Here is a 66,267-nt window from a genome sequence, read left to right on the forward strand (position 1 = left end):
ACCTGTCATCTGGCCTTTGTCTTCATTGACACTAACATTCAGTAAGGTGCCATTCAAGAAACACGGTTTTGGTCATATTCTTGTAACCGCCACTAAGACATGATGTAATGTAGAATCTCCAAGTGACTTTATGACGGAATTGTGAATCTATATGCATAACCTAGGGTTGGAAAGAACAGGTCACACTTATCTACTAAATGGAGAGGAGACCCTGCTGATCCCTCTGCCAACCCTGCAATCCAGTTGTATTGACCTGATGGGAGACCACGGTGGGGGTGGGGAGGGAGGGAGGCTTGTTCTCTGTGTTGGGCATGGGGATGTAGGGATGGTTGGAGGGGGCAGTGAACGGTGTGTGGCAGTGAATCTGGATAATGACTTTAAGCCCTCCCTTCCACGCATCCTGCTCTTCATTATTTTGAGTTCAGACAGATTAAGAAAACTGCTCACAACTCCTGTAGCAAAAGTAAATTCTGAGCCATAGCAGGCTTTTTGATGACATTGACCATTGCACATGCTTCCATTTTTCACGTCAGTTTTCACCCCATAGCTTGGCATACAGTTACAGAATTATAGTAGCCTCCCTGGATTCATAAACCCTCTTTCTTAATAGATCCAAGCATTAATAAATGTTGCCCGTTACTTAATTGTATCTAAATTTCAGATTCTATCCCACTCTTTACAGGTAAATAGACAGACACAAAGACAAAGAGAAATGATTTGCCCATGGTCAGTCAGGAGTAAAACCTAAGTCTCTTAGCTTCTAATTTAATGGTATATATGCTAAATTACACTGCTTCTCCAGCCCTCTGGGAATATAATCCTGGAACCCTGTGTAAGCAAAATGGGCCAAAAATTACATTCTCACCAGAGAAATTAATTGGATAATTTATCAAGTGTGAAAATAACATTAGAATATTCTGCACAACTGATCAAGAACTTTCAAATAAATCCATTATGAAAAGCATCCCTTCAGGCAAAATAAATAAGATTAAAATTCAGCATAACAGATTTACAAGCTGAAAACTAGCTGAAAGTGAAGACCACAATTCTAGCTACAACTCAAATACCACAAGTTTCCCCAAAGAGTTTAAGACGACTTGACTGAAGCTAATTATCTTAGCAAAGTTTTTAAAGAGAAACCAAACTTGAAGAAGTGTCATTAAAATTAACATGTATGAAGCAATAAAGCTAATGTTACAAAATGTTACTTGTAGGTTCTAGGTGGTGGCTGTTCTCTACAAAATTCATCCAACCTCTTTGCATGTTTGAAAAATTTCATAAAGAAAGCGCTGGGGAGAAAAGCAACAAAACAGAACAAAACAACCAAACCCATCTACACCGAGCCATCCGAAACTTACATGACAAATAAACTACCAATTAAATTAAAACCAATTTAAATTCAATTAAAACCAATTTAACCAGTTTTTTCATTAACAGTTCATTACTAAACATGTGAATGTGTGTCTTGGACCCGGCACCGTGTTGAAACCATGAACAGAACACTGGCCCTGCCCCCCAATTTTCATTCTCCTTCGGACGGGAGTGAAACTGTCATTCTGTGCCTCTAAGACTGGCAGCAAGCACTTCTTTCTCGAAATACCGGAATCCGTGTGCTCTTCTTCCCATTGGCCCTTAGCTCTTACCCTGAAATCTACCTGCAAGGACGCGGATAAAGGCCATCAGCTGGCAGAGGCAAGGCAGCTCTAACAGGAGAAGGCTCTTCCTTTCAGAAACCAAAGCTGGGAAGGGGGAATTGCCACAGTTCTCCCGTGCCTTTCCAGCGGGGGCATTCAGAGCTGCAAGTCTTGAGGGAGCAGAAGAGTCAGCCTCTCCTTCCCTCTTGTCCTAACACGGGGCTAGCGTCCAGCCGAGAGCACTTTGAGGAGGAAAGAAAAGAGCACATCTCCTCGCTCTACAACATGCCTGCCCCATCTAGAATGATTTTTCAGTATTTCATAACTTTATAACAACAATTTTGGGGGAGGAAAAAGCTTTAAAACATTAAAGGTTTAGGTGACATTTAGAGAATCAAATAGGCCTCTCTTTGCCAAGCGTGTGACTGAAAGTGAAGGCTGTAATTGAACATCACAATCTGTAGAGAGCTATCTAATTAATGATTTCATCAAATCAACTTCTGGAGACTGGGAATTTGGAAGTGTCAACTCCGTTCTATAGAACGCAATGGCAGCAACTGTGAAACTTACTGTAGCTTATCATGTGAATCTGGAAAATTTAGGGAAAAAATCTATTTCAAAAGAAAAGTACAAGTGACTATTGCCTATTTTTCATTTCTTTAAGGCATTGCAGTCCTTAGGTTCTGTTGGAACTAGGCACCACAAAAGACACCTAATGGTATTTTATATAAATGATGAGCGAAATTCATAATTAAATTGAGGCAAGCCAAGAAGAGAGCTGGAGTAACTGAAGTACAGTGCTTTCAAGGCTTAAGTTAGAAAAACCTCTCTCCTAATTGAAAATGTTTTCCGGTCACCAGAGATCAGAGGGTTCCCTGGATAAAGGAATGACAAGTAACTGCTCCTCTTACAGGAGAATATATTCTAATTTCATGCATAATTCCTAATTCTTAATTCCTGCTTAGTTTATCTAAGACTTTACAGTTTATCTTAGTTTATCTAAGACTTCTGTACATTTCCGTACAGAAACAGTAATAGAGACCTTAATTTTACACCTGTCACAAAACTGTCAGATATCATCCAACATCTCTGTATTAGCCCATCATTAGAGGTAAAAACTCGTCTTTTATTCCATTTCCCTTGACTGGCCCCCACAGTAAAAGCTGATTCATCCTGTATGATAGCTGGAAGCTTCACCGCTGTCCCGGCCAAAGGACAGTAAAAACTCCCGAACTACTAATCAACATCCTGACTTGTTTTCCCACAGCCAAATACATGACTTGCGGCCAGTTCCCTCCAACACTGGGTTAGACCTCTCTGGGAAAAAAGGAAACGATTTCGCTGTGTTTGGGAATGATGTCAGAAGATCAACACGTTCAAAGGTTAATAAAATAAAAACACATGGTGCAAACACTTGAAAGCTGGCTGAGGGAAGCCGGCATGTTTGAGGTGGGCAGACTGGAAAAATCTAAGAGACCGGCTTTTCCGTCTCAGGCTTGATTCTGAGGTGGTCTTAACAAAAATTTCTATTTGGAATGACAGTTTGAACATTACTTTCATTTTCTATTCCCAGTGAATGACCAGTATATAAAGTGCCTGGTTTCTTACAAAATGCCACATGTTGAAAAAAACCTGCTGATGTGAATTGAGACCCAGCTGACGGGATACTACGTTTGAAGTAAAGTATTAGGTCAGCAAAAAATGAGGTAGAGCAATTTCCTACTGGCAAAATCCTTTAATAAGTATTGCCAACGCTCTGCTGGTTAGGACTTAATTTCTTAAAACAGAATTTTATGGCTGGAGCGGACCTTAGAAACACATCTACAGCAACTCATTCTACAAGATGAGAAACTTGAAGCTAGAAGTTGAAATTAGGCAAAAAACGGTTTTTGTTTGGATTAAAGAGAGTAGGAGGAAAAAAAAAAAAAAAAAAACTGACCAAAGCAGGAAATGACTGGCTTCAGTACCTAATGCACAGCCCTGCTTTTAATAGAAATTTGACCAGGAAGTTTTTAAAGAGTATTTCCTTTTTTGGTGGGGTTGAATGATTTGTGGCAACATTTTTTTTTCCCTCTTATAAAAATATAGGTTTATTGTAGAAAATATAAAACATACTAAGAAACCACAAAGACTATAAGTTATCAAAAATAGTTCAGCGTATCTCCTTCAGACTTCTTCTATGCAACAAAAAAAGCTTATCGTTTACTTCTTAAATGGAACTCAACAATTATTCACTGACAAACAAGCTCAAGAACAGTAGCAGTGCAGGACTCCCAACCCAGAGGGGAGCGCTGCAAGTTCTCAGGAGCTAGTTGCAAGGCACAACGGCTAAGGGACACCAGCTGCCAGCAAGTAAACTGGGAACCAGTGATGAACAGGTGGTAAGGTTGGTAACTCTGGGGAACAGGATTTCTGCATGACCTTTATTTTTACTGTGTAACCTGAACGCATCAGAGCAGAAGCCTAAATGTGGGATAGAGAGGAAGGGCAGAAACACAAGTACAAGGAAAGGTCAAAGTGACACTTGCTCGGTTTACCTGGAACTGAAACCATTCTTCTCCACAGACAAGGTCCCGTTGGCTTCCTCTTGAAATTAAGGCGCATCTTCAATGCTGGTCAGGGAGCTCTGATGTGGCCCCTTGAAAGATATAATTCCATCTCTCATGACCAGACAGCATTAAACAATCTTGTGTAAACAGCATAGAGTATGGGTCCTCTCAGATTCTTCTAAGAGCCTATACTAGCTGTGGGACTCCCTGAGAACAAAATTTCACCGTAATATTTAGCATCTATAGGCCTTAACAAATCAACGGCACAAAAAATCATCTCTCCCTATTAGAAACTTTCAGCCACTTCAATACATTCCACACAACCCTCCTCAACTAAGTATTGTTGGACCAAAGCAACCTACTCAGGCTAAGTCCTGAAAGAACCACTGTGACTTTACACCTTGATCTGATGACCTCTCAGGTTATCTCCAGTGATCTTCCAAGTATTAAGAAATTCTGTGTTTAGGAAATCAGTTTCATTCCATTTAACAACTACCAAAAGGTGTTCAGTACCTTCTGTGGAATTCACTCTGCACTGAACAGACAGAGAGGGATTTACAGCATAACACTGGGCAGTCAGTACCCACATGGTTGTCAGTATTCTGAACTCTGGAGAAGATGCTACCTGTAGCCCTAAGGAAATATGTAAGCCAGACAGAATGGAATATTTAAACAAGAAGACAAGGTGTTTACACCAAATAAGTAAAGTTATATTTAGGGTTTAAACTAGTTTCTGTATACCCTTAGTAACACCCAAGGAGTAGGGGGGCTAGAGTGAATGAGAATTTGAGCTTTCCAAGATTAAGGTTCAAATCCTCTGAAATCCGTACAAGGTCAAATAAAATGAGAACTCAGCTCCAGAGTAATAATTCTCGCTGGCACCAGCACGAGGCAGTAGTGATTCTCAAGTTTAATATATTACATATAATATAAAAATAAGCTGAAGTTTTAAGGAATGTCCATTATTATTAAAAGGTCTGAGCTTTTCTAGTCCAACCCTGGGCTTTCTGACAATCAAACACACTGAGCAAAAGCCCACGGAGGCACAACAGAGAGGTATACTAAATGGCAAAAGAGCTGCTGCCGTGTGCCACAGGCACTTCAGTTTTTGAGAAAGCGCAGAACGTGTAGATTCCCAAGGGGGGGGAAACTGTTTCAGAGATTTGTAACAGGAAGAAGTGGTAAGTGACCCGTCGAACAACATTCCCTGGTGAGCATCACATCCCTCCCACTACTTTTTCGGTTTGCGTCTTACTGAGAACCAGGCAAGGAAAGACACTGCTTTCTCCAGATGGCTTTTGGTTTTGGAACAAATGCAGGGAAGCTATGTCCCTGAATCAGTACTTCGTGGCTGAAAACCCTCCCTCCGGAGACTGCCCATGTCGAAGCGGGTGGAGACCTCACAGCGTACTAATAAAGTATCATCCTTGATGAAGGTTCTCTGTCTTAGGGCTTCCAGATGCATAAAAGTCACGTAGCCAAAGCCTTTTGGGTTCCGTGGGATCGTGGGTCTCTGGAAGGCGAGAAGCTCGGGTTTGGCATCCATGATCTCTTCATGGTTTTGCCTTACCGGCGCTTCAGACTGATCAAGGATCGCAAGGCGTATTGTACCCTGGAAGGGCCAAGGGAGGTGGCTGTCATACTCCCCTTGCATTGTGTGCACGAAGAGGGATATGTAGTTAGCGCAGCGCTGAGCAGTGGGTAGCTGGAGGTGCAGGCGCATGCACAGTTTGTACCCGGGTTTGCCCGTGTAGAAGCCAGGGCTGTGAATGACAACGGGTTTCTCCTCTTCCTGAGACTTCAGGTGCATCCCGAAGTTGCCGATCTTCCAGATGTAGATCCCGTTGCACTGCTGCGCTTCTATCTCAGCAACTTTGTCTTCGAGCGTTCGAATCGTTCGTTTGAGCTCACTTACGTGCATGCTCTGAGTTTCCATCTTAGCAGTTAGCTCTCGGATTTGATGGTCTTGTCTTACGAGGCGACCCTCTAACTGCTGAATGGTTTCTTGGAAATTATGGACCTCTGGGTGGCACGATGCGGAGACCCGGGACACGGAGGAGGAATCGTACGGCGGCATATCGCACGGAGGTACAGGAGCTAGAGCAAGGCTCAAACTCTGGACAGCCTGAGCCAGCATTCTCATGTGCGACTGCGTGTTCTCTTGCAGGTGGCGAGCCAAGTGATTCCTCTGCATCTAAAAACCAAGCACAAGCCTTAGGCTGGGACTAGATACTGTGAGGACTAGGAAAGGGACCTAGCCAAGCCACATTAAAGGTTCTGAAGTAATGTCATCACTTCCCTCAATCCCCTACAACCTTCCGCCTTCGTCAGATTCTTGATCCATTGAGATGATCTTGTGTCTTCATTCACTGAAAAAGTGAGGCTACACGCTGAATACTTTCACCTTTCACTCGAATAAATCTCCCTCCCACCTACTACAGTAGCAGGATCTATACCCATCCTTCCCCTCTAACTCAGCCACTTCTGCCTGTCCAACATTAATGCTTCACCTGGGCTCTCACTGGCACCCACCTTTTCAAGACCTAGGAGGTTTTGGTCAGTTATACCCTTTCTCCTTTATCTTCATTCCCTCCCCTTTACCCTTTCCCTCAGAATATAGTACAGCTTTCCTACTGAAAAAAAGGGTACATCTCTCTGTTGAGCTCATGTCTCTCTTTAGCTAATACCATTTTCTCCCTCTTCCTTTTACAGCTGAAAGGAATCCATCTGTGCTGTCCCCAATTTGTTTCCCAAATGCTAAAGTATAATCTTTCTTGTCTCCACACTCTTCTCATATCAAGAACATCTTGTTATATGAAAAAATATTTGATATAAATTTTATTATAAAAGTAATTCACATATATTATCAAAAAATAGAAAATACAGATGACAAAAAAAAAATGAATTACCTATGATCTCACCTAACTACCACTAAAATTTTTTTAAAGATTTTATTTATCTGAGAGAGAGAGACAAAGATAGTGAGAAAGAACATGAGTGGGGAGGAGAGGGAAAAGCAGACTCCCTGCTGAACAGGGAGCCTGACTCAGGGCTCAATCCCAGGACACCAGGATCATGACCTGAGCTGAGCTGAAGATAGACTCTTAACCAAATGAGCCACCCAGGCGCCTCCCCGATTAACATTTTGATAGATCTCCTCCAAGTCTTTTTCTCTCTATATACAATACAGAATCTTCCCACAAAATGTAATCATAGTGTATACCATTTCTTCACTTTATTCTTAAAATTACTAAATGCATGCTTATTATTTAAAAAAAAAAAAAAGGTTAAAAAGCATAATGGAAAAGTAAAAGTATAGCTGGACTCTCCAGAAAGAATGACTTATCATTAATAACCCATTGCTCTCTGGGGCACCTGAACAGCACAGTCAGCGAAGGGGCCGACTCTTGGTTTCAGTTCAGGTCATGTTCTCAGGGTTGTGAGATCAAGACCCTCAGCTGGGGCGGACTCTGTGCAGAGCGGGGAGTCAGCTTAAGAAGCTTTCTCTCTTTGTCCCTTCCCCTGGGCACACGCGCTCTTTCGCTCTCTAAATAAATCAATCTTTAAAAAAATAGCCATCAGTGGGGCACCTGGATGACTCAGTTGGTTAAGCATCTGCCTTCGGTTCAGGTCATGATCCCCCCAGGTCCTGGGACTGAGCCCCACATTGGGCTCCCTGCTCGGCGGGAAGCCTGCTTCTCCCTCTCACTCACCCTGCTTGTGTTCCCTCTCTCACTGTGTCTCTCTCTGTCAGGTAAATAAATAAAATCTTAAAAAAAAAAATACAAAATAACCATCAATCTCAAATATTTGACACAACCGATCACTAGTATCGAAACTAATTCTGGAGAACATAACAATATCACCTTTTCCTTGCTCGAGTCACCAATTTCTAATACAGTTTGTTCATAACTCCTTTAATGGTCTGCTTCTCCTTCCTGTACACTCACTCTATATGATCTCGACTGACCTTCTATTATCATCATGAACCACTTCCCCAAATCAATATTCTGAGTTCCAATTTCTCTTTGGAGTTCAAAACTTATACACTGCATGTCAACCATATCCCCTTCCACTGGTATTCTCAACTCCACTACAGAACAGAATTCTTTGACATTCAAGAATAAAAAAGAAAGAAAAAAACCCTACCTTTACATGACAACCGAAAGTACTGAAAGTGCATGGAACTGGGGCTGTCGGACAGTCTAGATCATAGTGATTAGGCATCTGAAAACCAAAACAAACGTTGAAAAATGGTTCTCCCTGCATATCATGTTCTGGTTTAATGATCAAATCTGAAATAAAGATTTACATTTTATCTAAACAAAATCATGTATTGTCTATGGGTGCTTTTGCACAATGCAGAGTTGAGTAGTAGCAACAGGAATCATGTAGCCCACAAAGATCAAAATAATATTTACTTCCAAAAGTCACAGAGAAGGGAAAGAGCAACATCTCATACCATCGCCCCAAACCTCTCAAATTTCCAGAAAATGCCTTTTTTTTTATTGCTAGGAACTAACCCCCTCTAGCGGCACTTCAGAGAAAAAGCACCTTCTGACTGCAAATAGGGACCAGTTAACTGCATACCCTGAAACCACTGGCTTCGGCCATTATTTCCCTAGTGACTGGCTCTCATAAATCTTCTTACTTTCTTTTAACCAGGGCAGGTTTTGGTTACTGTGGGCAGATGCAGATGTTAGAAGGTATTTTAAGCACATTAAGAGAAGTTCTAAAGAAAGTCTCAACCTTTGATTTGGGGATTCTAAAACACATTCTTCAAGGTGAGATCCATTATGCAGAATCATATATTTTGAAAGTGGTGCCAAATTCCCTTTAGAAATTTAGTTAGGCTATATTCATCATAGCTACTTCAAGCAGAAATGATTGCAGAAACTACTTAGTCCAATTCTTCATTTTGCATAATTTAGAACAGCGGTCTGCAGAATTTTTGGTAAAGGGACAGATATAGGTATTTTCAGCTTTGTGGGCTTATGGCTTCTGTCCCAAGTATTCAACTCTTACTGTTGTGGTACAGTACCCATGTACAACACACAGACATGTGGGCATGGCTGTGTTCCATTAAATGTATTTACAAAAACAAGCAGTGGGCCAGATTGGCCAGTGGGCTGGTCTGCTGATTCCTGATGTAGAATGTCACCTTTCTTGTCACAGATCAGTGGGCAAGTTAGTGGTACAGTCAAGATCAAAACCTAGGTTTTCTCTTAACCTAAAGTTTTTTTTCTACATTATTTTATTTTTGTTGGGTTTAATATGTGATACACAGTTTCCTCCAAATGAAGAGCAAAAAAGAAAACCAACGAGGTGAGACTTCATAAGCAAAAAGAAGTTTAACACCTTCAAATTAAGGCTTTATTGGGAAAAGAACCCTAAAAGACTCTGTTAAAAGACAAATGGAAAAGTTTAGTCAAGTGACAGGATTTGCTTGCTGCTACTTAGGTAATCAATTATGATCTCGGGTTTGCAGATTTCATGGGTGTATAAATATTTAGTGACTAATATTCATATTTTGTGGGTAAACTCCCCAAATGTCAATAGATAACAATCAGATGGAATTTTCCTTTCTCCATTAATACAAATGTACAGTTTTCTATTCTAACTACTACTTTTGATGATGCCCATTAGCAGTCTATGGCAAGAATGAATACAGGTGCTACCGATCTTGGAAATCGCAAAATGTCCCACTATGTCTCGGGGCTACAGCTACAAATAATGCTCGGCTACTGAAAAGACTCGCTTTCATCGGTTTCATTGTTCTCTCACTGTCACCTAAGATCCCTGATCCACAGTGTGCAAATATGTATTTCTCTAAGTTTTTTCTTTCTTTAAACAGGTATTTTAAAAATTATTTTTATCTTAAAATGACCCAGGTTTGGTAGGACTTTTTATGAATATATACAAACATGGGTATTATGTTAATGACTTAGGAATTTTAAGTACTTAGAGAGGGCTGAATATTTTTTTCTTTTGAAAGTACTGTATTAATTTACATGAAAACTTTTCAGTTTTAATACTTCTTCAACCTGTATTCATTCTGCCTTATTGATTCAAATTTCCCATTAAAAACCTAACTCATTTCTTTAATCTATTAATGGAAATATTCACTTACAAAAGGGAATCACTATACCTGTTCTCTGATGAGCATGGTATTGCAGTATTCACAGATGACATTTGCCAAAGGACAATTCTGGTCATGGATCTAAATTTTATTAGAGAAATATAAAAAAAGCATGAGAAAATCTGAAAAAGTAATCTATTTTTATAAAAAGTAATTCACTATAAAAAAAATCAAGGACCTCAATTGGAGCCCAACAGAAATGTAAGAATAATGTACAAAGGTTATTTTCTCTCCAAAGGGAGCCATGTGTAGTAATGACAGGTTCATCTCACCTTCCAGCTCTTTAAAAGAATATGAGTAGTACACACAAGAATCTTTTAAATCATTTCTTTTGAACTTCTTCTGTGACTAGTTTGGATAAAATTTACCAATAATATAATTGTCCAACAGCAGCATGACGACTTAACTAAAACTCTTACCAGGAAGGTTAAAAGAATAGAAGTATTATTAGGGCAAGAAGCTTTGGTGCCCAGGTTCTCATATACCCCAGGTGAGCTCTGTCCTGCCAGAATACAATGAACTTAGTTTAGTTGATATACTGAGAAGTAATGAAGCTTCCTGGTTAAGTCCACTTAACCTACTTAAGTTTAGGAAGACATCAACTTGCTCTAATTTTGCCTCAGATTTCTCTGCATGTTTAACAAGTTAGCGGACTTCTTTAATATTTCATCCACTTAATGACTATGCTTGACCTTCTAAGAAAGTAGGAAAAAATTACCAAGATAAATTTATAATAAATAAAGTTTAAAGCAGAATCTTCATAGCTATAAAAAACATAAATTATAGGTAGGTTATTTTAGTAAAGAGGACATAGGATGGGGATCCTGGACTAGACCTCAGTGCTAGCTTTGCCAATGACTATATTAACATAAAATTAATTAACCTCTTTACATCTCAGTTTCTGAATGGAAAACTGCTCTAACAGGATGAAGATGTCAAGCACAGTGACATTTCTTTTTAAAGATAAACATTTAATTGGAGTATAACATATGTACAGAAAAGTGGCTTCACTACCTGGGTGTAGCTCAATAAATTATCACCAAAGGAACACATTTTGTGGTTTTTAATTTATTCTCCATAGAAGTTTTAACCACCCATTCTCTTTTTCAAAAAGAAAAGTGTAAGTCTGATAAAGTACTTGTTTGTCCCTAATCCAAAATTAGTGCATTTAAAATATCACATAGAAAAGGAGATCGGCATTGGTCTTTCCTAGAAGCTTGTGTTACTTGCAGATCTACTCCAGTGGTTCAGTAGTATAAACAATGTTTTCTAAGAAAGATATAGAAGTACAAACTCTACACTTACTAAAATGGTTTACTGGCCCCTCTTTCTAAAAAGCCCATCTTCCCACCACTGATAATATAGATTCAGATTTGGAGTAACATCCTCTTCTATATCCTCAAATGTGCATTAAAACTTTTTTGAAAGGAGTAGTGAAATTAACAAATCCAAGTTAGTACATGCCTCTTTATCTTCAAATGCCATCAACACAGCACAGTTCATGCAAGAAACCTGTCTCCTCGGGCACTCTTTAAGAATGTGAATATTAAGCTGGCATTTTTGGAAGGGACGTTGACACTGGGGACAATTCATGAGAGTAAACTCACAGTGTGCTTGGTGATCCTGTAACAAGGAAAATGTAATTGATTAGTATTTGCAATCCTTATGAAATTTCCTAAAAAATAATCTAAGATTGTACTGTTCCCTTTTATAGAACTGGCTACTGAACCCGCTTTGTCTAGCACACACCATATGAAAGTCTTATCGAAATTATTTTTTATTTAAACATTTTATTTTAGAGATAATGAATGAGTGAGCAGGAGGAGGAGCAGAGGGAGAGGGACAAGCATACTTTGCACTGAGCACAGAGCCAAACACAGGGATCAATCCCATGACTCTGGGATCATGTCCTGAGCCACAATCAAGAGTCAGACACTTAATGGAGTTAGCTACCCACGTACCCCTGGCCTTACTGAATTTAAATAATGATTGTGAATTACAGGTTTATACATAGAATGTGAATTGTCAAGTTCATGTATGCAATTAGGGAAAGAAGTCAGATTTTCTGATTAACGATTTATTACCATGTCAAAAGGACCATTCCTTCAAAAGGAGCTACGTAAAGGTGGGCACGCTGCAAATACATTTTATTATTATTATTTTTTAAAAGATTTAATTGGCTTCTCACTGTTAAACCAGAGTTTTGTTTTGTTTTAAGATTTTATTTATTTGAGAGAGAGAGCGAGAGAGAGAGAAAAGCACAAGCAGGGGAAGCAGCAGAGGGAGAGGCAGAAGCAGGCTCCCCACTGAGCAGGGAGTCCAACATGGGGGTCAATCCTAGCACCCTGGGATCATGACCTGAGCCAAAGGGAGACACTTAACTGACTGAGCCACCCAGGTGCCCTACAAAAACATTTTAAACAATTTCAAATACAACATAAACAATGTTTAATTCCTGTAAAACAACCAAGAATTGTTTTATTTAATTTAAAAGCTAATACTTTTAGCTAACTGTGTCAACTAATCTCAAGCTGTAGGAGGACTCCATTTAGCTCATAATAAAATGTACAACTTAGAAAAACCGAGAAAAGAAGTATGGTTAGGATTCTCAGATGATGGGCAACCATATGGAGTTTGCTGTTTATTTCAAAACAAGAGAAACAAAATTAAGAGATTAACATGTGACACTTATATTTTAAATACTCCTCGGTTTTATTGCAGATAATGTCCACCTAAAAAATTTGTAGTAGAATACTGATTTCTTTCTTCTTATCACTGGGGCAAAGCCAGAGTATATGGAATAAGAAATATATGGTTTCCATTCATATTTATACTCAATTATGAAAGAACTGGTATTAATTCAACAAGAATTTATCAACCAATTATTATATGCTAGGCACAGATGGGACACAGCAAAGTGCGTATCCTCTAGGAACGGCTTTGAATATATGCTAACAGCTAGAAAATAATTTTAATACCTCAAGATGCCTCAGTTCCATCTTCTGCAAACAACCTTCATTTGGACACTTCACCATCAGAGAAAGAATCTCTCGTTTTGCAAAATTATCAGGAAATAGTTGATTTTCCAGCAATATTTCATTGTCAACTGGACATTTGTGACCAGCATCCCTAAAAGAAACAAGATACATACACTTATAGTAGATTTAAACAAATATTAACATTGGAAAACACAAAACGTTAAGTCACCGCATATAAGTTCTCCATTGATTATTTCCTATGAAAAGTAATTTAACACATCATACTGCGTATCACCAAAATATACTGTTCTTTCATGGACAATTTAACAAGTGTTCTTCACTGAAATAAATACAACTAGTACCATTTGGTTACCTATCAAAAACTATGTGGCATTTTAGATTTGGGGACAGATTAAAAGCAAAAAAATGAGAAAAATTACTTGAATAAAATTGTATTTTGATTGGCATGAAGTGAAATGAAAGTTAAGCGTGGAAACTCTGGCAGTCTGGCAGGCCTCTGTTCTATGAGCAGCCATACAATGTGTCTGTAGTGTGCTGCTCGGTCATAACGAAAAATTAAACCAATGAGCAATACCCATACAAGGTCACATTTTTGGGTTTACTCTGAACAGTCATTACAATACTCTGGCTCACAGGCAACAGAAGGTTTCCTTTATGTTTATTTAAGGTACAGTGTAGTAGGGAGTTAGAGCACCTCTGTGTACTGATTCCCAGTGGTTTATTCCATCTTCTGATAGAAAAAGCATCCTCAGAAAGCTTGGGTGTCTGTCACTCCCCTTTAACTTTTTGGGATGTCTCAATCTTCAAAAAATATGGCAGGTCAAGTAGGCTACTCAATCATTCAAATATTTGTCGAGCACCTCTTACGTGTAAACCAACACTACTAACTGCTGCAGTAGGTAAAAAGTTGCTGGAAAATGGGTCTGCTGTCAAAGGTCTCAGAACTAATAAAGGTGAGAGCCATGATCTTTATGAAGCCTCTCTCAGAATGCATGTTATTACTACACTGTCAAATACTTTCTGGGAAGCAAAGCAATAGATGCCCAGAACCTACGTGACAGAAAATAAAAGAACAACCTTACAGAGTACATTGGAAACCACTGTCCAAGGTATTAGCAATCACTCCAAAAGAAAATGGAATTGAACTGAGATAGATTTTGATTCCTTGAATGACTGTAAGGGATGAAAAATTCCAGCACGGTTCCTTTAAGAACTTCAGAGTTAAAGTTAAATGGTCATTTGTGACTTAGAGGGAGACAGGAAAAAAAAAATGGCTCAGACTTCCTTTTGTGGGTTTTACTTCCTTTTCAGACCAAGTCCCACTACTTGCATGAACTCTATTAAAAAACTGCTAAAGGGGCATCTGGACGGCTCAGTGTGTTAAAGCCTCTGCCTTCAGGTCAGGTCATGGTCCCAGGGTCCTGGGATGGAGCCCTGCATCGGGCTCTCTGCTCAGTGGGGAGCCTGCTTCCCCCGTCTCCCTGCCTGCCTCTTTGCCTACTTGTGATCTCTATCAAATAAATAAATAAAATCTTTAAAAAAAAAATGCTAAAGATTAGCTACCTTCCGGGACGTGGGACACTTGGTAAAAATACTATACATTTGTACCCACAGGAAAACCAACAATACACTTTTATTGCCTACATAATGATGTAAACAAAAATCATTATAAACTAACAAAAACTGAGCCTTTAACACCATTCTCATGCCCATTCTAAACCAGTGGTCTCAACGCGGGCAATTCTGCCCCCCATGGGACATTTGGCAATGTCTGGAGACCAGTCTGGGTGAGCTGGAGAGAGGGGGGTACTACAGTTTCAATGAGCAGAGGCCAGGGATGCTGCTAAATCATTCTACAATAATGTCCCACAACAAAAAATTATCTGGCCCAGGGGCACCTGGGTGGCTCAGTGGGTTAAAGCCTCTGCCTTCGTCTCAGGTCATGATCTCAGGGTCCTGGGATCGAGCCCCGCATCGGGCTTTCTGCTCAGTGGAGAGCCTGCTTCCTCCCCTCTCTCTCTCTCTCTCTCCCTCTCTGCCTACATGTGATCTCTGTCTGTAAAATAAATAAATAAAATCTTAAAAAAAAAAAATTATCTGGCCCAAAATGCCATGGAGGAGGGTGAGAAAACCTACCCTCAATAGATCTTACCAACTCAACAGTGGGTAACAGTTTAAGAATTGACATAAGTCCCATGCTCCCTTATAACTTAAGTCAAGCCAAGTCCCAAGTATGGATGTACTTATCCTAAATTCATGTTTTATGCTAAAGTAAATTTAAAAACTGAAAGAGAAAAACTTATAAGACTAGTGAATAGCCAGCTTAACCTACTTAAGAATGATTTTACCAATATAACTAGGTATTGACTGAAAAACATAACCCCCCACCTTCTTCTATTATTTTTGTTCTGTACAGAATCCTTTAGTCATCTGAAAATATTCCCATCTACTTCTGAATTATAGTAAAATATATCTATTTCTTAGGAGATGAATTTGAATCACTTATGGAAATCCCATCTACCTTCATGTTGGTTAAAGCAACTATGATTTACTGAGCACCAACTGTGTGTCGGGCACTGTTCTTGGCAATTAGGACATATCAAGAAATAAGAGATCTCAACCCCTGCTCTCAAGGAGCTTATCTTCATAAAACAAGCAGACAACAGACAAACGACCCAGCATTTCAGAAGATGAAAAGTGCTAAGGAAAAAGAAAAGTAAATTAAGGGAGACTGAGAGAGTGGGGGAGGTAGTCATGCTGTGGTATAAACAGGGTGGCCCAATTACCTATGAGAAGGTGAGACGTGAGCCACACTAGGGGAAGGAAAGGGTATTAGCTAAGCAACTAGCTGAAGTAACAGTGCTCCAAGCAGAGAGAGCAGTTAAAGCCAACTCCCCAGAGCAAAGCACGCTTGGTATGTTCAAGAAACAGCAAATGAACTGGAAGGAAGGGGAGTGTAGTAGAGAGGCGGTCAGAAAACGGACTATCATACAGGACCTTGGCTTGTATTCTCAGACGACTTGCTGCAATGCTCTGAGAAGTGATGATATCATCTTATTTTACCAGGTTGTACCGAAAACAGTCTGGAAGAAGGCAAGGACAGAAAGCAGGAGGCCTGTGAGTGAGTCAGGTGGCAGTAGCAAGAGGAGGCAATGAGACGGGATTTGATTTTGGATATATTATGAAGGTAGAGCCATCAATTAATACTTCCTTTAAAAATATCCGTTATTTTACAGTTGTCCATAGACACCAGGTAACAGAATTTAAAACAGCTAAAATAAGAATAATCACTTAAGTAAACTTAAGTAAATCACTTAAGTAAACCACTTAAGTAAACATTCTTTATATGGCTGGGATTACCAGATTCTAACAGCATCATCGTTTAAAGTACATTTTTTTCTAAATTTTATTTTTAAGTACTCTCTGTACCCAACATGGGGCTCAAACCCACACCCTGAGATCAAGAGTTGCATGTTCCTCCAACTGAACAAACCAGGTGCCCCTAAGACACATTTATTCTATATTATTTTCTTAAAGCATAGAGACTCACCCCTTAGTCTGCAACAGAACTGCTTTAAAAAGAAATAGCTAATTTGCCTATTTATTTATCTGAGGGTCAGGAGGGGACAGAGTAGCAGTTACCTTTCATACCACAGCAGAAATGAGGAACAATCTAAATTTCTCAATTTTCTGTCCAGTGTGCTTTTCCCTAAGTAACTTTTTATGTATAAGACTACGCTTGGGAGGTCTTGTGTTCTATTTAATAATGTTCTCTGTATTTGGTCCTGTTATTGGATACAGTTCTTATGCTCGTGTACCTTTTTTTTTTTTCCAAGAGTTATTTATTTGAGAGAGAGAGAGAGAACACACGCACACAGTGGGGAGAGGCAGAGAGAGTCTTAAGCAGACTGAGCTGAGAGCAGACCTTCATGACTCTCAGATCACCATCTGAGTTGAAACCAAGAGTCGGATGCTCAACCGAATGTGCCACCAAGGCACCCCACTCACGTACCTTATTGACTTGATGATGCAAGCTTTGCAGAACCTGTGGCCACAGGGTGTTTGCACTGCTTCCCGTAATGCCATCAAGCAGATGGGGCACTCATACTTGCTTTCCAGGGGTGGGTCAAACTCCACATCATACCCCTGGACCTCTTCCATAAAAGAACTGGAGAGATTCCCTGTGCTGGCGGTTCCACTCACACTGTCATCTTTTGCAGCAGCGCTACAGGAGCTGGTCATGGCAGCACAGCAGTCACTTTCAGAATGGCTGGATCCACAGCTGTTTTCACAATTTAGCAGACTCATAGTAACGTGACTATCAATTGCTCTGTAGAAAGAGTGAGGAAAAAATGCCTTAACACACATATACATACACACATATACATGTCACAGTTTACCTACGCAAATCACTTTTTAGTTGAAGTACGTTAGCTATGCTAATATTACTTACAGAAAACTTTTAAAGTTCTTTGAACTTTGCTTTATGGCTATGATTTTTTGAGCTGTGGAGTTGATGATCTAGGAGAGAGAATATAAGATTAAGAGAAGAAAAGCACCTGAACAGTAACACTTAGTTTTACCATAATTATCTGCTTTATGTCTGTTTCCTGTGACTGAAGTCAAGAATTTTTATATTTTCAGTACTTAGCACAGATCTTTCATATAACAGTTGCTCATTAAGCATCTGCTGAAGACCTGAATTATGCTACTGAAGTTCCTTCAAGTATCATAAGGTGAAGAGCGCAGTGTGACCAGCAAGCAGTGCAAGGAAGAGCAATGCGCAAGGAATCAGGTGATCATGTGCAAATAGCAGTTGTGAGATTTGGGGCAACCTAACAATTTGGCTCTTGGTTTCTTCTTCTAGATTTAAAATTCTACAAGTACTTCAAAATGTTCAATGTGGGGATTTCTATTATGTAGAAAGAATGGAATTGAAAATATATATGTGTATGTCCTTTTGCCTTCAGTCAGGTCAAGTGACTATGTCTCATTATTAATGACTGGAAAAACACGTGAGATTTCATTGGCCTACGGAAAACTATTGCTTTCATGGGTAGGTGGGACGCCTTCAAATTCTGAACCATTACACTATTTATGAATTAGAAGCCAATGCCTAAAAGCGATACACAGCCTATGTAACCAAGTCTCTGTTGCAGATAATTACACCTGGTAATAAGGCATTATCTGGCACAGATAATAATGTGCCAGATATAGTTCTATAAACAGAATGTAAGCCTCTAGTCAATATGGTAGACGTTTATCCCCCTCCCTGTCTCAGTTTCATATGAAAATCCTGGCTGCCACTAGGCCAAACAGTGGGTTAGGATGGTAATCCTGTATCTTTTACTTCCATACCTTCTTTTTCCAGACACCTTCTTCTCAAAAGATCTACAAAGGAAGAGGCACTGTTCTGGCTGGAGAGGCAGTGGGTGAAGCTTAGATGCTGGAATTTGAAGACAGGGGTTTAATTCTTTTCTCCATTATTTGGTGTAGGACCTGGATGAATCAGGTAACCTTCTATGCTTCAGTTCCCTCATGTATAAATAGAGATAAAGATGAAGCCCACCGCAGAATTACTGAGGATTAAATGTGTTAGTATGCGCAAAGCACTTAGAACTGCATCTGGAAGAAAGAATTATTATGATGTGCAGTTCCATATAGCAATTTTATTTAACAATTTTACTGCCTCCATTTTACCAAAGTGGAAACTATGGAGCATAAAAGGGTTAAGTAACTTGCTGGAAATCATAGGCAAAACCTGAAGTGTTCCCCAAGGTTGGTACAAAGTAACCACTGACCAATTCCCTACCATTTAAAGAAGTTCTAATATTAAACTGAATCACTGTGAAGAATGAACAGTCACAGCCTTCTCACTTGTAAGGTGCTTTATAACAATATCCCCTGAGCCTCAGCCCACGTTTTGGGTCAACTGTTCCTGGTTTGCAAAGAGTTTTTTGGTGTGTACAATAAAGTTTTACAATGAGATTCGCTGGCTTGGACTTCTATTATTTTTGAACTTTGACAAAGCACAGCCTTAATTAAATATTGTGGGATATAACCACTGATGACTTATTTAGACTCCAAAATGAATAAATATTGTCATAAATCATGGCTTGTCATACATCATGGCTTAAATCCACATACTAGTATCTGGGTATATATTACAATCCAAAGAGTACAACGTTAAGTATCTTAGGGAAGGGAGTAGCACAAAAATGTGCTCCTCTACAATCAACAGATACTAACGAGAGAAAGCTTCTCAACTAAAGAAATCAACAAGGTATGTCTCGAATTGGTCAATTTTAAGCCAATGGAAAATTCATTCATGGCAAAACACAGAAATCCTATAAAGTAAAACGATATAAAACAAAATACTGAGAAAGTACCTTTATTCTTCTACTAGCTTTAGAGACAACTATTCACAAACTCTTTAAAATCTATTCCTGAAATGCAAAGACTTGCAAAATGCGCGGCACTGGCCAAAAAGTGCTGCAAAACAGTCAGCTGTGAGATCTGAATTTTGAATACAAATTCAAGAGGCATTCTCCTTCCTAGGCACTATTTGTTTTCCTCCTAGAAGCAAGGATCTGAACAACTTCTTAAAATCCATCGAGCCAACAGTGTATCAGCATCACATACCCCAACTTATCACAGAAAAGGTCTGGCCTTTACAATTCTGAAATACTGAGAAGTATATAGAACATGCAGGTTGAAACTCTGCTCATCACATGGGCAACAAGTGCCTGAATGAAACACATTCCTTCCTTGAGTCACTAAAAGGCCACACTGTCCTTAAACCACCCCAACCTCAAAATCAGAAAAACCCCTTCTATCTTCCCCAGCAATCACAGAGGAGTGGATGTTAGGGCAGTGGGTTGGGTTCACAAGGCCAACACTCAGACATTCTTTACAAGTTTTTCTCGTTTCTACCCCTGTGTAGCAAGACCTTAGTAACCTGTTCTCCCGAGAAACAGAGAAACACGCAAATACTATATATTCCAAGCTGCTAATACTTTAGGTGCTTTCTGTTCACATTCAAGTCAGTCCTCTCAACTGGAGTTCCCCTAAAGCCAAATACTAGCAACAGCTTTATCAGCCCTGCGTCTGGAACAATCTCTACAACTACCGAACGCAGGAGCGGAGGAGGAAACATTCATATCATCTGAACTTTTTTTTTTTTTAAACTTGCTGCCTGGGACCTCTATCGAGTTCAACAGGGAACCCAAAAATAGCTTTCCCCCATGACAGTGACAGAGAGCGATGGGAACTTAAAAGGTTTGAGTTTTTTTTTTTTTTTTTCCTTAAAAAAAAAAAAAAAAAAAAAAAAAAAAGCTGGTAACAGCTCCGAGGGACGGGAAAATCCAGGAGGCAATTTCCTTTTCTGGAAAGGGGAATATGCGGGGCGAAGGGAGGCAGGGCTAAGGAAGGGGGCGCGGGATTCCCGCCGGCGGATGGAGGGAGGGGAGGGGGGTCCCCGCAGGTAGGGGGAGCAGAGATGAGGGGAGAGGGATCGGCGTCCCCAGCCTCTGGGAAACGAGGAGACAGAGGACGGCCTCCCCAACCTCTGGGAAGCGAAGGGACAGGGGGGCGGCGACCCCAGCCTGTGAGGAACCTGAGAGGAGGGGACGGCGTCCCTAACCTCGGGGATAAGGCCGCGGCCGCCGGGAGGAGACGTCCGAAGAAGACTCACCGCTTTCGTCCGCTGGGCCGCCGACTCCAGCCGGCAGCACGACTCGGCTCCGCCAAGGCTCCTCACTCCGAGCTGAGGAGACCTGGAAGCCAATCTCCCTACCCGAAGGCCGCTTCAGCTGCGACCCCGAGCCGCCCGGAGCACAAGCCCCAGCCGCAGACGCCCCTACTTCCGCCTTCTCTGCTCTCCCTGCGCAGCGAGGGGCGGGGATCGGGCGGGGGCGGAGACAGAGCGGCCTAGCGGGGTCCGGGTGCCCCCTGGCGGCAGTCCTCCACCGGCCCCGCAGGCTTCGGCGCAGGTGCGGGGCAGGTCTCGCTGTCAACCTGTGCGCTCTGGCTGGGCTTCCTTTGCGGCTCTAGAATAGGTATCCCACCTTGGAATTCCTGACACCGCAGTCCTGAACTGGTATGTGTGGGTGTGGGTGGGTGTGTGGGCGGGTGGGTGGTGCGTTTCTATAGCTTCCCTATCCAAGCAGGAAAAAACCCCAACTGGGTTAGATCACTTGACATTCGGGAATTCTTAAATCCCTCCCCAACTTGCCAAGAAGTTTCCACAGTACTTAAAACCCTCTGTTATTATCACCTGGTCCTTCTCCTTTAACCAGTCGAAGGGAGCCAAACCCATATATTAAGCATTGCTTTGAAACTGCTGCCAATGACACCATCCTCTTTTCTGTCACTGTCATGAGAAAGCTATTCTGCACTCCTTGCACTCCCTGTTTAACTGGAAGCAAACGTCAAAGGAATGTCACAGACACTTTGCAGGAGATACACAAAAGATTCCCATCCACCTCTGCAAAGGTGGCTCATGTTCACTGCTAAGGCGGGGTATTATAGGGTAATGGTAACACAGTTTTAAAATCACTTTTAAGGGACTTGTGAGAGGGAAAAAAAGACTTGTAGGTAGAGAGTTGTAAGAGATGGAAACAGAAGGGCAGGCAAGGGCTAGATCATGCAAGGTCTCATAATCCATGCAAAGGAGATTTATAAGAGGGAAGAGGTGTGAAGTCATGCATGGGAATCACTCTAGCTGCTGTGTGAAGAATAAGGACAAGGATGGAAGCAAGGGCAAAGGGGAAAGGACATTGTGGTGTTCCAGGAAAGGTGGAGACTTGAATTGGTGGGCAGCAGTGGATGTAATTAGAAATGAGCAAATTCTGGATGCATTTTGGAGGGAGAGCCCCATATCATAGGACTTGCTGATTGTGTCTGAGCTGGTGATAATGAGGGACTGTTATATATATTTTCAAGATTTTACTTACTTATTTGAGAGACAGAGAGAGAGAGAGCATGAGTAGAGGGAGGTGCAAAGGGAAAAGGAGAAGCAGGCTCCCTGCTGAGTAGGAACCCAAGGATCTTGACCTGAGCCAAAGGCAGACGCTTAACTGACTGAGCCACCCAGGTGCCCCAGGACTCTGATATTTTTGATGAGCAACTGAGTGGATGGAGAAGAATGAGAGAGGACCAGGCTGGGAGAGAAAAGAATCCGTAGTTTGTATGTTTCCACCCACTGAAGCTTGAAATACCTACTAGTATACAATTAGAGATCTTTAGTAAGCTGTGGAAGTAAGGCCTCTGACCCTTAAGGGAGAGATCAGACTTGCAATAGTAAATTTGTGAGCAGCAGCCATATAAACAGTGTTTAGAATCACCTGAATGTTATCACCTAGGGAGACTGTACTTAGGGAAGGGATGCAATCTGATACCCACAGTGTGGACAAAAGCACCTTTGAATCAGATTCCTTCTCGTGCCAGAAGCAGGAAGAACAAGAAAATAGATTTTAATTTAATATTTAAGTTAATATTTGATAAAATTACAGATCAAGAAAAAATGAGTCAATCAGAAGGGGAATTAGAAGTGATGGAACCTAGAAAAAGGTCAGAGATGCAATATGGCATTTCTCATGTACATTCTGTTTTGGGGAGAAGGTGCCCAGGATCAAACTCTCCTCCTAGCTCTCTATTTTCAAAGGCAGGAATTTGGGAAATGGCCTGATGTCATTAATCTTTGAGTTGTAGAAGCAATTGGTAACAGGGGTCAAACAAAGCCAGAGGAGTACATAAAGGAATGTTATCCAACAGAACATTCTGGCCTTGGAATATACGCCAAGTATAGTGAGTTTCAGGACAGCCCTCCTCATTTCTCCCTCCCTGTCCCCACCCAATCCCCATTCCCCCAAAATCAGAGCAGGCGTGTGAGTAGGTAATGAGAGTGAAGGTGGGCAGGTGGGGGCGGGGGTTAGGGAGCTCAGAGGGAAGGTGAGTGAGGTGTATGTATAGGTGAATATGTATGAGAAGGCTCCAGAGGGGAACTTCAGACAGTTATAACAGGCTTTGGGGCTATGCACTTGGCTCAGTCTTCTGTCCAGGTTGAAACCAGACTCTGAGCCATAGAAGGCAGAAATTTAGCTTTAAATCTGCTTTGCAGTTTATACAAGTTCCTAAAATTCCTTATGGCTGGTGGATCTGGCTGACTCATTCAGAGGAGTGTGTGACCATTGATCTCGGGGTTTGGGGTTCAAGCCCCATATTGGGCATAGAGATTACTAAGAAAAATAAATAAACTTTAAATAAATTGTCTAGGGCAAAGAGATTTCTTTGGTAAAGCCTGTCTCCTAGCAAGAACTTAAAAATAACTTGTTCTGGGGTGCCTGGGTGGCTCAGTGGGTTAAACCTCTGCCTTTGGCTCAGGTCAGGATCTCAAGGTCCTGGGATCGAGCCCTGCATCTAGCTCTCTGCTCAGCAGGGAGCCTGCTCCTCCCCCCCAACCTGCCTCTTTGCCTACTTGTCATCTCTGTCTGTCAAATAAATAAATAAAATCTTAAAACAAAACCAAAAAAAACTTGTCCTTCTCCACCCTCTTCCCAAATCCTAGTCAAGAACCTAGACTTTTTCTGAGTACACTCATCTTTCTTGCTCCTGGAGAAAGGAGGGGATTCTCTTTTTTTTCTTCATGTGGGAGAATGGGAGATGGTGGGTAGATGTCCAATGCATTGGGACTGGTTTATTTCTTGTTCACAGCTCATCAAGCAATGTTGAGATGATATGTTGACCCAATTTACTGCTTTCCTTGAGAGAAATGTACCAGCTAGAGGAGGTATCTGATATATTTGTGAGTTGTATTTTTAATGTAAATAAATTGCTTTTGTCTGATGTGTATATTTGTTTCCCATGAGCTGTGTTAATGTAGAGGCATGCTGGGTGGGAAAAATCAGTTTTTGAACTGACAGAGCTAAGGGACAGGCTAAATAATCAACGTAAATGATACCGTATGACTTCTCTTGGTACATTCTCTCTGGATATATTTTAAAAAATTACTATCAAGGAAAATCATCCAAAATTGAAATAAAGGAAAAGGAAGGCTGGTATCCTTTCCGTGTCATTTAATAAAACATTTTCCTAATAATTCCTTAATTATCGGTGTCTGAGAATTCACCTATGTGTGATCTTACTGGTTATTATTTGATTAGAAATCACACATTGAAGTTACATGGTCACTTACAGATTTCTGTCTGGTTAAAAAACACAACCCCAGAGGCTAATGCACAATACGATATTAGCCAGTTTTGTATCTAGGAACCCCATAAATTCAGTTCAGCATTCCTTTGACCACATAAAATCCATTTCTCCAAGTCTTCTTTGAATCAGCTTTTTCATCTTAATGATACCCTCATTAATTGTTTGAATAAAATCTTAGACATGTTCATCCTATATTTATCTGGTAGCCTTGTGTGTATTTTTTGAAATTGATACTTTAACATTATAACATTCCTACATGACTCTGCTTCTTTCCAATGTTTACAAATGGAGTAAAAATTGGAGTACAAATTGTTCAGTCAGATTTATGCACGTTTGATGGTTAATCTTTTGAGTGGGATAATGTCGAACCTCTTAGGACATCCGGATGTTTCTAGAAAACTTTAATCATGGCACTGTAACACAAAACCACAAATGTATCTAGAAGCTTTTGGCTTATCTGTAATTTGGAACACATGGAGGCTTATCGTTTAGGAAGTTTCTGAGTTCAAAAGCCTGATTTGTGTGTGTACTACTGGATGCTAGGTGTAGAAATTCTCACACCAGCACAGGAGAGCAGAGGGTCTGAAACAGAGCAGTGAAAAGTATCTGTGCCTTGAGCTTGCTTGGTGGGAAGAAGAGAAAAACTATTTCTGTGTTCTCGATTAGAATTTATAATATAATTCTTCCAAAAGGCAATTAAGTAAGTAATGATTAGTTTCTTTGAATTGCCCACAATGTGGTTGAAATAATGTCTTTTATGCAATGGAATTATTTTCAGCAATTGTATGTTTTTACTGTAAACGTATTTCAGATACGGTATGAGTCAAATAGTCTTTTGTGGGGCAGACTGAAGAACTAGTACCAATTTATAACATTGTTTTTTATAGAAAACATGTATTTGGTTCCAAACAACTAAATAAAAATGCTTTGGGGAGAATATACAGTTCTTTTATAGATTGGGAACAGCTATAATGAAGTTTATTACAATGATAAAATTAAGCAAATTAAAAGCTGTTTTGCTAAAAGGAAATAAAGAGAAAACGTGTGTGTGTGTGTGTGTGTGTGTGTGTGTGTGTGTGTGTTTTGTTAATGCTATTACACCTTTTAGGTTTTTTTTTTTAATCACACAAAGTAGGACATATCCCAGGTTTCTGAAGCCTTTGCCCACATTTGTCTTTTTCATATGGTGCTATTGTTAATACTTCATGATTGTCACAAACAAAATAATTTTCAATTTCAAATTAAACTTTCAGCATTTCATCCACCAAAATCTCATACCTACACCCCAATTTCTGCCAATACAGAGCAGATTTCTTTCTGGACTTTCTAAGTAGAACATTGCATTAATGAATAATGAGACTAACCACTTCCTTATAACAAAGTAATTTTAGTGTTCTGAATAACAGCTAATCCTCTATTTCTTTCTGGAAGGAAATTCTGCGGGGTATCCAGCATTCTAATAATTATGGTAAATTAATAATGGTCTTTGAAGATTTGACATATGCACACTAGAAGATATTCAAAATTTTTTGAGGGTTGTCGTGACGGTAAATTTTTCTTAAGGCATTTATTAAAGGCCATTTACATTTTCTGTTTTCTGCATTGGTGAGCTAGGGATATAAGCAGTCAATGCCAGGGGCGCCTGGGTGGCTCAGTGGGTTAAATCCGCTGCCTTCGGCTCAGGTCATGATCCCAGGGTCCTGGGATTGAGCCCCGAATCGGGCTCTCTGCTCAGCAGGGTGCCTGCTTCCCTTCTTCTCTCTCTCTGCCTGCCTCTCTGCCTACTTGTGATCTCTGTCAAATAAATAAATAAAATCTTAAAAAAAAAAAAAGCAGTCAATGCCAGAAATCAATGAGCAAGAGATCATGTTAGCCATGACCAGAGAAGCATGTTTCCTGATGGGAAATCCCTCAGAACTAAATTGGGAAAGTGCCAAATATCATATTCCAGAGAGGAAATAAAGTATTAGAAATTGGAACAAAACTGGAATCTGGAATGATTCATCAGCTTTCGTTCCATTGCTCTTAGAATAGTTCATACTTATTTCACTTCTTGTATCAAGCCTTTCCTATGTAATTAAAATGCCTCAAATAACTTTAAAGAATGTACAGTTTCCTGTTTATGACTATGCCTATAGTAAGTTAACTATTCCTCAAGGCTGTTTTTGCTATATTTGCTCTTATGTATCAGTGAACTTCTGTGCATGAATCTTTGCCATATTTAACATTGTGCCTTTAAGATGGATGCCTTCATTGGAAATTGGTAGGTCAAAGCTATGAATATTTAGTATTTCTGTTACAAGTGACTTTTCAGAAATATTGTCAATTTGTTTTCCATCTGGTTCTTAGTGTGTATATTGCTTATTTTCCCCAGGATTCTAGGATTGACTATTATCTTAAAAAAACAAATGAACACCTCCTCCCCACTCCCATGTAAACCTACCTCTCCCCCGACATACCCCAGTAACATAAAAAAAAATTAAAATTCACAAACACAATAACATAGCCATGCTGATGTATAAAAAACGTTAGGATTTGAAGCCAACGGCCAAGAAAGAATTCTTGAGACGTCTTTGGTGCAAAAAGGTGGTTTTATTAAGATACAGGTGTAGGACCTGTGGGCAGAAAGAGCTGCACGAGGGTCATGAGAGTGGCCCATTGTATAGTTTCAAGTAGGGAGGGGGTTAGGGAGCTTAAGTCTCTAAGGAATTTGAAAGCAAGGTTTCCAGGACCTTGAAGGGGCTAGCTATCATTTGGAAAGTGTCATCTATTACTGTGTAATAAAACCTGAGTCATGAGAACCTTCAGATGTACAATGGTGGGCTATATTCTTGGGGAACGATTGCCAATATATATCTTGGAGTGTGTAGAGATAAAGGAATTTCCAAAAGAATTCTTATATGTTAAAGTAGGCTTACAGGATCCTGGAGGTGAGGGGGAGGGGTCAGGCTAGGATTGCCTTTTGCCCTTACCAAAGTGTCAACATAGAGAGGTTTGAGTCCCTGGAGGAATGTCACTCTGCTATTTCAAGGACTTGTCAATGGGCTGTAATATTAAGGAAATTTAATAATTTTCCTTCTGCCTTTGTTTCCCACATCAGTGCTACAGAAGGGTGAAAACTGAAAGGCGATTTTCCCCCTTATTTTTTGAAACTCAGTTCTACTTTCTTCAGGTAACCATCGTGATATACATATTCAACCTAACATTTGAAAACCAGGTGTTGCTATTTATATAACCTCCATTTGGGAAGGAGCAGAGTGTGAACTGCTAGGGGTTCAAGGTCACTCAACCAGGATCCCTGCATTCATTAAGGTCACAACACTTTGGACATGAGTGCCATCTCTAACCACCTCTGAGAATTGCCTGTAGTTTTTTGCAGACATTCCAATGGGGAAGATGAGTCCCAAACACATCCTGACAGGAAGGGAGGTGGACTTTGGAGCCATAAATAGGCAAACTTGAAAATGTCAATTTAAAGGTATTGATAACACACATTTGAAAAAGATAAAAGATTATAGTATCTCCTCAGTAAAACATTAAAGGCTTATTAAAAAAAAAACTTATGGCATTTACCTACGACCATGGAAAGGAGCCACTGTTTGTCTGGGCAAGTAAAACATTAAAGATTCCTAGTATGGATCAAAGTTCATAACTATTGATTATTGAGGCCTTTTTTCTTCATCACTACTCTAGAGTGTCCTGCCTGTTTGCTTATCTTTCAGAAATACTCCATGTTGGTGCTCACTCTCCCTCTTCTTCCCTCCCTCTCCCCTCTTCAAATTATTGGAGAGGTTTTTTTTTTTTTTTTAATTCAGAGTTAGGTGCAGACCCTGTTATATGTTATCCCTATATACTTAAGTATACTAAGAACGAGGATAGTTATATAGTCTCCAATATATCTATAAAACATTCTCACAGTCAAAAATGTACAACAAATATCATCCAATACACACCCACATCTAAATTTCTTTCAGTTGTACCCACAAACAATCCTTTATTTTTCCATCCAATCCTTTATTTTTCCATCTAATCCAATCCAATTGGCAGCTGCATTTGCTTGTCATTATCTAATTTTTTTAAAATTAAACTTTGATTTTGAGATAATTATAGATTCCCACATTAATTGTTAAGAATGAATACAGAGAAATCCCACTTACCCTTTACCCAGTTTCCACAAATGATAACATCTTGCAAAACTATAGCCTGACACGGATACACGATACCATCAAACACTGAATATTTCCATCACCAAAAGGATCTGTTATCTTACAGCCACCCCCACTTACCTCCTCCTGCCTCTTCTCTCCCTAACCTGGAAACCACTCATCTCTTTTACATTTCTATACTTTTGTCATTTTAAGACTGTTACATAAATGGAATCATATAGCATGGAAACTTTGGGATTGGAATTGGTTGTAAACATTCCTGTACAGGTTTTCGTGTGAACATAAAGTTTTACTTCTCTGGGTCAGATATTCAGGAGTATAATAATGAAGTCATTATGGTATTTGCATTTTTTTTATTTTTTAAAGGTTTTATTTTATTATTTATTTGACAGAGAGAGAGAGAGAGAGGAGCGGAAGAGGGAGAAGCAGGTTCCCTGCTAAGCATGGAACCCAATGTGGGGCTCGATCCCAGGAGCCTGGGATCATGACATGAGCCAAAGGCAGACGCTTACCCACCTGAGCCACTCAGGTGCCCCATGATATTTCCTTTTTAGCTTTTTAAGAAACTGCCATGTGTTCTTCCAGAGTGACTGTACTATTATATATTCCCACCAGCAAGGTAGGTATGATTCAGGTTTAGAGCAGTTACAAATATCTCTTACTAAAATTTTTAAATATTTCATATTTTCCTTTTTTTTGATATTTCATATTCTGCTTTTGTGACTGATAGTCTCCTCAAATATATATTCTCTGAATTTTCTTTAAGTGTTGTTTTATTTAAAAAGCAGCAGAAATATCAGAAAATGCTGGGAAGTACAGAGAAAACAAAGTTATTTTTGATTCTCTGGCCTAGAGATCTTATGTATTAATATTTTTATGTCTACCATTAGTCTGTGAGGAATATTTTCGTATGTTTTGTGTGGAATATACTGTATGTTAGTATTTTTACGTGTATCCTTTTATTTTTTAAAAGATTTTATTTATATATTTATTTCAGAGAGAGAAAGTGAGAGGATGAGAGAGGGAGCAGCGGGAGAAGTATAAGAGACTCTGCCGTGTGCACAGAGCCTGACATGGGGCTCCATCCCACGACCCTGAGATCACGACCTGAGCCAAAATTAATCATCTGATGCTTAACCGACTGAGCCACCCAGGCTCCCCTATGTGTATCCTTTTAGAACACAGATATTTAGGGTGTCTGGGTGGCTCAGCTGTTAAGCATCTGCTTTCAGCGCAGGTCATGGTCCCAGGGTCCTGAGATCAAGCCTCGCATTGGGCTCTTTGCTTGGTGGGAAGCCTGCTTTTCCTTCTCCCATTCCCCCCGCTTGTCTGTGTCTCTCTCTGTCAAATAAATCAATCAATAAATAAAATCTTTAAAAAAGTAAAAATGAAACAGATATTTATATGTGTGTTTTACAAAAGTGGTATCATGTTGTTACACAACCTACTCTCTTCACGCAACAATAATTCTAAACATTTTTCTCTTTCCTTCAACAACATAATTGTAATAATTTCACCTGTGGAAAACGCTCCCCAGAGATTTGTTTCCTTTGTTGTGAATCTGGGAAAGTTATCACACTCTGGGACAGTCATTTCATATGTAATCCCTTCACTAAACTTTTAATAATTCTTATACATTTATAATTTATTCACTGTATTTTCTAAATAGGCAACCATCATGAGGAGAAATAATGGTAATTTTGTCTTTTCAATTTCTTAGTTCCATTTCATATTGAATTATCCTAGTTAAAATTTTCAAGAAAATTGGGTGTGCCTGGGTGGCTCGGTCGGTTAATCATCTGACTTTGGTTTTGGCTCTTGAATTGAGCCCCCCCTGCGTTGGGCTCCACTCTCAGTGAGGCGTCAGCTTGGGATTCTCTCTCTCTCTCCCTCTACCCCTCCTGCTTATGCTCTTGATCTCTAAAATGGGTAGTGAACCTTTAAAAAAAATTTTTTTTAGGGGCGTCTGCCTTCAGCTCAGGTCATGATCTCAGGGTCCTGGGATTGAGCCCCGAGTCAGGCTCCCTGCTCGGTGGGGAGTCTGCTTCTCCCTCCCTCTCTTACCCTGTTCATGCTCTCTCTCTCAAATAAATAAATAAAATCTTAAAAAAATTTTTTTTTCAGAAAACGTAAAAAATTAATGGTGACTGTGTTTTGCGTTTAGTTGCTTTCTCCATCCTCTGGTTTTTTTTGTTTGTTTGTTTGTTTTGTTTTGTTTTTTAAGATTTTATCCATCCATTTGACAGAGAGAGAGAGATCACAAGTAGGCAGAGGCAGGCAGAGAGACAGGGGGAAACAGGCTCCCTGCTGAGCAGAGAGCCCAATGCAAGGCTCAATCCCAGGACCCTGAGACCATGACCTGAGCCGAAGGCAGAGGCTTTAACCCACTGAGCCACCCAGATGCCCCATCCTCTGGTTTTAAATGAGGATGTGTCTGTTCTCATTGTTGAGTAGTGTGTTGGTTGGTGGTTTGATCTGGGATAGGTATCTTTATTATTGATATTGAGATAAACATTACTTTTGACTGAGGTGATCACATGTATGATAGAAAGTATATTTAATTACTAATCGATTCCTAGTATCCAACCATCCAGGGAAAAATTCCACTCAAATATGCGGAATAATTTTAATAATGCCATGCTGAATTTGATTTGGTCATATTTTATTTATTTACTCATATTACTTTTTGTCAGGTTGTGGTAAAAGGCTTATGCCTGATTCACAAATGTATTTCTAGCTTTTTAAATAGTCTGAATCAAATGTATATAGCGCTATAATTAGCTCTTCCTTAGAATTTTGAAAGAATTCATTAGCTAAAAAAAAGAAAAAAAATCACTGATTCCTTAAGAGTTTTTGGAGGTCAGGGGCACCTGGGTGGTTCAGTGGGTTAAAGCCTCTGCCTTTGGCTCAGGTCATGATCCCAGGGTCCTGGGATCAAGTCCCGCAGCGGGCTCTCTACTCAGCAAGGAGCCCGCTTCCCCCCGACCTCTCTGCCTGCCGATCTGCCTACTTGTGATCTCTGTCTGTCAAATAAATAAATAAAATCTTAAAAAAAAAAGAGTTTTTGGAGGTCAGTTTTAAATATTTATGCTTCCATAACTGCTCTCTTCAGATATTCTACTTCTGAAGCAATTTATGGTTCAAATTATATCCTCAAAAACTTTCCACAGTAGTAAGATTTTCAAATTCCTTACCAAGTAATCTTGCATGACATAATAATTTATTTTTAAAAACCTCCCTTGAGGGAAAGAATGTCCTAAGAGCGAGGGACAGGGTGGGAACAGTCAATTGCCTTGCTCTACTGGAAGAAGTAAAAACTATTAAACAAATAAGATGACGTCAGATCCTAATAAGCCTTATATTTAATTTGCTCACAAAAAATGTCTGGTTTTCCTTCTGGCCACATAGTATGGTTGTGCTGCTCTGCCCCTCGAAGTTACATATGGCCGTGTGATTGCTTTCCCAGTGAAATGTGGACAGAAGTCTTGTTTCAGCTCATGATCTATAATCTGATCATGATGGACGGACTCTTTCCCTCTGTCATGGCAGCTGCTACTTCTGCTGCAATTTATGGACCACAGTAAGTCCCGAGGCCCAACTGATACTCGGGGAATCGATGCTCCTTTGTCTTGAGAGGAGTTGCAAGGTCCCATAGCAAAAGGTGTAGATTCGGGTAAGGGTGAAAAATTGGGAGCATTCTGCAGTCAATAGATCACCATTATTTTCTGCTTGGATTTGTAAATTTTCCTTTTTTAAAATCTCTCTCTTTTTTAAAACTTTTTAAAATTCTTCGGTCGTGTACTGATTTCAGTTGTATTTAAAAGAAAAAAATGTGGGTTGCCTGGGTGGCTCAGAGGGTTAAAGCCTCTGCCTTTAGCTCAGGTCATGATCTCAGGGTCCTGGGATGGAACCCTGCATCGGGTTCTCTGCTCAGTGGGGAGCCTGCATCCCCCCCTCTCTCTGCCTGCCTCTCTGCCTACTTGTGATCTCTGTCTGTCAAATGAATAAATAAAATCTTTTAAAAAAAAAGAAAAGGTGTAAGTACTACTATTTTTTTTTTAAGTACTACTATTTTGATCTGTTTTTATCCACAGAACACTCCTGATGCCAAATGTGTGGCATTTTTTCTCATACCAACCAATTCTGCCACTTTCTGGGCACCCACAGGCAGACTACAATTTAATTCAAATCTGACATCAACTACTCAGAGTTGGCACAGACCCCACAGACTACAAGATAGCCCCCACTCCAGATGTCAGTCCCAAGTCTGGGCAACTATACTTCTGACTTACCAGCCATGAATTTGGAGGTTCCCATGATCCCTGCTTCATATAATTGGCAAGAATGGCTCACAGAACTCTGAGGATCATTTTACTTAATATTACTGATTTTGGGGGGCACCTGGGTGGCTCAGTCATTAAGAATCTGCCTTTGGTTCAGGTCATGACCCCAGGGTCCTGGGATCGAGCCCTCCATCGGGCTCCCCGCTCAACGGGAAGCCTGCTTCTCCCTCTCCCACTCCCTCTGCTTGTATTCTCACTCTGGCTGTGTCTCTCTCTGTCAAATTAATAAGAATAGATAAAAAATTATTACTGACTTTTTATAAAGGAATAAGATTCAGGAACAGCTGGGTGGAAGAGATGGATGAGGCAAGGTATGTGCAAAGGGCCTAGAAACTTCCATGTCTTCTCTAAGCATGCCGGCCTCCCAGAACCTCCATGTGTTCACCAGCTCAGAAGCTTTTGAACCTTGCTGGGGGTGGGGCTGGAAGTTCCAACCCTCTCAAAGCTAAACAGGGGCCCACCAACAGTAACCTTATTCACATAAATTCAGATAAAGTTGAAAGGAGCTTAAAATGAATAATAAAAGCTGTTCGCCTTAACCCTATCACTCAGGAAATTCCAAGAATTTTAGGAGCTTTGTGCCAGGAACCAGGAACAAAGAGCAAATATATTTGTCTAATTATATCATAATATCAGAAATACATTTAGACCTACAGATTTCCATTTGAGGAAGGCTTTGGGTATCCTACCAGATACCACATGTTAACATGTAGTGGTCCTCTTCTTCTTCTTTTTTTTTTTTTTTAAGATTTTTATTTATGTATTTGATAGGGAGAGAGATCACAAGTAAGTAGAAAGGCAGGCAGAGAGAGAGGGGGAAGCAGGCTCCCCACTGATCAGGGATCCCACTGCAGGGCTCCGTCCCAGGACCCTGAGATCATGACCTGAGCTGAAGGCAGACACTTAACCATCTGAGCCACCCAGTCACCCTTCTTTTTGATTACTCTGTAAATAGCCAAAGTTGTAGTTTTCCTTTTTTTTTTTTTAAATCTAACAGCCTTTTAAGTTTATGTTTTTGTTTTTATTCCTTTCCTTTTCTTTTTTTATTAATATATAATGTATTATTTATTTTAGAGTTACAGGTCTGTGAATCATCAGTCTTACACAATTCACAGCATTCATTATAGCACATACCCTCCCCAATGTCCATCACCCAGGCATCCTATCCCTCGCCCCATCCCCCAGCAACCCTCAGTTTGTTTCCTGAGATTAAGAGTCTCTTATTGTTTGTCTCCCTCCCTGGTCCCATCTTGTTTCATTTTTTCCTCCCTTCCCCACATGGTCTCCCACCCTGTCTCTCAAATTCCTTATATCAGAGAGATCATATGATAATTGTTTTTCTCTTACTGACTTATTTCACTTAGCATAATACCCTCTAGTTCCATCCACATCGTTGCAAATGGCAAGATTTTGGGGGTTTTGATTTTGATTGGTTTTGATTGATTTTGATTGGTTTTGATTTCCATGGTATGTATGTATGTATGTATGTATATGTATATGTGTATATATATATATATTTATAAATATATATACACCACATCTTCTTTATCAACTCATCTGTTGATGGACAGCTAGGCTCTTTTCATAGTTTGCCTATTGTGGACATTGCTGCTATAAACATTTGGGTATATGTGCCCCTTCGTATCACTACATTTGTATCTTTAGGGTAAATACCCAGTAGCCAATTGCTGGGTTGTAGGGTAGCTCTATTTTCAACTTTTTGAGGAACCTCCATACTGTTTTCCAGAATGGCTACACCAGCTTGCATTCCCATCAACAGTGTAGTAAGGTTCCCCTTTCTCAGCATCCTTGCCAACACCTGTCATTTCCTGACTGGCTAATTTTAGCCCTTCTGACTGGAATGAGGTGGTACTCACTGTGGTTTTGATTTGTATTTCTCTGATACCAAGTGATGTTGAGCACTTTCTCATGTGCCTGTTGGCCATTTGGATGTCTTCTCTGAAGAAATGTCTGTTCATGTCTTCTGCCCATTTCTTGATTAGATTATTTGTTCTTTGGGTATTGAGTTTGGGAAGTTCTTTATAGATTATGGATACTACCCCTTTAACTGACATTTGCAATTTTTTTCTCCCATTCTGTCAGTGTCTTTTGGTTTTGTTGACTGTTTCCTTTGCTGTGCTTAAGCTTTTGATCTTGATGAAGTCCCAATAGCTCATTTTTGCCCTTGCTTCCCTTGCCTTTGGTGGTGTTTCTAGGAAGAAGTTGCTGTGGTTGAGGTTGAAGAGGTTGCTGCCTGTGTTCTCCTAAAGCATTTTGATGGGTTCCTATCTCACACTGAGGTCTTTCATCCATTTTGAGTCTATTTCTGTGTGTGGCATAAGGAAATGGTCCTGTTTCATTCTTCTGCATGTGGCTGTCCAATTTTCCCAACACCATTTGTTGAAGAGACTGTCTTTTTTCCATTGGACATTCTTTCCTGCTTTGTTGAAGATTAGTTGAACCTAGAATTGAGGGTCCATTTCTGGGCTCTCTATTCTGTTCCATTAATCTATGTGTCTGTTTTTGTGCCAGTATCATACTGTCTTGATGGTTACAGCTTTGTGAAATAGCTTGAAGTCTGGAATTGTGATGCTGCCAACTTTGGCTTTTTTTCTCAACATTCCTGTGGCTATTTGGGGTCTTTGCTGGTTCCATATAAATTTTAGGATTATTTGTTCCATTTCTTTGAAGAAAAATTGGTGGTAATTTGATAGGGATTGCATTAAATGTGTAGATTGCTCTAGGTAGCATAAACGTTTTCACAATATTTGTTCTTCCGATCCATGAGCATGGAACATTTTTCCATTTCTTTGTGTCTTCCTCAATTTCTTTCATGAGTACTTTAGAGTTTCCTGAGTTCAGATTCTTTGCCTCTTTGGTTAGGCTTCTTCCTAGGTATCTTATGGTTTTGGGTGCAATTGTAAATGGGATAGACTCCTTAATTTTTCTTTCTTCTGTCTTGCTGTTGGTATATAGAAATGCAACTGATTTCTGTGCATTGATTTTATATCCTGATACTTTACTGAATTCCTGTATGAGTTCTAGCAGTTTTGGAGTGGAGTCTTTTGGGTTTTCCACATAATGTATCAGATCATCTGCAAAGAGTGAGAGTTTGACTTCTTTGCTGATTCAGATGTCTTTTATTTCTTTTTTTTGTCTGATTGCTGAGCCTAGGATTTCTAGTACTATGTTGAATAGCACTGGTAATAGCGGACAGCCCTGCCATGTTCCTGACCTTAAGGGAAAAGCTCTCAGTTTTTCCCCATTGAGAATGATATTTGCTGTGGGTTTTTCATAGGTGGCTTTTACGATATTGAGGTATGTACCTTCTATCCCTACACTGTGAAGAGTTTTGATCAGGAAAGGATGCTGTTCTTTATCAAATGCTTTTTCAGCATCTATTGAGAGTATCATATGGTTCTTATTCTTTCTTTAATTAATATAGTGTATCACATTGATTGATTTGCAGATGTTGAGCCAATCTTACAGCCCAGGAATAAATCCCGCTTGGTCATGGTGAATAATCCTTTTAATGTACTGTTGGATCATGTTGGCTAGTATTTTGGTGAGAAAATTTTTGCATCTGTATTCATCAAGGATATTGGTCTGTAATTCTTTTTGGTGGGGTCTTTGTCTAATTTTGGGATCAAGGTAATGCTGGCCTCATAAAATGAGTTTGGAAGTTTTCCTTCCATTTCTATCTTTTGGAACAGTTTCAGGAGAATAGGTATTAATTCTTCTTTAAATGTTTGGTAGAATTCCCCTGGGAAGCCATCTGGCCCAGGGCTCTTGTTCGTTGGGAGATTTTTGATGACTGCTTCAGTCTCCTTACTGGTTATGGGTCTATTCAGGTGTTCTGTTTCTTCCTGGTTCAGTTTTGTTTTGTTTTTTAAAGATTTTATTTACTTATTTGACAGAAAGAAATGCAGTGAGGTAGGGAACACAAGCAAGGACAGAGGGAGAGGGAGAAGCAGGCTTCCCGCCGAGCAGGTAACCTGATGCAGGGCTCAATCCCAGGATCCAGAGATCATGACCTGAGCCAAAGGCAGATGCTTAACAACTGAGTCACTCAGGCACCCTGTTTTGGTAGCCTTTAAGTCTCTAGGAATGCATTAATTTCTTCCAGATTATCAGATTTGCTGGTGTATAGTTGCTCATAATATGTTCTTGTAAGTTTATATTTCTTTGGTGTTGGTTGTGATTTCTCCTTTTCATTCATGATTTTTATCAATTTGGGTCCTTTCTCTTCTTTTTGATAAGTCTGGCCAGGGCTTTATTAATTTTATTAATTCTTTCAAAGAACCAACTCTTAGTTTCTTTGATCTGTTCTGCTGTTCTTTTAGTTTCTATTTCATTGATTTCTGCTCTGATCTTTATTATTTCTCTTCTCCTGCTGGGTTTAGGCTTTCTTTGCTGTTCTTTCTCTAGCTCCTTTAGGTATAGGGTTAGGTTGTGTATTTGAGACCTTTCTTGTTTCTTGAGAAAGGCTTGAATTACTATATACTTTCCTCTCAGGACTGCCTTTGCTGTATCCCAAAGATTTTGAACAGTTGTGTTTTCATTTTCATTTGTTTCCATGAATTTTTCAATTCTTCTTTAATTTCCTGGTTGACTCATTCATTCTTTAATAGAATGCTCTTTAGCGTCCATCTATTTGACTTCTTTCCAATTCTCCTCTTGTGGTTGAGTTCTAGTTTCAAAGCACTGTGGTCTGAAAATATGCAGGGAATGATCCCAATCTTTTGGTACCAGCTGAGACCTGATTTGTGACCCGAGATGTTTTCTATTCTGGAGAATGTTCCATGTGCACTGGAGAAGAATGTGTATTCTGTTGCTTTAGGATGGAATGTTCTGAATATATCTGTGATGTCCATCTGGTCCAGTGTATCATTTAAGGTCTTTATTTCCTTGTTGATTTTTTGCTTAGATGATCTATTTCAGTGAGGGGGGTGTTAAAGTCCTCTACTATTATTGTATTATTGTCTATGTGTTTCTTTGATTTTGTTACTAATTGGCTTATGTAACTGGCTGCTCCCATGTTAGGGGCATAGATACAGATACTTAAAATAGTTAGATCTTATTGGACAGACCCTTTTAGTATGATATAGTGTCCTTCCTCATCTCTTATTATGGTCTTTGGCTTAAAATCTAATTTATCTGATAAAAGGATTACCACCCTAGCTTTCTTTTGATGTCAAAATTGTTGACATGGTAAATTGTTTTTCATTCCCTCACTTTCCACCCTCACTAAACTCACTTCCTGGTCTGTTATTTTTAGGCTCACTCTTTGCATAGAGGACCCATCACTTTAAATCTGGAGGTGTCTGGGCGCCTGGGTGGCTCAGTGGTTTAAAGCCTCTGCCTTCGGCTCAGGTCATGATCCCGGGGTCCTGGGATTGAGCCCCAACATCAGGCTCTCTGCTCAGTGGGGAGCCTGCATCCCCCTCCTCTCTGCCTGCCTCTCTGCTTACTTGTGATCTCTGTCTGTCAAATAAATAAATAAAATCTTTAAAAAAAAATAAATCTGGAGGTGTCTTTGGGAGTAAAATGAGTTTCTTGCAGACAGCATATTGATGGGTCTTGTTTTTTCTATCCATTCTGATATGCTGTGTTTTTTGATTGGGCATTTAGCCCACTTACATTCAGGTTAACTACTGAAAGATATGAATTTAGTGCCATTGTATCGCCTGTAAGATGTTTGTTACTATATATTGTCTCTGTTTCTTTCTGGTCTATTAGTTTTAGACATTCTCTTTGTTTAGAGGACCCCTTTCAGTATTTCTTGTACGGCTGGTTTGATGTTTGCAAATTCTTTTAGTTTTTGTTTGTCTTGGAATCTTTTTATCTCTACTTCTATTTTCAATGACAGCCTAGCTGAATATAGTATTGTTGGTTGCATATTTTTCTCGTTTAGTGCTCTGAATATATCATGCTAATACTTTCTGGCCTGCCATGTCTCTGTGGATAGGTCTGCTGCCAATCTAACATTTCTACTCTTGTAGGTTACAGACCTCTTGTCCTGAGCTGCTTTCAGGATTTTCTCTTTGTTACTGGGACTTGTAAGTTTTACTATTAGATGATGGGGTGTTGACCTATTTTTATTGATTTCAAGGGGTTCTCTGTGCCTCCTGGATTTTTATGCTTGTTCTCTTCCCCAGATTAGGGAAATTCTCTACTATAATTACTCCAATATACCTTTTGCCCCTCTCTTTCTTTCTTCTTCTTCTGGGATCCCAATTATTCTAATATTGTTTCATCTTATGGTGTCACTTATCTCTCAAATTCTCCCCTCATGGTCCAGTAGTTGTTTATCTCTCTTTTTCTTGGCTTCTTTATTCTCCATCATTTGGTCTTCTATATCACCTATTCTTTCTTCTGTCTCATTTATCATAGCATAAGAGCCCTCCATTTTTTATTGTACCTCATTAATAGCTTTTTTGATTTCAACCTGGTTGGATTTTAGTTCTTTTATTTCTCCAGAAATGGATTTTATTTATCCAGAAAGGGATTCTCTAGTATCTTTTATGTTTTTCTCAAGCCCAGCTAACATCTTTATAGTCATCATTCCGAACTCTGGTTCTGACATCTTACTAAGGTCATATTGATTATGTCTCTAACCATGGTACTGCCTCTTGTTCTTTTTTTTTTTTTTGTGGTGAGTTTTTCTGCCTTGTCATTTTATCCAGAGAAGAATAGATGAATGAGAGAACAAAATAATAAAAGGGTAGCAATGACCCCAGAAAAATATACACTAACCAAATCAGAAGAGACTTGAAACCAGGGAGAGAAGAAAGAAAAAAAAAATATATATATATATATATACATATATATGTGTATACACACACATGCACACACACACACACACACACACACACACATATATATATATATATATATATATATATATATATATACTGGTGAATAGAACAGAGCCACACACTTGATTTTGCGTGTATTTTGGCCTGTTAGAAGAAAATGTCTCCCAAAATTTTAAAGAATGAAAAACTTGTATATATATGAAAATAAGAATAAACATGATGAGGGGGAGGGGATGGAATATGACAGTAAAGATGAAAATTTAAAAAGATTTTAAAAAAGGAATTGATAAGAAGTTGTTTGAAAAAACAAAGAGGAGAGAATGTGATCAGGCTGGAGGCTAGAACAAAGCCATACACTAGATTTAAGGTATATTTTGATCTGTTGGAAGAAACTGTATCTCAAAATTTTAAAGAAAGAAAAACTTATATGTATATAAAAAATAAGGTTAAGTATAATGAAGGGGTAAAATATAACAATGAAAACTTAAAAATATTTTTAAAAAGGTATTGATAAAATAGTTAAAAAGTTTAAAAGAGGAAAGGGGAAAAACTAAAAAAAAATAGAATAAGAAAAAAATTTTTAAACTTAACTTTGAAAGACTAAAAAATCATGGAAAAAAGCTCTGAATTCTATGTGCTGCATTTGCCATAGCTCTGGAGTTCTGCTGTTCTCATTGATCAGTGAGCTTGGTCTTGGCTGGATGTTCTTGTTGATCTTCTGGGGGAGGGGCCTGTTGCAGTGATTCTCAAATGTCTTTGCGGAATTGCACCACCCTTGCCAGGGGTCAGGCGAAGTAATCTGTTCGGGTTTGCTCATGTAGCTTTTGTTCCCTGAATGCTTTCCGTAGAGCTTTGGAGGAGGACAATAAAGATGGCAGCCTCCCAATCTCTGACCCAGAGGAGCCAAGAGCTTGGGGCCCCACTCCTCAGTGCAGCTTCAGAGAAAAGCAGTCAATCCCTCCCATTTCCCTGGTCTCCAGCTGTGCTCTGTGCTCACCCGGCCTATGACTGAGTGTTTCTTTCTCTTGTGCACGGCCCTGCCTGGAGTCTCCAAACCCAGCAGATTCCTTCAGCACAGCCCTGAGCTGCTCCTCCTGGAGGAGGAAGGGGGGGGTCTCCCTGGATCTGCCACTTGTGGGGTCCCTACGCAAAGAACAGTGGTCCAATTGTGCCTCAGATCACGGTTTAAGGGAACCCTGAGTTGAGGGCCCACTTCTCGGCCCCGTCTCTGTAGCCAGCTTGCCTGCTCTGATACCTGGGAGCTCTGCCACACTCAGACACCCTCGATCTTTCTGTGATACCATGGAACCTGAGACCACACTGTCCCAGCAAGGGCTCTAGCCCCCACTTAGCCTCTGGAGTGATGCCCCTCAGTGGAGCAGACTTCTAAAAGTTCTGATTTTGTGCTCTGCTGCTCTCTCACTCATTGGGTGCTGGCCCCTGCTCCCATGGTCTCTCTGCCCACTTTTTGCCTCAGATTCACTTCTGTGCATGTCCTACCTTCCAGAAAGTAGTCGCTTTTCTGTTCCTAGAATTGCTGCTCTTCTTCTCTTCGAGCTCCTGTTGAGTTTGTAGGTGTTCAGAATGATTTGATAACTATCTAGCTGAACTCCTGGGACCTGAGGAGATATAGGCCTCCTACTCCTCCGCCATCTTGCTCCTTTCCCTCCTACCCATTATGTTTTAAAATGTCCAAATCATCAGGATTTTCTCTTTATCTTTGTTATTAGTGACTGTATTATATTACATTTTGATTGGAGGATATGTTTCATATAATTGTGTTGCATCGAGATTTATTATTATATGGACAGTCTTCAAAAATGTTTCATGGGTTCCTGAAAAGAAGTTGTGGACATTTTTAAATTGTATGTAAAGTTTGAGATAGATCTGCTTGTACGTTCAAATACATTAATTAGAATACATGAAGTCTTGAAGTACACTCACATATAATTTATTACAGACAGAGAGTACAATGTTAAATATCCCATTACAAGCAAGTTTCTGCCCATTTATCCTCTTTTTTTTTGGTTTTAAACATTTAATGCTTTGTCATTAATATATGAAAGATAATTATTAGTTCATCATTTTTGATTATGTATAATTTAATTTCTGGTCTTTACCAGGCTTTCATTTAGATCTGCCTGACTAAAGTGAATCCATATCAAATTCCTTTATTCTGTGTCAGAAGCAAGAATTCCCACCCCTTCAAGGTCCTTCTAGGTGGAATAAGAAATTGACATGAGACTGATTAACAGGGGGAAATTGAATTTAATAGCATTTGTCTGGGGGAATCTATGTAGACAAGGAAATTCCAAAGACAGGCAAAATGAGGTATATGTCATTCTGAACTAAGGAGAAGGAGGTTGGGTCTGGTACTTCAAAGGGAAGAAATGCAATTTATAAGAAGAAGAAAAACAGTAATGGTTTGGTAGACAAGTGTTTGCAGGGCCACTGGGAAACAATGCGGCATAGAGGACTTTGGCCAATAGAACTTGCTAGTTTCCTCCCTATCATACCTATTTCATATCATAATGTAGTTATCTATGGTGATAGCTCTCTTCCTGCAGTAGGTCCTCTCTCTCAATTCTTTTTAGGGGGCTCCTGGCTGGCTCAGTCGGCAAAGCATGAGAATATTGATCTTCGGGTAATGAGTTCAAGACTTGCATTGGGTGTGGAGCCTAGTTAAAATAAAAAAGCCTTTTTGGGAAGTTGAGAGGGAGGTAAAGAGATTTTCCTGAATCTGCTGAGTTTTAATTACTTTTTAATTCAAAATTATCTTCATGCTGAAATGGCCCATTTTGGGGTGGCCTGTCCTTATCCCCTACATCTGATACAGAGTTAATGGTTAAGGGATCGTGTCTTTCACATCTTGGGGAAAGAAAGATAAGAAAAAAGTAGAAAAGAGGTATTGTTTGTCATAATCAGTATGGATGGATGAAACTCACCTATTAAAAGGGAAGGATTGGATTAAAATACTAAATCCAATATATACTATTTACAAAAATCTCAGTTCAAATGAAATACTATTAGTCAAAACAAGAAACTCAAATGGCCACCAACAGTAGATGCTTGAGTAAATTGTGGTATATTCATACAATAGAATACTTTATAGCAATGAAATCGAAGCAGATCTGGACACAAATTCCCTGAATCTTCAAACATTAAGACAAATAAAAACTGTCAGACATAGAAAAAAGGTATTACTATTTAATTTATACAGATTTCAAAAACTTGCACTTAGGGATGTATTCCTAGATTGGAAAAGCATAAAGCAGACACTTTCTATTTTTCATTTAAGGCTGGCAATATAATATTTCTTAATTTGAGTTGTAGCTCTGTATAAGAATTCACCAGACTGTACATAATTTTTTTAAAATTTTTTATTTTATTTTATTTTTTCACCCACATATTTTTTGCACATACATTTTTTAACACATGAATAGAGCATTTTATTAGTTTCCTATGGTGCTTAATAAATTATCATATATTTAGCAGCTTAAAAGAACATCCATTTATTATCTTACTGTTTCTTTTAAAAATTATTTTATTTTTAATTTTTTCCCCAGCTTTATTGAAATATAATTGACATGCAACACTATGGAAGTTTAAGGTGTACAGCTCATTGATCTGACATATTATACATCTTGCAAAATGATTACCACCACAGCAGTAGCTAACACCACTATCCCGGTACATAATTTTTTAACGTAAAATCTACCATCATAACATTTTTAAGTGTACAGTTCAGTGACACTAAGTACATTCCCATTGTTGTGCAGTGATCACCACCATTCATCCATCTTCCCAAACTGAAGCTCTGTCCCCATGAAATAACATGCCATCTTCCCCACCCCTCCAGTCCCTGGCAACCACCCTTATACTTTCTGTCTCCATGGATTTAACTCTTCTCAGCACCTCACAGAAGTGGAATGCCTCAGTATTTGTCTCTGTTTTCTTGTTGGCTGTTAGCCAGGGGCCTGCTCTCCCTTATGAGGTGGCCTGCCAGCCTTTCCCTGTCGGGTGAGGGTATCTGTGGGCCCTCTCAGTGTGGAAGTCTGCTTCTTCAAACCCACAAGGGAGAAAAGTCTCTCTCCTGGCTACCAAGATAGGGTCTTATAATATAGACCCTAGGTGATCGTCACCTTTGCCATGTTCCCTCACTTAAAGCAAGTCACAGGTTCCCTCTGAATTCAATAAGAAGAGATTTGCACACAAATGATTTTATGCACTCTTCTGTAGGAGTAATGTATTAATAGCACATTTATTTTTTTAAAAGATTTTATTTGTTTATTTGACAGGCAGAGATCACAAGTAGGCAGAGAGGCAGGCAGAGAGAGAGGAAGGGAAGCAGGCTCCCCGCTGAGCAGAGAGCCCGTCGAGGGGCTCTATCCCAGGACTCTGCGATCACAACCTGAGCCGAAGGCAGAGGCTTTAACCCACTGAGCCACCCAGGCACCCCTATTAATAGCACATTTAAAAAACAAATAAATTAAAAGGATAGAATAGCATGGATAGGTAAAAAGATGGTGGTTTTCCATCTGTCTGTCTATCTTTCTATGAACTACCTTTAGTAAATTAAAAATAAAAACAAACAAAAAAGCAAACCAATACAGGACAGCAATGGCTATCCTAACCATAGTGGAAATCAAATAAAAAGAATCAAATAGAATAATGAAAGTCATTTTATATTGATCATACTTCATAATTTTTTAAAAAGATTTTATTTTTTTGAGAGCCAGAGAACAAGAGAGAGTGCATAAGCACAGAAGAGTAGAAGAAGAAGACTCCCCACTGAGCAAGGAGCCCGATATGGGACTCGATCCCAGGACCCTGGGATCATAATCTGAGCCGAAGGAAGACGCTTAACCTACTGAGCCACCCAGCTGCCCCCATAATTTCTGTTTTTTAAAGGTAATTTTTTTCCATGAATGGATATTTTCAAGATTCTTTGTTATTATTTAAACTTCAAAATGTTAAAAGCCTGTGTTTTGGGTGAGATCTCTGCTCTTTATCAGAATATGGTGATGAGCTTTCCTTCTTTGTTTAGTGCTGGAAAACGGACTTCAGTTCTGTCTTGAGTAATGCTTTTATTCCATTCCGTTGGACTGGATTCAGTTAACTTTGGGGGAGCACCACCATTCTTGGGAGTTCACATCACCATTTCGTTTGTCCCAGAGTATCTTCTTTTCTCTTGTTATTTTCATCTCTTGTTATTTTTATCTCTGGTTATTTTGATCTCTTGTTATTTTCATCTCTTATTCATGTCCTGCGTGATCAGAGCGTGTTTCTCCAGTTTGTCTTCTGTATCACCAAGTTGCAAATGGGTCTTTTTAGCACATCCAATCTATTTGTCTTATGTCTTCTCCCTGGTTGTTAGTTTCATTGCCCTTCCTTCCTATCTTGGCTCATTTCCTCATTGAGACCCCTTCTTGTTCGATCAAGGTGATCCTTTCTAGAGACATAAGTAAGTAAGTATTTTCCCATTTTTCTTCCGATTCAGAAAAAGCATTTTCCACTGAATTATTTGGTCATCAGAAGAGTTTTACTTTGTGCTATAGAATTTCTTCATCTCATGTCGTATTGATTGAGTTCTATTATTCATCCTAAAAAGAGGAGAATTTTGTGTAGAGAAAATGTTGAAGAATACATTTGTCTACTTCAACTGGAATGCTCAGATCTGCCATTCCGGGGGCTTCCTGCATTTTCAGCTCGAGTTTAAGGCTGGACCTACCTTGATAGGAAAAACAATGCTGGCTTTCTCTCCACATGTAAAACTCTTCAATGCAAAAGCATTGAGATAGTTCTTACCTGATTCATTGGGTTCTTATTTGGCAGAATAAGAAGGCCAATAAGGAGAGGCACCTGACCTATTGCATATTTGCAGACCCTTTTTAGGTTCATGACATTTTTTTTTTTTCATGTGGTAAAACAAATCCATAGTCGTTGAACTCAGAATAAGTCTTAGGTGCATGTACAGCTGCAGTTGCAAAGAAGCAGAGAAGAGGGGCGCCTGGGAGGCTCAGTCATTTGGCTCAGGTCATGATCCCAGGGTCCTGGGATCCAGCCCCGCAACCTTGCTCAGGGGGAAGCCTGCTTCTCCCTCTCTCACTCGCCCTACTTGTGTTCCCTATCTTGATATGTGTCTCTCTCTGTCAAATAAGTAAATAAAATCTTAAAAAAAAAAAAAGAGGCAGAGAGGATTTTAGGGGAGTTGTTTATGGGGCTGGCTCTTTAACCTTGCCTCTCTGCCTGTTTTTCTGGTTAATGCAGGGCTTCTTGCCTGGAATGGATTTTTTATTTTTGTCTTTGGAGTCCGCTTCCCAGATACTTGAACAGCTGCTTATCTGAAGCACGTTTTCTCTTCTGCTCCATGCTCCAAGGCCTTTTTACTTTGAGCAACCCTGCTCATCAGGGCAGCCTCCCTCTCTTCAAAGCGGAAGGTATCCCTGGGGCCTCACTTCTGTTGTCAGCAGGCTTTCTCTTTTTTTCTCCCTGCCCCCCTTCCTTTCTGTCTACCTCCTTCCTTGTGCTTTCCTTTTTTTAACTTCCAGCCTATTTTCTCTGCAAAAATTGGAGAGTGGATGGGGATCCCGTTATGGCCTCAGCTGTGTCCCTCAAGGTTTTTACGTTGCATCCCCAGCACCTGAAGTGACTGTATTTGAAGACAGGGCCTTAAAAGGGACCATTAAGGCTAAATGGTGTTATATGAATGGTTTCTAATCCAATAGGACAGGTGTCCTTCCATGGAGAGGAACAAGCAGCAGGGACATGTGAGCACAGAGGAAAGACCCCATGGGAACATAGCAAGAAGGTGGCCATTTGCGAGGCTGCAGGAGAAAACCATACCTGCTCACCCTTTGGCCTTGGACTTCCCACCTCCAGAACTGTCAGAAAGAGGATTGTCTTTAAGGCACCCTGTCTGTGGTGTTTTGTTAGGAAAGCCCTAACAGGCTAATACACACCCTATTGACCCATCATTCTGCTAATCTGTAGGGATTCCTCCTGGGGATCCTGGCATAGGTCTCATTTTTATCCCTAATATCTGATCCTGCTGAAATTTTCTTGCATTTTAGATGTTTTATAGGCCTTTTAATGGGCACTGGGAAAGAAGGGTCTGTTTGGTCTTCCCTTAATCTCCTCTGAAACTTCACATTTCTTATGGTCTCTAGCATGTAATTTAGCAGTTATGTTCTATCTTGTTCCACTCATTAATAGCAACAGCTTTAACATCATCTGCCCAGTTAACCTATAGCTTGCAAGCAGCAGGTTATTAGGTTCCTTAATTCCTGTCTAACGCCATGCTGTGCTTAAAAATGCTGGAGGGTTGGTTGATTGATTTAAAACCTTGAATTGGATCCAGGGCACAGGGATCTTCTTGATCCTCTCTGTTTCCTGGGTTCAGATGGTGAATTCAGATACCATGGGGAATGAGGGTGGGGGCTGGGCCTTCTCCCAACAAATGTATTTTGGAGACCCCAGTTCTGGTTTCCACACGAAGTGATGTGCCGGTCTGTGGTTTTTCCTTGGGGACCTAGAGGCAGATGTAGGCAAACAGCAGGTGAGGAGGAAGAGTGGCTGGAGACCACCAGGCTGTAAACAACCAGAGCTATATTAAGAAAGGTCTTGCTTGGGCAGCGCTGGTCTCAATGCTGCCACCCACTGGGCATTTCCTGAATTGACTTTCCACAGTCCATCTGGCAGGGACAGGTGTGGAAGGATTTGTAACATAAAGGAGTCTTTGAGTTGGGAGGAGTCTTATCCATCATATCCATTGGTGTTTCACAAAATCCTGTGGTGATACATGAAATGATTTTGGGTAAGATACCAGATGATTTTAGGTGGAGACATACTCACGTCGGATGTGCATTAGCAGCAAATTGCTTTTCCAGTGTTCTTTCAGTCCTTTTGATATTGGGAAGGGGAAACTATGTCTGGTGCCAGTAGTCCTTGACACTCGATAACCTTCCTTTCTAACAGAGAAAGCATTTTCCCTCCTACATTGTTTTTCTGTTACTACCATTAGATAACACATGAAAGTCTTTCCTCACGTAAACAAGGTGACTTCCTTTAGAGACAAATATTAAATAATGGTGCAGGTGGTTATTTGAATAGGGCAAAACTAGCAAAGGTGGTACAAAGTGAAATTGCTGGCAGCCCCTTTGCTTCTTTTGTAATCTTTCCGTGAGATTGGGATTTGGGATTATTAGGGGCATCAATGATTTATGAGCAGGATGCCCTAAAGAGAGGAGACTCCCCGGAAGTAACCAGAGCTTGGCATCTGGATGACCTTCATAATGGCAATGCCTGACACCGAGAGAAGGTCTCCTAGAAGCCATCCTTCCACTGGTCCCCAGAAGAAACAGAGAAGAGCAGTGCTGGGAGAAGAAATATTAAAATTTAGGAGTGTAGTCCCTGTGGGTTAAAAGCCATGAGAAACCAGGGGGGACTTTCAGTCATATCAAAGGGGCATATGAACAGGCAGGGCTGTGCAGAGGCAACAAAGCTGGGTGTCAATAGTTGTTGATCTTGGGGTCTTAATTACATTTTAGATTATTTTCAATAATCAAATAATTATTGTTTATGTTATATACTTCTTTGTAGAAAAATATGAAAAAATAGAAACTATGCATAAAATTATTTAAAAACTATATATAACAAATAAATATTAAAATAATTTTTAAATATATAAAATATATAGAAATAAAGAATGAAAATATACAAATAGAAATTATATAAAATATATAAAATAAAAATACATAACATAACAACTATAAAATATATTTTAAAACTATGTGTACAAATAGAAACTATATAGAAAATCCATACGCAGAGCAGTTACAAATCTCAGTTGTGCAAGTAACTGAATTTCTTTAGTTTCAGAAGCCAACTGAGTCACCATTAGGAACTCTCATTCAGTCTGAAGATTAGAAATTAATCTAAACAGTCCTTCATTTTCCCCAGTCGTTTCAGATGAAACCAGTCACTCTTGTATTTTCTCTCATGTCCTCTTTGCTTCTTCCTTGGTTGCACCTACATTTTTTTTTTTTAAGATTTTATTTATTTATTTGTCAGAGAGAGAGGAGCGAGAGCAAGCACAGGCAGACAGAGTAGCAGGCAGAGGCAGAGGGAGAAGCAGGCTCCCTGCCGAGCAAGGAGCCCGATGTGGGACTTGATCCCAGGACACTGGGATCATGACCTGAACCGAAGGCAGCTGCTTAACCAACTGAGCCACCCAGGCATCCCTGCACCTACATTTCTGACATTATGGCTTGGAGATGGAGGGTGGGGACCAGGCTGACATCTGCTCAGGAGCTTGGGTGTGGACTTCATCACACCCCAGGATCTGTGGACATAACTGTTTTTCATCACTGGTCATCTGACTTTAGTTCAGCTTCCTCCTCTCTCAACTGCCTGTGTGCTTTTCAGACACCAGCCTCAGAGAACCCATGGCCTTGCCTCTGACCTCTGATCCCCTGCACCCCTACACAGTGTCATCAGCTCTGTTGCTGGGTCTCATAAAGGCGCATAAAGGCGTGCTTCAGTGCAATTGTGAGATTTTGCTCACTTTTCCAGGTTAAACCCAGGAAGTCGGATACTCTGTGCTCTCAGATTCCCCAAAGGTGTTGGGACTTGGCTTTATTGTTACCTTCCCTTCTCCCAATTTTGTTCAAGCTAGGCTGAGCCCTGGCTCCCTTCTTAGGGGCTCTCATCAACATCGCTATCTTGCTTGGTCTGTCTCCTCTCCTCCACCCCTCCTCCCAAAACCCCTTCTCCTCCCTAGGATAATGATTACATTTGGAAATGGGATGTCTTAGAGCTTGGTCCAAATCTATTGGAAGCTATTGGAAGGTTAAGAATTGTCTTTATTCTCTCTCCCAAGACAGTGGTCGTGGCCTGCCTGAGTTCCGCTTGCTGGTAAAAGGAACACATTGGTTCATGATTCAAGTTTATCTAGCAGTGTACACAATAGTAGAAGAAATGCCTGATTCATCCAAGTTGTATATCACTAGTCTGTTCCTTTTCATTGCTGAGTACTACAGTATTGATAGACCACAATTTGTTTAACTATTTACCTGTTAAAGGATGTCTGGATTATTTCTAGTTTTTGGTTATTGCAAATGAAGCTACTGTGAACATTTGTGTACAAGTTCTTGGGTGAACACAGTTTTATTTGTCTGGGATAAATACTCAGGAGTGCAATTCTTGGGTCATATTTTAGTTGCATGTTTAGTTTTTTTAGTAGGCTTTTAAAAAGATTTATTTATTGGGGCACCTGAGTGGCTCAGTCATTTAGCATCTGCCTTCAGCTCAGGTCATGATCCCAAGATACTGGGATCAAGTTCCCATAGGCTCAGGCTCCCTGTTTCTCCCTCTCCTCCCTACTGCTGCTCTGGAGACTAGAAAAAGCAAAGAGCCAATTCTTCAACTCTTCCCTAGAACCTTCCAAAATTCAAAAGTTACTAGAAGAATCCAGAAGCTTCTCTCCAGTACAGTTCCCTTTTCTGAAGGCAACCAACGTTACTACATTCTTGCTCATCTTTCCAGAATTCTTTGATGTATATATAAGCAAAATACATTTGTATATATCTCCTCCCTCTTTTTTAGGTGTACAGTAGCATGTACATTGTTCTGTTCCCTCCTTTTTCTCCATTAACAAGAACTCTTAGAGGTTGTTCCATATAAATACAGTTTCTTTTTTCCTTTTTATGTATTCATTCTATTCCATTGAAAAGATAAGGACAATGTTAGTTGTTCTCAGTGTTTTGTTGCTGTAAACGTGTCTTAATGAACTTCATACATATACCATTTTGCTGACATGCAAGTATATTTAGACATCCCTAGGATAAGTTAGTAGATGTGGAATTTCTAGGTCAAAGTATTGGCACATGTTAGGGACTGACTTATGTTGTTCCCAAATTCATCTTGAAGCTCTAATCCTCGATATGACTGTATTTGGAGATAGTGCCTTTAAAGGGGTAATTAAGGTTGCGCCTGGATGGCTCAGTTGGTTGAACGACTGCCTTCGGCTCAGGTCATGATCCTGGAGTCCCGGGATTGAGTCCCGCATCAGGGTCCCTGCTCGGCGGGGAGTCTGCTTCTTCCACTGACCTCTCTCCTCTCATGCTCTCTCTCTCTCTTTCTCAAATAAATAAATAAAATCTTAAAAAAAAGGGGGGGGATAATTAAGGATAAGTGAGGTCACAAGGACAAAGTTCTAATCCAGTTGAACTGATGTCTTATAAGAAGAGGAAGATACACCAGAATTCACACACAAAGAGAAAAGACCGTGTGAAGACACAGCAAGAAGGCAGCCATCTTCAAGCCAAGGAAACCAACCTTGCCAGAAACCAACCCTACTACAACCCTTGAACTTGGACGTCCAGTCTTGAGAACCATGAGAAAATGAATTTCTGTGGTATTTGTTATGGCAGCCCATGCAGACTACTACAGTGTCTGCATGGTAATTTTGACAATTTTTGCCAGATTCCTCTCCATAAAGACTGGACTGATTTGTATTTCTTCCAGTCTCTGCTCTTCTGCTAATGGACATTTACATTATTTTTAATGTTCATAAAAAAACTTCTGCAATGAACATCTTTTTAATTAGTTTTTCAAAAAAAGACTTTAAAAAGTAGTTTGTCTTACTGATTAATAATTGTATACCTGATAAAAAGATAGTCAGATACTTGCCTTAATCAGAAACCCCAAAATGACTCAAATAAAATAAAAAATAAAAACAGGAACGGTTGGCTCTTATAACTCAGGAAAGTTTGCAATTTTTATGTTGCCCACCAGTATTAAGAGAGGCTCTAAAGTTTCAAACAATTCACTCATTAAATTAAGCTTATGATGTTATCCCAAATTTCCAGGAAGCCAGAGTTTCTTAGAAGATTCACAATGGCAGAAGAAAAGATCTGCATGTATATTAGTCAGGACTTGTTATGGTTTTGTGGGACAAAAATCCCATGAACTTAGCTTAAGGAGAAAATGGAATTTCTTGGCTTTTATTTATTTATTTATTTTAAAGATTTTATTTATTTATTTGACAGAGAGAGAGAGATCACAAGTAGGCAGAGAGGCAGGCAGAGAGAGAGGAGGATGCAGGCTCCCCGCTGAGCAGAGAGCCTGATGCGGACCTTGATCCCAGGACCCTGGGATTATGACCTGAGCTGAAGGCAGAGGCTTTAACCCACTGAGCCACCCAGGCGCCCTATTTATTTTTTTTAAGATTTTATTTATTTATTTGTCAGAGAGAGAGCGAGAGAGAGCGAGCACAGGCGGACAGAGTGGCAGGCAGAGGCAGAGGGAGAAGCAGGCTCCCCACAGAACAAGGAGCCCGATGTGGGACTCGATCCCAGGACGCTGGGATCATGACCTGAGCCGAAGGCAGCTGCTTAACCAACTGAGCCAGCCAGGTGTCCCTTTCTTGGCTTTTATAATGGAGAAGGTTCTGAGGTTGCATCTTATTTCAGGCATAGTTGGATCCAGGAGCTTAAATGATGTCATCAATTCTTTCTTACTGCCTCTTTCCTTCACCTGCTTACTTGGATTTCATTCCCATATAGATTTTGTCCTAAGGTAACATGATGGCCTTGGCAGCTACAGACTTATGAAATCCTTTGGGCTCACAATCTTGGAGAGAGGAGGGGGGTCCCTCTCCCTCAGCTGTTCATATCCATCTCCCAGAAAGACTCTACCTTTGAGGGTCAGGTGACTAACTCCGGCCAGCCACTGTATCTAAGGGATTGGGAAATTTGTTTGGAGCTGACCTTGGCTCGGTGAGGAAACCAGGGCTGTGAGACTGACCACCATGGTAGAGTCACTATAAGTGGGGGAAAGGCTGGCCTCAGTTGGACAGACAAAAGAACGGATATCAACTTTCTTATAGAAACTCAAATTATAGTCAGAATGTTGCTTGCTGAAAATCTAACCAGAGCAAAAGATTTAGTGGGATGATTCAAAAGAGTAATGATTTCAGGCAATGATAAGCTTGAGGTGTTCTTCAAGCTATACACATCCCAGTGATAGGAAAGTGGCATTTTTGGGATTGACAGCCTCCTTTTTTAGTGAATATATGTGCATATCTGTAGGTCTTTCTGACTTCAACTTTCTAAGTTTCCATTAATGACTACATTTATTTTCTAGTGCTACCGTAACAAAGCACTATGGACTGAGTGGCTTAAAACACCAGAATTTACTTTCTCACAGTTCTAGAAGCTTGAAATCTGAGATCAAAGTGTCGGCAGGGTTGGTTTCTTCTGAGTCTGGTTTGCCCTCTCCTTGTCTGGTAGATGGCCATCTGCTCCCTGTGCCTTCACATGATCTTTCCTCTGTGTGTGTCTGTGTCCTAATCTTTTCTTGAAAGGACACCAGTGCTTTTGGATTATGACCTTATTTTAATTTATCTCTTTAAAGACTCTATCTCCAAATATAGTCAATTCTGAGGTACTAGGCATTAGGAATTCAACATATGAATTTTTTTTAAATTTTCCCTCTTGCTTTTCTTTTTTTTAAAACAAATTCTTTGCAGATTTTATTTATTTATTTGACAGACAGAGATCACAAGTAGGCAGAGAGGCAGGCAGAGAGAGAGAGGAGGAAGCAGGCTCCCTGTAGAGCAGAGAGCCTGATGTGGGGCTCGATCCCAGGACCCTGGGATCATGACCTGAGCCGAAGGCAGAGGCTTTAACCCACTGAGCCACCCATGTACCCCTCAACATATGAATTTTGAGGTGACATAATTCAGCTCATAACAATGACCAACAACCTCACTTTGGTTAATAAATTTTTTTCATATCTTAATATCTGTCCTCAAGTTTTGTTCAGCCTAGAAACTATTGTATTTTCTCCTTTTTAAAAAGTTTTTTTAATGTTTTTACAAACATATAATGTATTATTAGCCCCAGGGGTACAGGTCTGTGAATTGCCAGGTTTACACACTTCACAGCACTCACCATAGCACATACCTTCCCCAATGTCCATGACCTCACCACCCTTTCCCGACCCCCCTCCCCCCAGCAACCCTTAGTTTGTTTTGAGAGATTTAGAGTCTTTTATGGTTTGTCTCCCTCCCGATCCCATCTTGTTTCATTTATTCTTTTCCTACTCCCCAAACCCCTACATTGCATTTCCACTTCCTCATATCAGGGAGATCATATGATAGTTGTCTTTCTCCAATTGACTTATTTCGCTAAGCACAATACCCTCTAGTTCCATCCACGTCGTCTCAATGTATTTTCTCCTCTTGATGTGACTTTTCACATCTTTGTTCTGATTTCTGTTGTGGATTAATTTTATAGTGTAACTCTAAGAAGGCAAACTTAATTCAAATTTTTTTAGGGGGTGGATATTTCTCCGATATACCCATGTAGCTCCTGATGTTTATTAAATGCCTGCATAGCATCAGACTCTGATCCAGGCATTTCCTCTAATTATTTAATCCTCATAAGGATTCTAGAAAGTAGGTGTTACCCATTTTTACATAAGGTTAAACTGAGAAAGTGTCGTTACATGAATGGTTCAAGGTCACAGAGCTACAGAGTGACAGAGCAGAAAATATGTCTCATATCTCTTGACTCTTGATGCATAATCTCATCCTCTCTCTCAACTCTACCAACAACTCTAGATTTGTTTATTTTAACTCCACATTAGATTGTGTGTTCATAGAAGTCAGAGGCAACTGTGATGCTTACTTTTATGTGTCAACTTGGCTAGATCCAAAGTGCTTAGATATTTGGCTACCCACTCTTTCCAGCTGTGTCTGTGAGGATGTTTCTGGATGATATTAGCATTTGAGTCAGTAGACTGAATGGATGAAGCAGATTGTCCTCTTCAGTGCACATGGGCATCATGCAATCTGTTGAGGGCCTAAATAGATCAAAAAGGTAGTGGAACAGAGAATTCTCTCTCTCTCTCCTTGACTGTTCCAACTGGGACATCAGTCTTCTCCTGTCCTTAGACTGGGTCTTACACCACTTGTTGGCCTGGGTCCTAGCTTACAAACGGCCGATCATGGGACTTCTCAGCTTCTATAATCATATGAGCTACTTCCTCATAATAAATTCCTCTTCTGGATCTTTAGAATAGAGATATCTCCTATTGGTAGTGTTTCTTTGGAGAACCCTGTCTAATACGGCAGTGTCTAATGTAATATTTCTGGCAGAGAGGATAGCAAGCAGAAATATATACGGACTTTCTGGGGAGCAGCATAAGAGTCAGTGCGACTGTAGTAAGTGGGGGAAAAAAGTAATGCTCCTTGTTTGTCCTTGTGAAGTCTTTGGCTTTTGCTCTCACCAAGATGGGGAACTATAGGAGGGTTTTGATCAGAGAAGTAAAATGATCTGACTTGTAATTTTAAGAGGACTAGAATTTGTTGACTTTGTTGTGAAGATTTGGAGAAAGATATATGAAGGATGACTTTAGGCATTTACGTTGAACTAAGGAGTTATTTGCTTTTAAAGAATATGAAAAAGACAGTGAGGACAGAGGGTTTTGGGGGAGGATGGGGAGTTCTTGAGGCAACATTGTGTTTAACTGAGGGCTAAGCATCTTACATGTATTAGTTCATTTAATTCTCCTAAGAACATTACCAGGTACTACTATTTTTTTAAAGTAATATTTATTTATTTATTTGGGAGAGAGAGAGAGAGAGAGAGAACAGAGGGGAGAGTGAGAGGGAAAAGCAGACTCCCTATTGAGCAGAGAGACCAATGAGGGACTCCATGCCAGGAGCATGAGATCATGACCTGAGCCAAAGACACGTGCTTCACTGACTGAGCCACCTGGGTACCCCACTAGGAATTACTATTATTCTCATTATCAAATAAGGAAATAGAGTCAGAGAGGTTAAGAAGTGTGCCCAAGATCCCACAGCTTGCCAGTGGCTAGAATTTAAACTTTGGTTAGTGTCGGTACCCAGTAACACAGCCCAACACCATACAGATAATAATGGCCATGAGAGCCATATTTGCTCATGAAGACTGAGGCCTAATGAGTATCCTTAGACTTGACCATCTAAAGAGCTTCCTCTTCCTTGGGTAGGTGGATAAGGAAAGTGTCCAGAATAAGAGACGTGATCCATACCATAAGAGTCTGCTTGGGTTGCCATAACCAAATACCACACAGTGGGTGGTTTAAACAACAGAAACGTATTTTCTCACAGGTCTGGAGGCTAGAGGTCAGAGGTCAAGATGCCTCAGGTTTGGTTTCTTCGGCTTGCAGATGGCCCCCTTCTCTTTGTGTCCTCATGTGGTCTTCTCTGCTCCTGCATCTCTAGGTGTGACCTCATTTCTTTTTGAAAGGACATCAGTCAGATTGGATTAGGGCCCACCCCAATGACTTCATTTTTTCTTAATCGCCTCTTTAAAGGCTCTCTCTCTAAATACAGTTGCATGGGGGTTACAATTTCATCACGTGAATTTTGGGAGACACAGTTCAGCCCATAACACCTTCAGATCAACAGGCATAAGACACAAATTATCTTAACATTTTATTATATTACTGATTGTTACCAAGGAGAAATAGCTTTGTTGGAGAAAGGGAGTCATGAGTCCTGGTTGCCAAAAGGCCATTGAACCTGGAGTTGATTCCTGGTATTTTACACATAGTTTCTACATAACAGTTTGTGGGTGATGAGAAACAGAGAAGCCACAAGAAGACTTAGGAGGTCTAAGAACCCTTCATGATGTCATGTTATTGAGAACATTTTTTTTTGTTTTGTTTTATATATGGCTAGTGAAAGATAATCAAGGGTTTAGTTATGGTTGGTGATTTTTGGGGAGGCAAGGGGTATTGAAGAGATTGGAAATGTGGGGTATTGAAGAGATTGGAAATGTTAAGAGAGGTTGGAGGAGAATGATGATATATTCTTTTTTTCTAGAAGTACAAAGGACGGCAAATCTCAACTAAAGCTCAATTCAGCTTGTCCCTCTCTTCCTGTCACAAAGCAAAGATATTTTTTAAGATTGACATGAAGACAGGAAAGAGTAGAATCCAGATTGGTCTTTACAAAACTTATTTAATGAAGTGGATTGTTACTACCAATAGCCATCCCTAGTTGTGGAAATAAAGATACAGACATTTCTCTTTTCTGTAATGATAATGGCAAAGTGAGATTTTACTTGCATTTGGAAACTATGCTCTTTGTTTGAGTGGGAAGAATGTCCCAGGAAAAGTATATAACAAGATAAACATTTAACTCACATAGTAATAATAAATTATTTTTTAAGAAACACATTACAGACAATTCAAGGGCAGATTTTTGCTTGAAAATAATTAGGAGTTATTTCTATCTTTCCATCTCTCTCTAGAACAACTATTCATAAGTTGAAAAGAGCAGTTTTTCATTAACATTTATTAAAAACAAAGCAATTGCTCTCATTATATAGAAAATCAAACCCCACAGTAACTATAGACAGAAACACAGTTAAATTAACTTAAATTGTAGTTTAAGTCCCTTTGTTTAAAAGTGTCTTTTTTTCACCCTTCAAATATCATTGTGAAATTTTGGAAACCCTCAAATTGTAGAGCTTTTTGTTGTCCAGTGTGGCTTTTTGTAAAATTGTCTTTTGCTGTCCTGTGAGTACTAATTTCAGGCTGTTATGTTTACTCTAGGCTGACAGAGCTCATTCCTCAAACCTGAATTCCAGCTTTAAGAAATTTCGATCAGATTCATCCTACACTGATGTCGCAACTCATTCTTACACCTTGACAGCTAAATATGACAAGGAAGAAAGAAACAACTTCTTATATTTGGGGCTTGAAGATGGGTCAGATGCCTGCAAATCAGAAAGGATGTCTAGTAGAGTCCTAAATACTGGACGTCATTCTCAGGTCCTCAAACTCCCTCATGAGGACACGGTCTTCACGTCTTTACTTGTTTGCGGAGTGAGGAGAAGGTACTTATTACATGTTTTCTGGGGCCAGTTAACAGTGCTGAATTTCATGTTGGACCTCTCTTGACTTCAGGGGAAGACTGCAGTTAGCTAGGTGTGGGGTCTTGAGGAAGTTGCTTGGATTGCCTAAACTTTTGGCATTCTTTCTTCGTCTATAGGAATTATGAGGGAATCTGACGGAGGTAGGGGTGGTGGAGGGGAGGGTTAGGGAGGATAGAAGTCAGGGCGCCTGGGTGGCTCAGTGGGTTAAGCCTCTGCCTTCAGCTCTGCCTTGTCATGATCTCAGGATCCTGGGATCGAACCCCGCATCGGGCTCTCTGCTCAGCAGGGAGCCTGCTTCCTCCTCTCTCTCTCTGCCTGCCTCTCTGCCTACTTGTGATCTCTCTCTGTCAAATAAATAAATAAAATCTTAAAAAAAAAAGAAGGTTCTTTGCTAAAAAAAAAAAAAAAGAAGAAGAAGAAGGAGAAGAAGAAGTCGGGGATAAGCGGAGGAGAGAAGAGAACCAAACTTAATGACTCCTGGAATCGGTTCATGGATCCAATTTCAGACTTTTTTAGGCAGAAATGCCAAAAGCCAAGAATGGCTTTTCCTGAGGGACTTTTTTTGCCCACACGATGGCAGTGGTTGTTTAGAAACAGCCTCCCGGACACAAGAAAGCCCGCGGCGGCACTCTAGAATTTGTGGAGAATGAGCTGCAGCTGACGTTCAGAGCAATTAATAACACATTAGAAAATTTACTAACAGGGATAATCCACATTGAGTTAATTAGAAAGCAATTTCAAGACTGGGGAAGTGGGGGAGCAATGAGCGTGTAGAGATGCTGTCTTTCGGCTCCCGGCACTGGGGCAAGTTCGCATTCTCACGGAAGGCTCTCATCTAGCAGTGACCTATGAAGGCTCTGCTTTGCCAACTCAAGTTCCTTTCCAGGCTAGGGGAAGCCAGATGGCACGGGGGCGGGAGAGGGAGGAATGTTCCCTTTCCAGCGCAGTGGGAAGAATCTTGTCCTGGGATCCTGGGATCCTAGAGACCTGGTCTGTAATGCTATTTCTGCTTTTAATTCTGTCCTGCGACATTGAGCAAGACATTGCCCTTTGGGGAATGTTTCTCACCTATGAGATGTGTTCATCAGGTCTGATAACCTCCAAGTTCCCTTTTAGCTCTGGCTTTGGGTTGGTGATGTTAGGAGGCAGGAGTTTTGCAAGCTGGAGATACACAGATACAAGCTTATACGTGTAATCATGATGTCAGTGAAGAGCATCTGCTGGTTTATGATAAAAGCACAAAACGCCGCCTTCACACACTCAGACCTTGGCTGTGGGAGTGGATTTTGATTGGTATCAACAACTGGAGCTCATGGCTGTCTGGGAAGAAATTGAATTTGAAAAGTTCTCTTCAAAGGGCCTGCAGAGAGCCAAGGGGGATAAATGTAGGCAACTTGCTGAAGAGAGTTGGGGGCTCGGATGGAGAGGCTGGGGGAAGGAGGGACAGCCGGCCAGGTGCACATGCCCAGAGGGAGCCAGCCAGTGCAGGGACTTTAGACGCTTCCAGAATTAACCGCAGCTAATCACTCAGCAGGGAATGCCGGGCTCAAGGCTGGAAACGGGCATCGAATCGTCCAAACGCCAGTTTGGCCTTTTTGTACTTTTCCTCCTGCTAAATTAGGCCGAGATCTGTCAGCAGTGGTTTATTTTTAATTTGCTCGGAACAATGTGGCATCCTAGGCAGCTCTGACTTTGCCGTTTTATGACAGAAGTCCGAGTTTGCGCCAGGTGGGGTTTGTCATGTGGGACATTGTCACGTGACCCACTGACATTGTTTGTTTGGACTTCAGGAAAGTTCCAGAAAAGTGGGATGGTTGGCCACCTTAGTATCGCTTAACTTCTAGGTGAGTCTTTAGAACCGAAGCTTGCCTGATCCTTGGAAGCTGGGACTCCCTGCTTTTTCTAATTCTGTGATAATTTCCTATTTCCTTCAACATGAAGCAAGAACATCTGGCCCTTTCTCTTTCTGTGAGTCCAGGGAAGATGCAGGGTTTTGGACCATGGGAGGATGGATGGGAAGGGCATCGTCTTCCTATCTGCTGTGTTGTCTCCTCTCTACCTGACCCCACTGAATGAAGGACTTAAAGGCTATAAAGCCCACCCATCCTGCAGGTCCTGCTTCCTGCTGATCTGAACACGGACACCATCTTTAGGGAATTCTTAGCTCCCGCCTGCCTTGTCTCAGTGTCATATGGACCTCAGGTGATGGGTCTATCCCCGTGAGCACAAACACACGGAAGCACATAGAAGCCACAGACCATCTCTCCCAATATGACTGCAGTGCCTCCTGTTCTGACTTTAGCTTAGGGAGCAGGAGCTGTGTGCCCAGGACTGCTGTGCGGTTAGATCGGCCCAAGTGCAAAATATTGAAGATATGGGGCGCCTGGGTGGCTCAGTGGGTTAAGCCTCTGCCTTCAGCTCAGGTCATGATCCCAGAGTCCAGGGATTGAGCCCCGCATTGGGCTTTCTGCTCAGCGGGGAGCCTGCTTCCCCCCTCTCTGTCTCTGCCTGCCTCTCTGCCTGCTTGTGATCTCTCTCTCTCTTTGTCAAATAAATAAATAAATAAATAAAAATTTAAAAAAATTACATTGGCTATAACTAAAAAAAAATATTGGAGATATAAGAGGAGTGTCTTACGAGGGCAGCACAGCACAGATTAAGTCCTTGCACCTACCCCTTTGACAGTTTTTGCTAAGAATCAAATGAGAACATAGAAGATCCCTCACATACTAGCTGGACAGAGATGTACTTTGGGAATAAACCTGGCTTAAGAACTAAGAATGGGGTTTGAAACAGAGATGGTGTTAAGTAAACAGAAGTATATTCTTTTTTGTTTATTTTTTATTTATTTTTAAAAGATTTTATTATTTATTTGACAGACAGAGATCACAAGTAGGCAGAGAGGCAGGCAGAGAGAGAGAGAGGGGAGGAAGCAGGCTCCCTGCAGAGCAGAGAGCCCAATGCAGGGCTCGATCCCAGGACCCTGAGATCATGACCCGAGCCGAAGGCAGAGGCTTTAACCCACTGAGCCACCCAGGCGCCCCCAGAAGTATATTCTTGAGTCATCTTCCCCTACGACTACAGACTAGCTTTTATTATTCCTTTACAGTGGAGTGGAGTGCTTAAGGAACCCACATTCACCAGCTAGTAGCTGTGTGACCCTGGATGGGTTCTCCATTGCTCTAAACTTATACTACTCCTCTTTAGAGATAATAATGTCAAATGTATAGATTGCTGGGACAATTAAATAATACATAAAGCACTTAGAAGCCTAGCCTATTGCTCGGGGCTAAAATGATCAATCCAATTTGTAGATGAGGAGATTCTGGCTCTCAAAATTTAAGTAAGGTATTGAAGACCTGAGGCATGATTCAAATCCAGGCCTGTTTACTTCAAAATATGTTTAGTCTTGTTTAAACCCAGTGTTGTTGCAAGGAGCACAACCTTCCCTGACTGAGAATTGACCAGGTAGGAGGATTCTGGGATGGGTTTGGATCTTATTTCAAAGTAAGAATAAAAATAATCAGAGTTAGTATGTGGTGAGTTTCTACTAAGGGCAGACACCGTCCCCCACATTTTCCTGTGATAATCCTCACTGTATAATGTCGCCGACTCTGAGGTATATGCTATTAGCATTTCTATCTTACCGATGAGGAAACTGAGGCACAAGGCCATCGCATCTTTTGGCAGAAGCCAGAACTTCTGTTGACCAGTTCATGTCCAACCCAGACAGGCTTGGGGAGTGAACTGGCAGCTCTGGCAATGTTCCAGCACACCCGCATGACACTCGGGTCCCCAGCGAAGCTTCCTGAAGAGCCAGGTGCCAGCTGGAGCTGGAGGCTCCTGGCCTGTGATTGGCTGCTGGCTTGTGTGGTTAGCCCTCTGTGGTGGGGGGGAGGCTGGGAAGGACAGTGGAAGCTGATAAATAATGCAGCTGTCTGCTCTGGGGACCCTGAGAGAGCCAAGAGGGGGAGGAGAGCACACTTGGCCTTCTCTTTGGTTATCAAGTCATATCAACTGAATTACAGACATCCCAACCTTTTGGCCAGGCAGCCTGCTGAGCAAGGTAACACTCGTACTTTCATGCCCTGAGCCACAATATTTATTACATTTTTGTGTTTCTAATCAGAAGGACTTGGGCTTCTTTTCTTTGCAGGGGATGAGGGGAGGGATCAAGAGAAGCTGACAACAATTTAATTTTTCTTTCTAAGGTGTAAAAACTGGAAAGGGAAAAGAAGTCAAGTTTAGGAAGACAGCGTAGGTTCATAGAGGAGATACAGATCTCCAAATTGCTGTAAATGAGTATGGTGAGCAGAGGAAATCTTTAAGGAGTGCTTCTCGAATAAATGAGTAAATAAATTATCGGAAGGAAGGTGTGACTCTTGGAAAGAAATGTTGTGCTTGTCTAGGCACGGTAAGTAATCAGCAAACGAATTTCAGGGTGGGAAGAAATGTAGTTTCCCAGGTACTCCCAGTATTGCCAGCAATTTCCTGAACTCAATTGGAGCTTTTCTCGAAGTGTGATCATGGGCTACTCCTCACAGCAGAATCCCTGAAATGCTTAACAAATGCGATTTCTGGACTCCATGCTTAATAAGCTGAAACAGAATCTCTGGAGCCAGATGATCTGCATTATTTTATTTTATTTTTTTTTTTTACACAAGCTCCCCAGTGATTCTAACACATAATAATTTTTAGAATTGCCACTGTAGAGATGCTACACCGAGATTATGTCCTAGAACTGGGATTCCAGACTAGGGTGTGTGACGGTGCCCTTCTCTTTCTGAAGTAGTTCAAGCAAGACGTTGCCTGAAGGAAGGGAAAGAATCTGAGGGTCATTTTGTGGGTGCCTGAGACTTATAGAAAGGCTACTGTTGCTGCTGACTTTTTGATGACGGTGTTGGGCAGATAGTAGAGACGGGTATTTATGGTGTGAATGGTTGGGTGCATGAGTGCATGAGTGGGATAGGTGCAACAACGAGGGGTCACGCTTGGGCACACAGTGGTCACTTGGCCATTGTACACAGACCAAGTCGAGAATGTGAAGAGGGGAGACTGTGGGTCAAGGGCTTGGATGTAGGCGCGTGTAAGGTGGGGGCCGGGCCGGGAGTGGGAGGTGGTGCTGCTGTGTGACTCAGCCTCTGAAACCAGCTTGTCGTGCACTCACCACACTGAAGCTTTTAACCGGACCACACTATCCCAGCCTGGTTTGTCCAAATGAATCTGTGCCCTGTGTTGACAAAGACCCCACAGCTGTGATGGCAGGTGACAGCCACATTGAGATGGCACTGCCGTGCCTCATCGGAACAGAGCTGAGCCTGCAAGCGAGGCTGGTCTGCTGCTGAGATCTTTCGTTAGAAGAGAGATCTGGCATTTGTAAGATTCCCGAGTGTCAAACGATGACCACACAATGACTCTTACATAATCCCAACTTCGTGCTCTATCGAGGTCCATATTTTTGTTGGCTTTCTACTCGTTCACTAGAAAAGAAAAATGAGGTTGCTGATCGGATCTGAGGCTTAGCCAGGTCTTAAAACTTTGGGGGGGATTTAGGAAGAAATAAAGAAAAATGACAATGGGTACATGTAAATCTAGTTTTTTAAAAAAACATTTTATTTTTATTTATTTATTTGATAGAGAGAGATCACAAGTAGGCAGAGAGGCAGGCAGAGAGAGAGAGAGGAAGAAGCAGGCTCCCTGCCAAGCAGAGAGCCCGATGCGGGACTCAGTCCCAGGATCCTGAGATCATGACCTGAGCTAAAGGCAGAGGCTTAACCCACTGAGCCACCCAGGCGCCCCATAAATCTAGTTTTTAAAACATTTTTTCCCTAAAGTAAATTGATCACAAAATTTAAAAAATAATACATGTTTGTGACACAAAATTAAAATGATGTAAGAATGAATAAAACAGAAAAATAAGGAGACCTTTTTACAGTATCTCTGTTTTTGGAGAATAAACATTGTTAAGATTTTAGGGCATATCCTCCCAGAAAGTGTGTGCTTGTAGATATGGGCAAATGTGCGTAAATGGAATCCTGCCAGCTCTTGTTATCCTGTTTCTGCATTGTCATGTGGGTATCTTTCCGCATCATTGATGCATAGGGAAATTGTACATACGCATTAAAGCATATGGCAATGTTAAATGTGTTGTTTTCCATTGTATTTCTGGACCAGAGTTTACTTAATAATGTCCTGTTGGTGATTATTTATGCTATTTCCTGTTTTTTTAAAAAGTAACAAATAATTTTTTTTAATATAAATCTCTTTCTTTGTCTCCATCTCTCTCCATGCAATATTCACTGTGGGAATAACTTATGGAATATTTATTCCCACACAAGAAATGACCTGTGGGAATGTTTCTCTAGAATAACTTCCTAAAAGCAAGTTGATTGCATCAAAGACAAGATATAGTTAAACTTTTTAAAAAAATGGTTAAATTGTTCACTAGAGATATTATACCAATTTATAGTTCTCCCAAGAATGTATGAAGACACTTGCACTTCCCCATACCTTCATTAATGTTGAGTAGTAGTATTTTCAATCTTTGTTAACCAGATAGATAAAACATACCTCATTAGATCTAGTTATTTAAAGTTCTGTCTTCTAAAAGTAATACATGTTTATTTCAGAAAAAGTAGAAATCATAGGTAAGATGAAAAATATAAAACATCTATAGCTGGGGTTGACTGGCTGGCTCAGTTGGTGGAGCATGTGACTCTTGATCTCGGGGTTGTGAGTTCGAACCCCACGTTGGGTGTAGAGATTACTTAAAAATAAAATCCTTAAAAAAAAAATCTATAACATCCACAGATAATCATGATTAGCATCTTGGTGTATATTTCCCTCAAAACAAGAATAACACATCCCTTCTACCCCCTTCTTGCTTCTAGTTTGGATAAAGTTTTAGAAGTTGAGTTGAAAACAACAAATACGTTTGATTTGGATGTCAATGGCTAATAATTGATTGGTGATGGTGTGCTTTCTCTGGGAGTATTTAAATGAGTGTATTTTGGCAGATTTGGACATTACAGTTCAGGCCAGTGGGAGTCAGGAGGGGAGTGGGTAGGGTGGGGAGAGAGTTCTAGAGATCCCTCCAAAATGCCTGTGGTTGACTTACTCATTATGAAAGTTCATTATTTAACTCCATTGATGGTGATGCAGTTTTTTAAAAATAAAAACTCAGAAGACTATCTTGGAAATCCAGAGAACAATCATGATACAAAAAGACCGGGTAGAAAAAGTCTAATGGAATGAAAAGGCATTTGAGAAGGAGTTCTAGCCAACGGGGCCGGGGAGACCTAGGAGGTCTTCACACCTGACACAGGACAGAATTTAGGAACATAACTGAACCCTAAACAACAAGCCCAGTGTTTGCTGGGCTGCAGGTGAAATACTTTTGAGATTAATGAGACCTTGAAGATGGTTGAAATTGTTTAGATTTGACATGGTCGTCCTGCATAAAGAACAATTGAACAGGATTTCCTTTTTAACCATGTCTTGGAAATTGGCTTGTAGTTTTCATGAAGAACATCAGCCTCTGAAGACTAGAGCATGCACGATGGACCAAACGTCTGTTGTTTAAAGGGATGACTTGAAAAGAAGCTTCGGTAGAGCAGTCAGGATTGACCGCTGCACCTCCTTCCCTGCAAGCCCCAGCCCACCCAGCTGTTCATCTGAGGGTTAGCCTCCATGACCACGTGACGCTATAAAAACATCTCAGCTGCACCTGGGTGGCTCATTTGTTGAGTGTCTGCCTTCGGCTCAGGTCATGATCCCAGAGTCCTGGGATCTGGCCCCACATTGGGTTCCCTGCTCAGTGGGGAGCCTGCTTCTCCCACTCCCCCTGCTTGTGTTCCTTCTCTCACTGTGTCTCTCTCTGTCAAAATAAATAAAATCTTAAAAAAAAAAAAAGTTGGTTAGTTAATTTTTTTTTAAAGATTTTATTTATTTATTTATTTATTTATTTATAGAGAGAAAGAGTATGAGTCCAGGGTGGGAGTGGGGCAGAGGGGGAGAGAGAAACTCAAGCAGATTCTGTGCTAAGCACAAAGCCTGATGGGGAGCTGGATGTCACGACCCTGAGATCATGACCTAAGCCGAAATCAAGAGTCAGATGCCCAACGGACTGTGCCACCCAGGCTCCCCAATCTAGGTAGCTAATTAATTCAGGGGTAAAAAGTGTTGCTTCACATAATCTGTGGGTTAAGAGTGTTAACCCCAGCAATCTGGGAGAAATAGATTATGGATTGAAACGCAGTTGCTGTTTTTCCAGTGATGTGTACTAAGGAATTTTGAAAATACTGGGCTAATAGGATCAGAAGAGGACTCAAATGGCATTTGCAGACTTTTTTTTCTGTAGCCCTACCCAGATTGGTAAGGTTTCCTGGCAGATGCAATTGCTAATACTTTTTATCAGAAGAAAAATATTACTCCTACCTCTTCTTATTACAAACTATCAAGCTAATGACCATT

The 66,267-nt window shown here is 40.4% G+C and overlaps 1 protein-coding gene across 3 annotated transcripts; it reads right to left on the reverse strand.

Moving 5' to 3' along the window:
• Nucleotides 1–248: 248 nt before the first annotated feature.
• On the reverse strand, nucleotides 249–21,199 carry TRAF6 (TNF receptor associated factor 6). 3 transcript variants are annotated; one of them, XR_007120993.1, is made up of 8 exons: nucleotides 21,015–21,199; nucleotides 17,334–17,651; nucleotides 13,301–13,451; nucleotides 11,787–11,945; nucleotides 10,332–10,403; nucleotides 8,333–8,410; nucleotides 4,172–6,377; nucleotides 249–1,876 (listed from the first exon to the last, which is right to left on the reverse strand). XR_007120993.1 is itself a non-coding variant. In XM_047692092.1 (8 exons), exons 3-8 carry the CDS (start codon nucleotides 17,627–17,629, stop codon nucleotides 5,508–5,510), a joined length of 1,626 nt encoding a protein of 541 aa, XP_047548048.1. In that variant the 5' UTR covers nucleotides 17,630–17,653; nucleotides 18,679–18,767; nucleotides 21,015–21,199; the 3' UTR covers nucleotides 249–5,507. The 3 variants fall into 3 exon arrangements, 2 of the variants coding, with proteins under 2 accessions (XP_047548048.1, XP_047548047.1); XM_047692092.1 differs by adding an exon at nucleotides 18,679–18,767 and having other exon boundaries at nucleotides 249–6,377; nucleotides 17,334–17,653; XM_047692091.1 differs by having other exon boundaries at nucleotides 249–6,377.
• Between the last annotated feature and the right edge of the window lie 45,068 nt (nucleotides 21,200–66,267).

Source organism: Lutra lutra, chromosome 10 (genome assembly GCF_902655055.1).
Source record: "Lutra lutra chromosome 10, mLutLut1.2, whole genome shotgun sequence".
In the NCBI taxonomy this organism is placed as follows: Eukaryota; Metazoa; Chordata; class Mammalia; order Carnivora; family Mustelidae; genus Lutra; species Lutra lutra.

Coding starts and splice junctions, on each gene's coding strand:
- TRAF6 (XM_047692091.1), bottom strand. CDS start 17,629: ATGAGTCTGCTAAATTGTGAAAACAGCTGTGGATCCAGCCATTCTGAA. Junction 11,946..13,300: donor TGGAACTGAGGCATCTTGAG/GTATTAAAATTA, acceptor TCCTTGTTACAG/GATCACCAAGCACACTGTGA. Junction 8,411..10,331: donor CCATGCTCATCAGAGAACAG/GTATAGTGATTC, acceptor TTTGGTTTTCAG/ATGCCTAATCACTATGATCT.